At 37.7% G+C, this 72,089-nt stretch overlaps 1 long non-coding RNA gene across 1 annotated transcript; it reads left to right on the plus strand.

Moving 5' to 3' along the window:
- The first annotated feature begins 22,588 nt into the window (after positions 1 to 22,588).
- LOC129491783 (uncharacterized) lies at positions 22,589 to 45,433 on the plus strand. Its single transcript, XR_010114123.1, has 3 exons — positions 22,589 to 22,772; positions 25,347 to 25,565; positions 45,031 to 45,433. It is a non-coding gene; the product is annotated as an uncharacterized lncRNA (long non-coding RNA).
- The last annotated feature ends 26,656 nt before the right edge of the window (positions 45,434 to 72,089 follow it).

Genomic DNA, 72,089 nt, shown 5'->3' on the forward strand with positions numbered 1-72,089 from the left:
GCTTTCTTTTACCTTCGCCAACACCAAGACGTTTTAGAGCACTAAATTCAGGAGACTTGTTTTTCTTTCTTTTATTTATTTGTTTATTTTAAAAAACTTTTTATTTCCATAGGTTTTTGGGGAACAGGTGGCGTTTGGTTACATGAGTAAGTTCTTTAGTGGTGATTTGTGAGATTTTGGTGCACCCATCTCCTGAACAGTATACACTGAACCCGATTTATAGTCTTTTATCCCTCACCCCCTTCTTACCCTTTCCTCCTAAGTCCCCAAAGTCCATTGTGTCATTCTTATGCCTTTGCATCCTCATAGCTTAGCTCCCACTTATGAGTGAGAACACATGATATTTACTTTTCCATTTATACACAGGAGACTTCTTTTAAGGAACAAGAAGGTTAAGTTGTAACTACGTTTTCTAGACCCTATTGCTTGAGGAAATTTGTCCCAGGAAGATTCCTGTAGGGCAGTTTAGTTAGCCCTAAGGTAGAATAGTGGGAGAAAAATTGGAGCCAAACTGGTACTTTGCTCTATCTTAGGCCATCATGTTTATCTGACAAACTATAAACTCCATGAAAAAAATGGGGCTACCCAATGATAAAGTCATGTTTGTGTACATGTCAACTTCATTTACCTTCCACATAGGTGAGCAACGAGCAGTCTTTCTTTCTAAAATACTCGTCTGATTCTGCTACTCTCTTGCTTAAAACTCTCTAGTAAACCTGTGTTGCCTAGAAAAAGGCCCAGTCTTCTTAGAACAAAGTCCAAAGCTTTTCTCTTTCTTACTGTAATCTATTTTTCTAGCTACCTTTCACCCTCTGCAATACGTTTTCTCCAGCCATAACTGAACAATGTCTTTCTGACATTGCAACCTCTTTTCACACTTCATACTTGTTTCTTCAACTGGGATAGTTGATGATCTGTTGCAATCTCACAAGTGTCTCCTTTCTTTAGAAATTTGTCCTGGCCAGGCTTTCCCAAAGTTAGAATTATTTGCTCTCTTATTTGTGATTCTTCCAGCCCTTTATAAATGTCTTATTTTGAGTTTCTCTTACTACTAATGTTTGAGCTTTTCAGGAATCAAGATTAGCTGTGGCTGCATTCCCACAACTGGCACAGTGCCTAGGACAGAGTGAGTGATAAGTTGTGATGAGGAAGTACCTGGATGGCTATGGCCAGACCTTGGATAGCACTGCCAGTGAGGGTGTTCCACAGAACAACTTTGACTGAGTGGGAGAAATGCAGGTCAAATCTTTTTTTTTTTTAAATGTAGAAATACAGACAGAATCTCTTTTACTATAACAACTATAATTTCAGTGTTATTCTTATTCCATAGCATCAACTCCTTTACAGAAAAAAGACCGATGACACCCTTTGCCATTTAAAAATTCTCACCACATATTGAACAACCCCAAAAGAATACTCATTTGCGTTGACTCAGAGGGTGCCAAGGACTGATACCAAAGCTTTTTATGTTGAAAGGCAACAGAGAGTAGTGGCTGAGATCATGGATTGAGTTGAAATCTCAGTTTTGCCACCTACTAGTATGTGACCTAGGGGAAGTAGACTAATTTCTTTCTGTCCATAAGCCCTTTCTGCCCACATATTAAAAAACAAGGATTATAATTGTACTTACCTCATAGGCACCATGAGACAAGGAATAAATCTGTTAATATTAAAAGCTTAAAACAATATCTGGCACAACACCCTAAAAAGCAGTGTAAAGTACTTATCAAAACACTATTTTGTGGAAGATATATCTGACTCTGAGTTTTTATTTTTCCATTTACTAGCAGCATAATCCTAAATTTTAAATGTCCATTGTCCTTAAACCTTAGTTTTCCTTCTCTGTAAGTTGAAGCTAATAATTATGCCACTTTTAACCTTCATCCATTAAGTGTGATATGTCACTCAAAGCATTTAGCATAGTAAGTGTTCAACAAATTCTACCTACTGCCATTATTTCATGAGGTAGGCTGTCAACAAATATTTGGGGCTAAATCTTAGTTGATGAAATCTCAATTTCATCATCCTAATGATGAAACTTCTTTTGCCATTAACTTTTTAATAATGTTTTTAATAATAAGTAAGAAAAATTTCAGTTTCTATCTCCTTTTCCTTGTTGGCATGCATTAAGAGTTGAAAAAAAAAGAGGTCTCTTGTATCAACAAATTGCCTGTAAATCTAGAGTCACAGAATGTTATGTCTATGGAATTTTAGAACAGAAACTTTATCTGTCATAAATTCTATCATAAATTTTAACTGCTTTATTTTAAATCAGTGGTTCTCAATTGAGGGTGACTGTGGTAGGTGCTACTGGCTTCTAGTGAGTAGAGGCCAGGAATGCTACTAAATATTCTACAGACCACAGGATAGTCCCCTACAGCAAGAAATAATCCATCCTAGAAAGTCCATGGTGATGAGGTTTTAAAAAAACTCTATTTTGGACTTAAGGAAACTGAAGCTTAGAGAGGCTTAAATGACTTGTCTATGGTTGTAGGATTTGATAACATTATTTCTTGCTCCATTTGATCTATCATGACGTCCTAAACAATCCCAGCAGAGAGAAGACAGCCTAGTATTCAGACTCCTTTCTCAGCATTCCAAATCCCTCTACTCTGAGTGTATAGAATCTCTATTTTTTCCACAGATCAGCTTTCACCCCGTTGTCCCCAGCTCACCAAAACACACATATGTGCACACAATTCCATCATGGAAAAGTAATGCAGAGAGAGTTCACCAAAGAAGCAAAGGCAAATTATTTTTCCTGGGCATACCTGTTTCAAACCAACCAGTTCTATTACACAGTTAGTCCAAACAGAAGCCTGGGTGAAAAGGCAGACCAACGTACAGGTCTTTGTTGCTGTAGGACTAGAACCGGGCCAAGGTTCCCATGGGTAATAATCATGGCTTGGTGTTCAGTGAGGTCCACAGACAACTGCAGAAATACTGTGACTACAGAATAAAGAACAAGAATAGAAAAAGGGGCATGACTTGATGAGCAAGCCACACAGATTCACAGGAAATAGACTTCAGCAGTTCTAGTATCTGTGGTTTTCTTGAATTCTTTTCAGATCTTATTCTGGGAAAAGAAAGTTATCAGGTCAGTAGTGTTAATGTGCTTTGTTTTGTTTTGTTTTTGCTCTGTTCTACATGGGCAAAACACGAGGAGATAGACATTTTCATGGTAGACTGGGAATAAAGAAAAAAAGTGATCCTGAGAAGAAACCCTGATGCAGTTCAGGGAGGGGAATAGATATAGAATGAAGTGAAGAAGATGCATATAGTTTTTCAACACTAAAAAAATGACTGAAAATAGTTTGTTCTCTTCTAATATCATTAATGAAACCACATAGTGATGTCACTTCTGATCACGCTGAAATTTGAGTTGCTGATCTTGCGATAACAAGCTTCCTCTTTGCGCATTCACAGCGTGTCTACAGTGGAAAAGACCTTCAGGTTAAATGTGAGTGGGTGGAACTTGTCAAGAAAAATAAGTTCACCACCACAACAACATATGACGGGAGAGACAGAAACTTCTCTGGGAGAGCAGAAGGAAAAAAGCGAAGTCTAAGTATTATTAAACATGTGAAAGAAGAGTCATTTAATAGGAAGTAACTCATTCACACAAATATAACTTTGTGGTCCCTCAGAAGTACGTAAATACTACCAATCAGTCCACCACAGATTATCATCAAAATTTCTTGGGAAATGCCTCATTAAAGAGTCTTTATAGAATAATATGAGTGTGCATCAGTCAAATAATTTCAAAAAGACGTTAAACACTAGCTCTTAGAGATGTAAATTTCCTTTCCTCCCTTGGGTACTATATTTGCCATTGTGAGTTTTGAATTGAGGCTAAATGTGAACCCTTTGAACCACGCTCATCTTCATAGGAGAAAGCCGTTTCTTGTTTTTAAGAGGAAGGCCTTAAATGGACTGAAGAATAGTGGTTTTGGCATTAAATTGGTCTTCTCAGATGTATTTATTACATGATGAAATTACATGATGTATTATTACTTGCTGAAATAATTCCATTGCATAGGACTTGATGAATAATTGGTAAAAAAATCTTTCAGAATTCATAGTTCTCAGACTTTGAAAAATATTTTTTAAAAATTGATATCCCCAAGCCCACCCACCTCATTACACAATCATTTATATCACTTTTTATCCCTGGTGCTGTAACCCCTGTATCCCCTCCATTAAGAGAGTGTTGGTGTGCTTTGTTTTGTTTTGTTTTGTTATATAACAGTTTCAATGAAGCGTTTCATCAGGAAGATGCATATGTGACATATTTTGAGTTGCGAATTGGTTTATTCTCTACTCTTTACTGAAGTTTGTCTCCATTGACTGGTGGCCTGTTGAAGATCATAAATGTCTGTTTTGATTTTAGGGCACTGTGTTTCTTAAAGTTGGAGTTCCTGGACCACCTGCCTCATAGGTCTCCCGATGTGCTCATTAAGAAATGCATATTTCTGTGCCTAATCCCAAGCTTACTAAATCAGAAACTCTCGGCAAGTGGGAGCCTGAAATCTACATTTTCGCGTGTTTCTTGACTGACACTTGTCTGTGTGGGGTGGAATGTTAAAAATTTAAAGGAAAGAGAGACCTATATGGACATTACAAATAGAGATGGAGAGAAATGACGGTAAGGTAGCATAAGGAGACACTTTGGAAAATAGATTTTTTGAGGAGGAAAAAAATTATATTGCAAAATTATTGTTATGTACACAAGTTATTTCTATATTTTGTCCTTTATCCATGCTCTTTATTTAGCTAATATATCCCTCTTTTCTCTGATTTTATTTTTTTCATTTAGTCTGTTTTAACACCTCTGTTAAAAGAAAAGAAGGGAAACAAAGAGGGAAAATAGGTGAAACTAAGGAACGTAATATGCTCTTAAAAGCAATTTAACATTGTTTAAATGTATCTATCTTGATCTTTTCAATGCCATCTGACATTATTTAATTTGTTATTTGTATATTATCATATATTGGGAAGTGAAAAATAACTGGAACTATTTTTCAGACTTCAGTGTTATTTACTATATTAAATTTATTTATTTGTTATTTTTAAAGAAGACCACATAAAAGTATAGAACGCTTTTTAAATGCATGCAAAGAAACATCTATTGTTAAAGTGTACCTTATGCTTGACACTCTTCGATGATTTTAGTACACTTACTATTTTCCATGCCATAATAAGAAACTGTAGGACTTTTTGTAGCCTTTCAATGAATTGAATCCTCTGAAAATTGCTTCTAATAAAATAAAAAAAAAAACTTTCATATCACCAAATTCCAGTCACAATAGCAATATTGAATCTGTTTGCCACTTAATTTCCAGCATGAGAAAGAAACAATGTTTTGGGGACCATTATGTAGAATATGTCTCTGACTTCTGGGCCCACATTTAATTTCCAGCGTGTGAGGATTAAAACCTGAAATTATGTTGTTATTTTAGTTTAGAATTCTTTGTATTTTCATAATCATTATTAGCAAGATTCAGAGAGTTATTGTTATAATCAGCTGTAATGATAGCTATAATTATTAACAATGCAGGGCAGACAATAAGATTTGGACTGAATCTGAGGCTCAGTGTGTATATCACTGTGGTCATTGTGCCAAACTGCACCTGAAAATGGAATGGACAGCTGGTCTAGCATGGTTACACTTGCTCAACATCTTGGAAAGACATCAGTAGAGCAGACAGTTTTGGGCCTGGTCCTTCAGTGACTTTAGAAGAGAGACCTTCTTGACCATGAATGTGTTTTTTCACCAGAAGGTGAAAAATCAAGATAGATTCAGGACATTCCTTGAAATGTTGGTGATGAATAGGTAAAAACTTAGATAGGGATTAAACCAAATTATAAGGGGGAAAAACACAGTCTACAAAGAATGATGAAAATCTCTTATAGATTATTTTCAATGGAAGTTGTCTACTGTTATTCTAGTCCTCATTGGCCATCTTTGCAGATGCAAACTTTCCTCTACCCCTCTGCGTGCTGTCTCTTCCAGCCTGAGTCACAAAACTCATAAAGAGCTGTTTTACCATAATTTCCAAGTGACCTAAACATATATTAGTTCCCCAGAGGCATGGCACAGTGCTGGGAGGAGATGACAGGGGCAGGCTGCAGAGGACATTGTGAGAAGGGAAGCCCAAGCTGAGCTGCTTTTACTTTCACCAAGCTGCATTTTGGGACAGGTTTAGCCAGGGCAAGGCTAAAGCAAAACTAACCTCTAGTCTCTCATCTGGAGCCCTGCTAGCCTTTCTCTAAGCACAAAACTTCAACATTTGTTTGGGGTTTGTCATTTGCCTTTAATAAAACTTAGAACAGCATTTCTGTCTTCATAATGACATTTAGCCCAAATAACAATAATTCTGAAATTGGCCTTCTTACCTGAAAAATTTAGAAATGTCAACTATCCTTTTAGATATTGAATGAATACACACATACTCTCTTTCCCTCTCTCATAAACACACACACAGACACGCACTCACACTCACACAGCCATAATAATTATTTTACTTTCTCTCAAGTGAAACTACATTTATTCTACTCCATTTTGAGGGGAAGAGGCAGCAAGAGATTGGGGCTAAAGAGCCTGGTTAGCAGAAGACGATAGAGAGTTGGGGCTGTGGGAAGAGCAAGGAAAGAAACCACACCTTGCAACAAACACTCCATGCTGTATTGATGGACTAGAAGCCTTTTCTCCGCCTTTTAAAACAAAAGTAAGAGCCAAGTAACTAATGACAAGTGATATGAATTACCAGTATCAGGACACTAAGTTCTGGCCCCACTCCACTGTGACCTTTGTTATGGCTTTAGGCAGATCACTTTGCCAATCTGTGCTTGCAGTTTTCTCATCTGTGAAATGTGTTTAATCATATTGACTTGTTTCCCAGGGAAGTAATGTGATATATTAATATTTGTGGAGCACTTTGAGATCTGATGATAAAAGGTGCATTATACTAAGTAGTGTTTGCTTCTCTCCTCGTCCCCTTACCCCCAACAGATAATCTATACTCCTATCATATGCATGTTTTTGCAAAGTTCATGTAAATGACTCCAGGCTGTTTTATTTTTAAAAAATTAATGCTGTGATATTTCTCCAGAATCTGACAAAACCATAAAAAATAAAAAGAGTAGCAGTGGCATACTATGAAGGTTAAAGTCTTGTAAAAATCCATAAGAAAACAGATTTCTGTTCTAAGCTTGTATGGGGTTATTATAAGCAACAGTGAGTAATAATGACTACAAAAATGAGGAAAAATACATTGACAGTGTCATTTGAAAACAATTGTGTTAAGAGGCTTTTTACACTCATTTTACACAGTGTAGGTATCCAAAATGGGTTTTAGAGGATATTAAAAGGATTGTTTTTCAAGGTATTAAGGGTGCGAAGAACAAGAATGAAAAAGATAGAGAGTTGGCTGATGGAATTCAGCTCAGAGAAATGACCTAGCCACACAGCGTAGAGGGAAGGTGTAACAATTACTTCCTCTCTGGGTTTTTAGCAGTTCAAATATCTTTAAACAATAAGAAATTGCCTTTTACATACATTCAACCTAAAATATTTTCTTTGTTTTTCCCCTCTTGCAGTTTCTCTAGACATTCAGAAACTCTCGATATTGGAAGTGAACTACATTTCATTGTTATTGATTTGATTGGCAAAACGTGTGAGCAACATAGTTCCTCTTTTCCAATCCCTAATATCTTTCTGCTTCTCTCTCATCCCACTTCAAACAAGTTCCTCATCTTGCCTTCCGTATTTTAGTTAATGTAACTATCCTTCTTCCAGTCAGCCAGACTTGAAACCACAGCCTTCTCTGACCTCATCATGATGCTGTATGTCATACCTAATGTGCCAACAGTGTCCTTAAATGACCACTTCTCAGAATTTAATGCAGCACATCTGAATGACCTAAGGATCTTGTACAAATGGAGATTTTGATTCTGGAGGTCTTGGATGGGCCCGACAGTCTGCATTTCTAATAAGCTCCCAGGTTGTGCCCATGTTGCTGGTGCATGAAGCATAATATGACTGGCTAGGCATTAACCTTCATTTTGAGGCAAGACTTTGGCTGTCTACTGATATAATTCTCTCTTTTTTTTTAGGAAAATATCCAACCCAGGCAGGATAAAACTGATCATCCTGAGGATATTGCCCTTGGAGTTAATTTTTTGAGAGAAATAAAACAAGAAACATCATAAGACACAAACCGCAAACAACTGGTGAGCAAATGGAGCTTCTCTATCACTCATATTCTCTTCTCGGACAGCTGTTTGCATTCCACTCCCTTACACATTGTTGTATGTTCTGTTTTGTCATAATGTATTCCTTCAACCATTTTTTTGAGAGTACACTATGTGTGAAACACTAAACTACACTCAAAGTATAAAAAAAATGAAATGGTACGATGTCCCACCATCAACAGGCTTATAATCTTACAAAGAAAAGAGCCAAGTAAGCAAAGAAATACAGTGAAGTGTAATATTTCCCTATGCCTAGAATATTCTCACTGCTCTGAACTCCTTTCCCATCCTCAAATCCTTATTGCCACACACACACTTTGTACCGTAGCAACATTGAACTATGTTATGTAATACTCTAGTACAAGTCATAATTTTAATCCCGAGAAATGTTGCATTATCAACGATCCAATTTCTATGCATTATCGAAAATTGTGATATAATAATTGTTCTAATGAAAGGTATTATGGTTTTGAGGCTGGATTGTTTTCAGGTTTATAAGGACTGAGAATTCCAGCAACAAATATGACCCTAAATATATATTACAAAACTTAAAAATTGCTGAGAAAACGTTGTTAGTACAACACTATAGTAACAGCCCTGGTCATAAAGAAAATTCAAGTATAGCATCACTGGCGATTGGCTTCCATTCTCATTCCATTGCCTGTTCTCAAATGGAGAATAGTGGGGCATGGATGGAGGTGGAGGGTGATTCTTGGGTGGGAGGCAAACAGCAGCCAGGAAGATCCATCTTGGGAAGTACAGAGGCAGAATATAGGCTCCGGGGAGTTCTAATTCCTCTTAGCCCATTTTTTCCAGAGTGGGATGGTGAAATTGGCATTTGCTACTCAGAAGATTCCTGGAATCTGTTGCTCTTCCGAATGTTTCAGGTAACCCTGGGATATAAAAACATATCCAGATATTTAACCTACCACACATTGGCACTAAATGTAACAACAGTAAGACTAGGACAACTTGGGATCATGTTAACAGACCAGAAACTACAGACTGCAACAGAAATGTGCAGATTGCCCAGGTGGTTTCTACAATCTTGCAGCGATGAAACCCCATGTCTTATATACTTGGCGTTTCCTCTATTTGATTCTAATGAGCTTCTAACCTCTACTGATGGTGTTTCTCTTTCTACCTCATCAGCCCAGGGTAGAAAACCCAAGGCCACTCAAACATAAGTCGCTTGATCAATACTAATTCCTGATCAAGTCAACCCAATATCCAGCATCAATTAGATAATGTAAATTGTATTTCCTCACTAATTTATTATAAATTATAATAAAACGTAAAGCATAGTGTTTATAATATGCCAGACATTATCCTAGCTCTTTTGCATGAATTGACTTTTTTTGTCCTTGTAGCAGCCTCATGAGCTGTTTACTACTTTCATTTCCATATGACAAATGAGGAACTTGATGCACAGTGAGGTTAGGCAACTTGCCCAAGGTCACACAGTCGGTATGTGTTAAAGCTAGGATTCAAACCTAGACAGTTCAGAGTTCAAACTCTTTACTGCATCTGAGTCATGAAGACTCCCACAGGGAATAGAAGGTTATATTTGGATATTAGATATTTTATGGAGCTACTGAAGGCTTTTCAGAAAGGGATATGATCAGATCGAACATCTGAAAAAGATCATAATCGTGGCTGGGAATATTTCCAGATTTCCTATGCAATTATTTCTCCTTCAGCCTACCCTGATAACTCTTTGTGGTTAAAAGCTTGGGCCCTTGAGTCAGAAAAGTCTTGGAAAAAAATCCCTTTTAATTATAAAAACAAACACTTTGAGCATTACTGAGGCTCTGTGGTAACTTACATGGATCATGGTTTTGAACCTTCATAATAATCCCTGAGAGAGATATTATTACTCTCCGCTTTTCAGATGAAAAAACTGAGTTCTCAGATTGGTTGTAAAAATATGTCCAGGATTATATTACTAGGTATGGAGCAGAAGTTAAAAAACCATTTTGTCTAAATTGCAGAATATTAGTTACTGTTGTGTAACCTATTATAATAAAGATTGCTGGTTCTTACATTTGTTAGTGGTCAGATATTTGGTATTATATTATATTATATTATATTATATTATATTATTATATTATATTACATGTTTTGAGACAGGGTCTCACTCTGTCACCCAGGCTGGAGTGCAGCTTCATGGCAACTATGCCACACATTTAGAAAGTTAAAAAACACAACGAATAAAAAATATTCTTAATGTTTTATTTCCTCATTAAAAGAGTTTCCTTTTGTTCTTCTGAATGAAAACTGTGGCTTCCTTTTTTTCCTAAATGTATACTTGAATCTTTTGCGGATGTATATTTTGCCTTGTTTGTGGAGATGCTCCTTTATTCAAAATATATAAGAATTGCTTTTTAGATGTTTATCATTGACCTTTGATGTCAGTTTCCTAGTAAGTACAAAAACCTCCCTTTCCAGTGGCTCCCCAAATAAATTCTGGAAGAGCTATGTTTTAGAAATTTCGGGATTTACTCATATAAGGAAGGATCCCTAAAAGTTAATATATTAAGATATGAGAAGTGATGGCCTCTGCTTTTGGTTGGTGGGCAGTCTTCCTCATTTCTTCCTCAATTAGGAGTTCATGTAAACAAAAAAAAATCTATGTTTATGAGTTTGTGGTCTTATTTCTACAATTGTAAAGATAATTAAATATAATAATATCAGAAAACCATATCTACATGATAAGTTTTCATTATTAGTTTGCTAGTGTTAATATTAGAAATAGTAATAGTAGTAGTGTTTGTGCTACTGATATTAACCTTGTTATTAATCAGATTGTAGCATGAATGACCAAACTTTTTAAAAAGGGAAAGAACTGAGATTCCAAGGAGTTGAATGAGCTCCTCGTAATTATGAAAGAAGACACTGGCATAACTAGGTTAGAAATGGATGAACAGAAGCCTAACTCCTGCTTTCTATGTATTAAACAATGAATTCTAATAAAAGAACTCCTAATCATTGCCTGCATAATGACATATTCAACAATACCCTTAATTGCAAAACAACTTCCATGTTTTTGCACATAGCTGTTCATCCAAAGGGCAAGATGTACACCATTTCCTTTAGCTTTCAGTTCCCATCATTTATTACTTCATTCATTCATGGAGTAGCTGTTTCTGAAGTCTGTGTGCTGTTTTAGGTACTAAGCTAAGTACTGGAACAATAAATGAATAAGTCACTGTTCTCAACACAAGAAAGCAGAAACCTTCAATATTATTTCACAGGATGTTTCTCAGTTTCCATTTTGTCTTATCGCCATCTTTTTAAAAGTAGCTCCAAGTGCTTCTGGTCACTGACACTTCATTCATTTATTTATTCAGTCATTCGTTCAGTAAATATTTATGGACTCTTGTTATATGCTATGGGGATAAAGTGATGAATAAAAAAACACAGTCCTTCCCTTTCATGTACCTTAATTTTTTCTGGTAGAATAGACAGATTAAAAACAAAGAAACAAAACAATTACCAACTGTGACAAACACTATAAAAGAAACAAATATAGAGAGAATAACAAAGGGACCAACTTCAGAAGGGATGGATAGTAAAGACCTTTGGGGAGGTGACATTTATTCTGGAATCTGGAAGCTGAGAAGTAACTAGCCATGTGAAGAGTGTAAAATCATTTTAGTAAAATAGCAGAGCATAAAGATCTCGAGGCAGAAATGAACTAGGAGTTTTTCTACACAGAAAAGACATATGATCTAATTTTATTTTTAAGAATATAGTCTTGGCTGCTGCAATAGAATGGGCTGGAGCAGGGCAAGAAAAAAACCTGGAATACTATTGCATAATGGAGAGATAGTCCTGATAGCCCGGGTAAGACATGATGGTGGTTAGGTGGTGGCAATGGAAATGAAGAGGAAGTAGAAGATGAAAGATAAATTTTGGAGGTATAATCAGTAGGACTTGTTGATGGACAGAAAATGCCAGAAAGACAAAATTAGCAATCCAGATTAATTTCCGAATTTCTGGTGTAAGAAATTGGATAATCATTGTTGTCACTGACTGACATGGAAAATCCTGGATGTTGGGAGGCAGGTTAGGGAGGGAGGGACAACAAAGGAGTTGAATACAAAGAAAGAAAACATCTTAAAAGCATCCCTCATATTAATAATTGAGAAATTCAATCATAAATACACACACACACACACACACACACACCGGAACAGCAGGATCTCTGAAAAAATATTTTGATCTCATTCTACAAGTAAGATGCTTGTGCAAATCAGCAAAGATGTCACTGGTACTGTGTGACACCATCACCACAGAATATTTCTTCACTGGCATGGTATTGATTCCAATTACTCATTTGATGTATAAATCTCCCTGGCATATCCCTGTCAAGGGATCACACAGCCTGTGGTAAAATAGCAATGGTTACAATGGGTGGAAGGTAACAATAATATTTGATTCTTATATGTGTCAGGCACTCTTGGAAAGGCTTAATAAAATAAAAAGAATACTTATCAAACTTTTTTTTCTAATACACAGTAGCAATCTGTTTCCAAGTCTACCCATTCATTAATGTAATCTTTGGCACTGCCCTCTGACAGCGTGGTGCTAAAAGAGTATATTCACAGGTGCACCTGTGGGGTTAGGAAGGTTTCCTTGTTCTCATTCTGGCCCCCTCACACTCTTAGCGTTGCAGGTTTTTGTTTTTGTTTGTTTGTTATTTCTCATTGTCTCACTGGTCTGTGACAAGGCTGGATGAAAAGACCTTTGAATTCTTCTCTAGCTCTAAGCTTCCACAGTTCCAAAATTTGTTACCTTCACTTTTAAATAGACAAAGGATACATATAAGCTATGACAGAATGAAACTGGTAAAGAACTAAAATGATCCAGCTTTAATGTCCTATGTATGGAATTTTATATTGCAACTTGTAACGATGAATGAAATCCTTAGTCATTTTAAAGAACAGAAGTGCCATTTATTTTTGTACGATTTTTTAGGTTTTTTTTTTTTTTTGGTGGCCCAAATACAGGTTGAATATATTGCCTACTATTAAATAAAATACCTATTTTCAGGAATTCATGTGATAAATGCTTTCCTGAGTTCTAAGAAAAGTTTATCTCTGCCAGCAAAATACGTGTATTTTTCATGCTAACTACAAGTGCCATGCCCTAGTTGAGTGTTATCCTGGGAGAACTTCTGATGCAGAAAGGAGAGGATAGAAACAATGCCAGGACATCACAGAGTGGAGGTAAAAGAAACAAATCCTCTTCCACTTACCCACTCCCCAACCCCATCTCCTGCTTCAGCAAGAACAAAGGAGACGTATGATGAATGATACCCATAAAGATACCCTGGTATCTGGAGACCCAACATGGGAACCCCAGACTAATACCATGATTTATGCCACTAATGAGGAATCTGAAAGAGGACATAGTAACTCCACAAGGCCCTTTCTCCCGACATTTGCTGGTGGTGAAGACGTACATAATTTATCTTCAAACTCAGTTATCACTGGTCGAGAGCCAGGGTGAAACTGAACCTGCAGGTGACTCTTTTCATTATGGTCAATGAGGTGGAACTCTAGCAGTAATACAACATGTTTCCCTTTTCCACTTTACTGCTAGGGCACTCAAGGCCCTAATCCTGTAAGCAGGTCACCTTAGGTGCCCAGTAGTACTTATACCTTTAATCTGAATCATCCTATTTTATTTATGATCATTTTGTAATTGTTACTAATTACCTTTTAATGAGTCTGCTGCATTAATTGATGTTCTAAAAATATATAGAAAGGAATCAAAGTTAACACATATGTGCTTAATGAATCTAATATGATTATTTCAATTTGGCCAAATTATCTTGGCAATGAAGTGATGAGAAGGGTATATGAGAAACATATTCACTTACCCTGGGATTATCTTAGAGGAGAGCTATCTTCCTATAGTTAATACAAAGTCACACAGCATATGGAGGATCATGATACAGGCTCAGAGCTGTTATTACAAACATTTCCTGAGATTGTTTTCAGCAGCTTGCTGGAGTAATGAAAAGATCCTGGGCTTAGGAGTTGGTCTGACACAGGTTTCATGGCCTAACTTCACTATTGACCAGCATGTGATCTTGGTCAGGTCATTTAATTTTATTGAGCCTTGGTCTTCTCAGTGGTAAAAATGAGACTAATACTTCACTTCTCACAAACTCATGAAGAGAATTAAGCATAATAAATGTGTACAACTATGTAGCATGGTGGCAGTCTTCAAACACTCAGTAAGAGAGCCTACTTCCCTTACTTATTTTCTGCATCTTCCAAATGCAAAAATGAGCATTTGGGGTTATGGGATACATACTAAAACCTATAGGCTATCCCCCTGTTGCTCTCTCTGTTGTTTTAACAGCAGAGCTTGCATTTGTTTATTCTGCACATGTAAACATTACACTAAAGAAATTCATCAGCTACCAGCCCTTTTGTACCTCACAATATTTAAAATTCCTAACTCTTTGAAATGACATAAAGATATCTCTTGACAGCTGTTGCCTTTGACTCACTCACACAATGTTGCAGACTCTTACTTATCAATCAGTTTAGACGACAAATGGGAAAGGCCCTCTGTTCTTCTTCTCTAAGTCTACGTGGATAAATGTGGTAAACTAGCACAAATTTCTTTCAGGGCTTAGACTCAGCCTGAATATCTGTAATTACCAGGCAATATTTCAACATCTTGATATTGAAATTTATACAAATCCCACATGCACCCACCACCTTCTTTAAAATGAATTTGGAATTATTGTTTAAGTGTAGAAACAATGTTTTAAAAAGCCCATACACAGGACTTTATGGGGCACACTGTTCTTTGGGCTGCTGTGGTTAATCTAGGCCAGTATACTGCTCCAAGTAGTTGGCAAATTCCACTGTTGCTTCTTTTTTTTTTCCTTCCATGAAGTTTAAAATAAACAATTAACCTATTTCCAACACAGTGTTTGGTATTGATTTAATTTAGCATGTGTTATTCATCTGCATGCCTCACAACGGTTGCTTAATTGTCTAAATCTTCCCGTGTAGAGTGCTGCCTATGGAATCTCTTTCCACAGAACACTCTTAGCAGAGTGTGGCTTACTATTTCCATAACATCTGTCTTTTCTACTAAAGAGCAGATTAACAATTATGCTTCTTTTAAAGGTGTGTGTGTGTGTGTGTGTGTGTGTGTGTGTGTGTAGGGAGGGTTGGGCAAGATAATTTGCTTCTTGTATAATTTTCTTTCTGGCACAATAGTTTGCAGCCTTATCACCAGGTCAGGGATTTTGCCTATACCCACAATGCAGCTGGCAGGATTGCCCTTTTCTTTTGCCTTATTATGCCACAGAATGCCACATTATTTCCATTAAATATGATTGTCTTCAAATGAGACAACATATGCAACCCCTCCTCCTGCTCCCACTCCCCATGTCTCTCTGTCTCACACACACACACATACCCACATACACATACACACAAATGCATGCACACATGCACACAAAGCTCCTTTCAATTGTGTTAAGCAGTAAAGCAGAAGGATTTTTTAAATTAGTGTTTTGTTTTGGCAATGGTTGCTGATGTGTTCATGTAATACAGTTTTAATCAAATCCCCAAAGCTGAAGACCTTTCAGCATATCTTAGGCTGCACTGTGCAGGGCTTATTCCACTTGAAGTGGCCACCAGGGAGGTACAATTAGCTGTTCCCATGGAGAAGTTTGTTATAGTAATAAATAATAAGTAGCATAGGTAGCGATGGAATCAATTAAAGATATTTTTGACCATCTAATGGTTTATGGGAATGCTAAATAATTGACAACAAGTTTTTGACTGCTTTCTATCTGCATGTCTCCTTGTAACTAAACATTAACCATGCACATAGGACAGTGTCCGAGGTCACTACTTTTTCTTTTGTAAAGCCATATTTTCAAGGGTATTCTATGAAAAACAGTTACAGCCCTTACATAACCAAGCTGATTTTGAGAGGGTTAAAACTCTGCTGTAAATATTTGCTGCAGGCAGAAATCTAACATATGAAGCAGGAGAACAAATTGTGTTATCAGTTTCAAAAACAATCTGTTTCTCCATTCATTTACTTATTTTTTTTTAACCAGTGTAAAGCAGAACAATAGGAGTTGGGTAGCTAAGAGGGCTTTGTGTTTTGTCTCTGGGTTCCTACTGCTGTGAAGTTAAAATGGAAATTTGGCAACTGGGACATTAGTAAAGTGCTCTAAACGCTTTTGGCATCTTGACAGGCAAAAAAAAAAAATCAAAATGGTCAAGCTACCTTGGTTCAACATTAGTGAGTGTATGTTCATGAATTCCTTTATAAATAAAATCTCAGAAGAAAATAAAATGGATGGGTTTATTGTGTGTATTTGAGGATGAATTGATATGCCACACATCAACTAAAGCAGGTCAGTGATCCATGGGCTTTGCAAGATTTACATGAAAAGACACAATTGTTCCTTCAAAGTTATTGGATAAGTGACATATGGTCTCAATGCCAATGTGAGTATCAATGGGAATTAGTCCGACTAAAATTTGGGCTAAATAAAGCTTAAATCACAATTATCATCATTTGATTAGAAAAAGTAGTTCCAGTTGATTCTCTACTTTATAAATGTTTTTCTCTAATCATAAAAGCCCACTCTGTGGATTTATCTGCAGAATGACCCCACTCTATCCTTAGGGTTTCTATGAAGTCAATATGAGCAATGCAGTATACAAGAGCAACAGAAACTGCTTCTGTAGGCTGCTGGAATGTGAAATTTGTAAGTGCATGTTCATGATACCTCCGGTCAAATATATTTAATATAATAGTATCTTGTACTTTAGTAGGGGTTGGTAAACTACAGGACCACGGGCCAAATATGGCCTACTGCCTGTTTTTGTAAATAAAGTTTTATTGAAACACAATGATGTTCATTCATTTATGTATTGTCCATGAATGCTTTATGGGATGATGGCAGAGTTGAGTAGTTGCAACAGAGACTGTATGCATGACATATAAAGTTGAAAATACTATCTGGCCCCTTAAAGAACTAAGCTTGCCAATTCTAGACTTACAGAATTCCTTAATCTGATCATTTAAAATTTACTTGTTATCTTCATCACATTCCTCTGAGAGGAAGTTTTTCGTTTCATTCCTCCCAGCCCTGTTTTTCTGTACTGAAGACTGTAATGCAAGGAATTTGAGAATGATCAGAGGATCAAATTGAATACTAAAATGATTTATACTTCTTTCCTAACCACAGCCATTGACCAAGAGCGTCAGCAGTTATTGACAGAGTGACATGGCCAAAAGAGAGATACCTCCTTCTGGAAAGATTTTGGCCAATTGCCTCAAATCACTAGGGGTATCACAGGTGACAGTATCCATTGGAAATTTATCAAAATGGTAAGGAACTCCAAAGCACAAAGTGAAAATCAAACTAAGAGCAAAACTAAATAATAAAAAACAGGTTGGCTCTAGAATTCAGATCGAGTGAGAAAATGTGCAGGAACAAAGCAAAAGGCTCTGAAGGAATTGCTTGAATGTGAGGAGGTGGCTGGGGTTTCTTTTCATTGGATGATGTCTCCTTAATAATTATCCTGCAGAGGGTGGACAATTTCTTCATTTTCACGGTAGCTATCTTCTGTAGGAATATGTGGGCTAGTTTTTTTCTCCTCTGTCACATTCTGGATGAGCTGCAGAGAGCTAGTAAAAAGAGATGAGAGCATGAGGCATAGAAGGGTGATCTTCACTCAGAGCCAGGAAATCTCTCCACTTCCACTTACATGGTATGAACAAATGGAAACTACCCATATTTCCATCAAGTATCTGAGTCTAGCATCTAGAATAATATATGTTTTAGAATTGTCTCACTTGTCACTTTTACATCTTTTTTAACTAGGGAGAAATTAGTAAATGTGACCTGAGATTAGGATGTCTCCACTGAAAAACAAAAACAATTTTATTGGTACTGTTTTTATTGTTGAGTTACTTGGTAAATAGAGAAAGAAAGAATCAAATGAAAAGAACAGATTGAGTGGCTCAATTCTTACCTTCTTTAGGTGCAAAAAACTGAAGGTACCTGTTCACCATGCTCCAGCCACTCTGGACTTGTTTTAGTCCTTCAAGGTTACCCTGTCCTTTTTCTCCCTGCCCCAGGGTTCTCAACCCTTTTGGTCCAAATTACTTTACTTTTTCTTGTTATTTCTTAGCCTCAGTTTCCTCTATTCTTTCTCCTCTTTTCTTCATTCCCCTTATTTTTATTGTTTTGTCCCTTTTTCTACTAGCAAACCTGAGACCTATGCAGAGCATACATAAGCATTCTTTATCTTGACTATGACCTCAGAAGTCGCTGACCTCTGCTTTGTTTACTGGAAATAGTATGTCTACTTATTCTACTTCTTCCTAGTTAAGCCTATGCTTTTTCAACCACCTGAAATGCTTGCAAACTGGTAATTAGGTTTTGTGTAAACATTTAAGAGTTTTATTTTCTTTTTAGAAAGGGCTGTTAAGTACGATTTGGTTGGGGATTTTGGCACATCCAATCTTTATTTTTTCAAATGACTTATTAGAAAGCAACAACCCACATACGTTTTATGTAACACAAGTAAGAATTCAGCTATCCAAAGTCATCATCTCTACTCAATGTTCTATAAAATTAGTAGAAGATTAGATAAAATTATTAATCAAAGAAATCAAAATGAGAAAAGCAAAATAGGTGTTCGTTCACAGTTGTTTTGTCTTTGTTGTTATCTAAAGAACCCACAGATCTGCTTGTCAAGAAATTCTTTTGAGGCCTTTCTATGAACCAATTAATCTTTAAAACTAAAGCTTGAAGAAAGAAAAACTATTGTTGGGTGTCAAGATAAATTTGAAGTTGAAATGATCTTTGAATATGCCATTTAATATTTGAGAAATGTGCTACCTAGTAGTTCATATCTACAACTCTTCTGCTAATAGGCAAAGATGACCTTTCTGAAGGAATGGGATCATAGATTTTTTTATTTCACCTTTATTTCCATAGTCTCCTCTATGACACACTTGTCAGCAGGTGTGTCAAGTGTAGAGCCTGAATAAGCATCAAAGTTTGAACAAGCATTTGTACAAAGAGAGCCCTGTCCTCATGATTCACTCTGTTGTCTATCCCCACACGCTGGTCCATGATTCTCCACTACCCTTTTCCTATACCTGCCCCCTCAGTTTTATCTCATAAACCCCCCTTTCAGACTATCTTCCAACAACACAAAGGAGAATTACCCAAATCCATTATTTATCTTATGCCTTTTCACATCTCTTTCCGTTTTTACTGAAATCCTTCCTTTCTCTCTTATTTATTCTTTAAAGCCATGCTTAGGTATTAGCCTTTTTTATAAGCCTACCTCAATGCCCTACTTCAGGTGAAGTTAATTTCACCTTATCTAAGCTACTTGAACATTTCTTCCACATTTCTTGCGTTGCATGGGTCACACTGTTCAGCAACTGTGTGTTAAATGTTTGTCTATCCAAAGTTCAAGTGCTGGGACCTATCTTTATCCCTACTACCTAACTTTGGGGCTGGCATATAGAAGGGATCCCAGATATCTGTAGAACTGAACTGATGAAAAGATAAAAGCAAAATTCTATGATTCCTGGGAGATAAAACACAAAGCTTGGACCTTCTAACCAGTGTGAATTAACCTATCATAGACATTTTAAAATTTCAAAATAGTTTGCTGTTAGGTTTCTAAGAATTATTTTTGTTAACACCTATAAAGTTGACTGTTGGGCTAAGATTATTGGAGATAGTGATTAGGAGATAGGGTGAAGTTTAATTCTTTACATGATTGAACTTCAATCAGATTCACCAAGAAATTTTAGGCCACATTTATTTATTTCAAAAAAAAGATAAAATCTAGTATCTGCAAAACCACCAAATACGCACAAGTCTCTCCTTTTAATGAGTCACTTGAATGCAAAATCAACTGTAATTCAAGAAACCAAAAACAATGAAAGAAGTGAGCTTTGTCAGACTGGACCAACTTGTTCTACCTGTTACAGACAAAGAAAGGTCTGATGAGGTCCAGGAAACGGAATTAGTTAGAGCTTAGATTGCAAAGTAGTATTCTGTGTCTCCCCCTACTGGTTGGTGGAATAACTAAATGGAACAACCCCCCAGGAATCTGAGTGGCCATGATTTCCTGACAGCTTTGTACCATCTGATCACCTGCCTCTGTGAACTTTCAATAAGGAAGGTTAATCAGGAGTCCACTTCAGGATATTTTCTGTCATCCCCAGTTTTCTAACTCTGGTTAATTAGCATTCTGCACTTCTTAACAATTCTAACTTCACATCCCATTGAAATAAACCTAATAATAATTTGAAAAGCTTATTATTGTGCGTATTCATGAAAAGAGTTGAGACAAGCCAAGGACCCACAAAAGAAGATATTGTATGATAGATAATTTACAAATCAGAAAATGTCCTCATTCTGTGGTAACAGTTAAATCACCCCCAAGGTTTGTCATTATCAGCTACGAAGTATAGGCTATACAACAAATAATAAGAAAAAACGAGAAGAGCAAATTAAAAATGGGTAGAAGTGAAGATTCTCATATCTAAGATCAGATATGAGGACCAACAGTGAAGCACCAAAAAGTCAATGCAGTACTGAGCAAAGAAAAACAACACTAGAAAAGAGAAAAGAAAATAAACCACGATGAGGAGAGTGGTTTCTGAAAAGTACAAAGGGTACAAAGGAGCATACATTGCAAAAATCTTTGTAGGTCTGGCTACTTAGAAAGACATAAAAGCTAATGGTTAAAATGTATTCATTTTTTTTTTGTTTACTATGTTAGGGAACAATGTAATACCTTATACGGAGAGTTAGATTAGAAATAATATAGAATTCTAAATTTATTCATAAATATTTATTGAGTGCCATATTATTTTGTATATGTTAATTCATTAAACAATTCTAAAAATATCAGTAGCTTGAGGTGAGAATTTGTTTCTCACTGTGCCTCAGTTCACTGCCGATCATTCTGGGACCATGCTCCTTCTACCATAAGGTGCTACCATCTTTAACAAATGGCCTTCAAGTTTGCTGAGCAGAAAGAGAAAGAGCATCATTCACGAAAGGTTTTTATGCACCAAAGCTGGAGGTAGCTTATTTATGAATTTTTTACATACATTCCATTGACCAGAAATCAGACACGACTCCACTCTAAATGCCAGAGGGTTCTGGAAAATGTTGATTTCCTACTTGCTCAAGAAAAGGAACATGAATATTGATTAGCAAAAACATTTTCTGTGTGAGGGTCTGGAGATTCATCAGTGGTTGGCAGGTGGAGGGAACAGACAAAAAAAAAATTCCATCTTTAAGGTCAGAAGATAGACAGCAAATGAAATGGAGAAGTTAAATGCACAGTGTATTAAATGGCGATGTGTGAAAACTAAAGCACCCAGGTAAGGAAGATAGACAGCATGGCAGGAGTCAGTTCCTACTATGTTACTGCCTTGGGAAGGAGACAAGGGAGCTAGTCGATATGTAGGGGAAGGAAATTTCAAACAGATGATACTGTAAGTCCAAGATCCCTGACTCAGGGGGATGGCTGGCATATTAGAGAAACAGCAAAAAGCCCAATGTGTCTGGAGTGGGATGAGCTGCTGCTGCTGGGGGCATTAGTAGAAGATGAGAACAGTGAGATAATAGGGAAGGCAGATTTTATGCTGTTCGTAGACCATTGTGAGAACTTTCAGCTTTTTTTTAAAGTGAGGCTAGAAGCATTGGAGGGTTTTGAGAAGAGGACTGACATGCACAGATTTACTTTCTGTGGTATCACCCTGGTTTCTGAATTGAGAATAGAATGTAAGGGACAAGTGTGGACATAGGCAGACTAATTAGGAGACCATTACAATCATTACAGTGAAAGACAACTGAATCAGACTGGTAGCAGTAGAACTGATAAAAAGTGATTGGATTGTAGATATATTCTGAAAGTGGGGTCAACAAGATTTGTTGATTGAGTGTATGTATGGTGCAGAGAAGAAGAATCAAGTATAACTCTAAAACATTGTGCTTTAGCAAACAGATGCATAGCAGAGTGTGGGATGGGCAGATTTTTTAAGAGAAAATAATGATCTGACCAGGAAGTAAGTTTTTGACAAGTTAAAGTTGAAAAGGTTATTAGTTATTCCAGTAGAAATGCTGAGATGACCCTGAAAATAGTGTCTCTGGATTTCAGTGGAGAGGTCTGGCTGGAGAGAGAAATTTGTTAGTTATCAGATTCTAGTCAGATGAGATCATGAAGACAATGAGAGAAGAGCTCTGCAGAGCTGAACTTTGAGGCACTGAACATTCAAAGGTTGGGTACATCAGGAAGACCCACCAAAGGATAGGAAAACTTTGTGGCTAGTGAGGTAGAACGAAAATCAGTTGGAAGCTAAGGGAAGAAAATGCTTCAAGAAGAATAGAGAGATCAAATGTAACAAATGTTGCTGATAGATCAAGTGAGAGATAAGAAATGAGATGAGACCATTGGATTTAGAACATGGAGGTCATTTATATTCTTGACAAGAGCTTTGTTTCTATGAGGTGGTGAGAATGAACTTGGCTAGAGTGTGTTCCAAGAGAATGTGAGAAGATGAATTGGGGATTATGAGTGTAGATAATGTTTGTTTTGCTGTAAAAGGAAGGGGAGAAATGAGGTACTGGCTGGAGTAGAAAGTGGGTTTGAAGAAGGTTTGTATCTATCTATTTATCTAAAGATGGGGGACATAGGACACAGTAAAATTTAAACTTCAGATAAACATATATATAATATATATAATTATATATATATATATGATAGAATCTGTAGACAGGAGTTGTTATAGGAGAAAGATAATAAATTTCTAGAACAATTTTCTTGAGTCGACAAAGGCAAATGGGATTAAGTGCAGAAAGAAAGGGAGGCTTTTCCTGGCCAAGGGGACATCACATCAGTAACAGGGAAAAAGGCAGTGACTTGACCTAGATAGAGGTAGGTGGTGGGGGTGGGAGTGGGAGTGGAAACTTGTGGAACTTCTCATCTGATTGCCTCTGTTTTCTTGACAAAATGGAAGGGATAACAAAGGAGGAACTGTTAGATATTTGAAGAGAGCAAAGGTACAAAATGGTGACCTAGGAAAGCAGGAGGGTGACTGGGCTGGGGAAATGTAGTGTGATTGTCTGTCCACATGAAGGGCTCTCTTGTGGAGAGTGAACAGGAATTGAAAGTGAGGCGAGTCAGCAGTCTTGTGTTTATTTCCAGCTTCATTAGTTTCACAGGTGCAGGTGAGGAACAGAGGAGAGTTGGATTTGACTAGAGTTGCACTTTTCAAGTGAGTAGGCCAATGAGAGAACAGAGAAGATGAGAGCATTTGCAAAGAAATGATGCAAAAGATTGGCTTCAAAACTTCAGCAGGATAAATAGTGGAGTGAGGATGTAGTGTTAAGAGGCAGTTTCAAACATGGGGTCAATGCAGCATAGATGCCAATACTGAGTCGGGGTACTAGGGAGTATCAGCAGGGAAGATTGAAAGTAGTGAACAGAGAGAGGTGAATTTAGAAGATATTACAATTTTTGGTAACAACAAAGTCTAAGGCCTGACTACAAGAAGAGATGACTGAAATAGTGTGGGGAAGAGTTCAAGAAAGGTAGAAAGCAAGGACTTGAAATTATCATCTTCATGGACATTGAAATCACTAAGAATTATAATAGGGATCGTTTTGTGGAAAATGACACTGTGTCAGCAACTAAGATCTTCAAAGAACCAAGAAGGGATGGACCTGAGTCCATAGATGCATAGGGAAAGAAGAGATGATCAATAACATAATCTACTGACAGTGGATTCAGGGCTGGATAGCGTTGGGAAGTGAGAGGCAACAAGGATTAAAGAGGATGCCTGCTTCACAGCCAGCCTGGTGGTAATGCAGAGGGTGGGAAAGAAATGCGCTCAGGGGGAACCGTGTTCTTAGGAGACAGCCTGGTTTCAATTTGAAAAACAATTGAAGGTTTTTCAAAATAGGTGAGATAAGTGAGAAGAGGTTGAAGATGTTGGAGATTTTGATGATGTCCAACAGTGAGTTTCAAAGGGCCCTGTGAAAAGGATTCAGGTGATCAAGAGAAGTCGGAATTGCGTTCTCACAGAGTTGTATGCAGATTAGAGTAGGGGACATAGGACACAGTATGAAATTTAACCTTCAGATAAACAGTGAGTACTTCTTTGCATCTGCACCCAAGCCTGGGTCACCACCACCCCTCCCTCACCCCATCCCTTTATATCCACTTGTCTTTTCTTCATCTCTATAGTTTTGTCAATTTTGAGAATGTTATATGGATGGAATCATACAATATGTAACCATCTGTGATTAACATTCTTCACTAAACAGAATGTCTTGAAGTCCATCCCAGTTGTTGCATGGATTCATCATCCATTCCTTTTCATTGCTGAAGTATATTCCATTGTATAAAAAGCCAGAGTTTTCCCAACCATTTGCTCATCTAAGGACATATGTGTTGTTTTCAGTGTTTTGCTGTTACTAATAAAAGCAACCATAAACACTTCATGTACAGGATTGCTACTGTCTTTGTAGCAATATTTTTGTTTTAAGCTTCTTTGAAATCATAGGTTTTGTGTTTTTGTTGTGTTCTTTTGTCTAACTCAAAATAAATAAATCCTAATTGTAATTGTAAAACAAAAGTCCATCCATGGAAATAACATTGGGACATGGCCTGTAGAATGAAACGAACACAGAGAACGGTATGGATGACTCTTGCAAACAGTGCTGAGTGGTGGAAGCCAGTTACAAGCTTGATTCTATTTATATAAAACACATACAGCAAAATTAATTGATGCCATCGGAAATCTAGATACTGGTTATCCTTGAGAAGATGTCATGACTGGCTTCTCAGGTTCTGGTAATGTTCTATTACTTGATCTGGTTGACAGATTCACTGGTCTGTTAAGTTGGCGAAAATGCATAGAGCTGTGTATGTATGAGAGGTGCACTTTTCTGAATATATACATATACACATTTAAGGTTTAAAAAAATGAACTTTATCATATGTTTCGAGGGCTTCTCTAATGTGTTTTTTTTTTTTTTGTAGGCTGGGATTCACAGTTCCATTTAAATTTCAATCATCAATAACATTGTATTTTGTAATACTCTCAGAGAAAAGGGGAGACAAGTGTTTCAAGCTTGGTGGCTTGAACAAACTCTCACTAATTTACTTATAGTGGTAGCATTGATTTCATCTGTACTCCTTTTTTTTTTTTTCCTGTAATCGATCTCACTGTCAAAATCCAACCTGAGAACAATGGAATGGGTAAGTAGAATATTTGTTTATTAAAAAGGCAACATCTCAGAAATGAAATTACAATTTAGTTGGGATAAATTGTCTTATAACTTCATTTTTTTACATTAAAGCTATAATTGAGGGGTATTATATGCTGTTTATCACTGCAATGAAAATGTAGTCAGAATGAACTTCTCGAGGCTGTTAAACTGCCTCTTATTAGCATTGAAACTATACTCACAGCCCATTATCTTGGGCTATATTTTTTGGTATAAGGGAATTGCTATCAAAGTGTACTTAATCTGAAAGGAATTGGATTATAATTGGAGTCTTTGTGAAAGGGAAGTTAAAATTATTTGGTATTGTCTTAAGGTAACAATATACTGTTGGAATACTAAAACAGTATAGCAGTGGCACTGGAAAGGCACACTGATTATCATCATTTGATGTCAAATGATTCTCTGCATTTTTACTCCTAATCAATCTGGGTACCAAAGGATAGAAAATGTTTATAAATTCGTCTCAAAAAAAAAAGAAAATGTTTATAAATTCATTTGATAGTCCTGGTTTTTCAAAGAGGGTTGTCGAGTTTTTATCATGTTCTATTATCCATCCACAGTTATCACTTGGCATTTCTTCACAAGGAGTGTTAGAATCTAAGAGTAATAATTTCTGTATTTGAAACATAGTAGGTATTTCCTAAATGTCAATTAAATTAAATCACATTGCCAACAGGCCTGAGTAAAGGAGAACAGAATATTTCTTCCAGTGGATTATTTCAAAGGCAGCAAAATAACAAATGTGGGATGATTATTATAATTTTTATACTATGATATACCAGTCTAATTGCTGCCAGGCATGCTTGTCATAAAGAAAAATTTTAAAAATTAAACACCGTCATACAATCTAGGACAGAGGTTGGCAACTTTCTCTGTAAGAAGCCAAATAATAAATATTTTTATCTTTGCAGACCATACAGTCTTTGTCACAACTCTGCCATTGTAGCGTGAAAGCATCCATAGACGGTACACAAATGCATGGATGTAGTTGTACTCCAGTATAACTGCAGAAAGCAGACAGCTGGCTGGATTTAGCCTATGGGCCATAGTTTACACAACTCAATCCAGGTGATTGCCTGGTAACTCTGTGATTGTAAACAGGAAAGAAAACCCATGCCCTGAAATCTCATGGCTATATTTGGTTGTAAGTTCACCATCCGAAGTCAAAATATGACATTAATTGTTATAGTGACAATTATCAGACTATAGTATTAAAATACAAGGTAATTATAATATAATAATTTGATTATACAAATAACACTGTTGTCATCAAAAATAAATGGCGTTTTATTCTTTTATCTTTGGAGACATTGAAATACATCATCTCCTACTCCTAAGCAGAAACCTATAAAGCAAGTCAGTATAATTTCTAAACAAAGAAAGAATTCAAAAGTCCATTTTTTAACTTGTACCTTCTCCTTCCTTGATATAACATGCAACCCTTCTGTGTGTGTGCGAAGCACTGATTGAAATGTATGACTCCAACTGTGAGTGTTCCTCGACTCTCCATTGCTTTCCCAGCATCTTTAAATAAAACAGTCTGAGAGTGGGTTGGCCCCTCTCCTGATTTATGAGCAATTTGTTGCGTAACTGAAACAGCAGTCATGACAGAATCCTGCATATGCTTCAAAGCATCGAAAGATACAGAAATTACTAGGAAGGACTTCTTCCACCAGGAAGAGACACCTGTGGTCTCTTTGCTGACCCCTGGGCTAGAGTTTAAAATTTACTCAGAAATAAGCCATGAGGGGGTGGGCTCGGTGGCTCATTCCTGTAATCCCAGTGTTTTGGGAGACCAAGGCAGGAGGACTGCTTGAGGCCAGGAGTTTGAGATGATCCTGGACAACATAGTGATTTCCTGTCTCTACCAAAAAAAAAAAAAAAAAGTCCCAGAAATTTGCTTGTGTCACCAGTTTGAGAAGGGTGCAAGTCACCTTGTGGTCAATAACTTGACCTAAGTGCCAGTTTCCTCATTTGCAGAACTGAGATAATATCCACTGCCCTCCCACCACTACTTTTCAGGGCTGACATGAGCATTAAATGAGATGGAATACATAAAGGTGCTTGGTATACTCAACCAACAGCCATTTTACTACCCATGTGCTCTCTCAGTTGTTACTGATTCTTTTGTTTATGACTAGTACTGGGTGAATCGCAGGCACTGACAAACAATCACTGACTTATTTTCCTACCTCCCAATTTGTATTCCTGTTAGAAATCTGACAGACTGACACCAGAATGCCAAACCTGAACTGAAGTGCAGTGACATCTTCATATCCTTTAGCTGCACAAACAATCTAGGGCAGCAGTTGCAGTGCATTTCCCAATACTTATATTTCAAGTATTTTTTCTGACATTTAACACCATTAGAACATACAGCAGAATCCAAGGACAGTTTCTTTGAGGTAAAAATGTGAGCGTTTTTTCATATCTCACTGTGTTGAATAACCTTTAGATGCAAAGTTAGCACAGCAAACATTGACACGATGCAGGCAGCTCAGTGCAGAGTTCCTAAAAATAAATATAAGAAGTTCATATGCTACCAAAAAAAAGAGTTAAGAATTTAAATGGAAAAACAGCTTTGAGTCTTATGATTCACGAGATCTCACTATTGTCTTTGATTCCATAGATACAATTGATTGGAAGACACCAAATATAGTTTTACCTATTAAATATACATAGCTTAGATAAACCTATCATTTTACTTTTTGGTCTATTGTCTTAAAAGTTTTCCGGCAGTTGTGAAGTGTGATTATTTCAACTGCAGTCTCAATTTGTGTCATTCTGCAAGACCATGTGATTTTGGAGTCAGAAGTTCTAGATTTGAGTCCTAAATTTATCGTTTTAGGTCAACTTGGATGACTTTTCAGCTCCTTGGTTTTCTTCTTCATATGACCATTAGGAAATCCTTTAAGGATGTTTTAATTATACAATATTCCTGCAAGGTGACACTACTCTTCCTCTTCACCCTCACCTTCCAGTGGGAGTGGTTTTTGGATGAAGTACTAGAGACTGCATTCTCTCATCCTTGAAGATGAGGTATTTTCTCAGGATGCTTCCTGGTCCTTTAAGCACCATTGTTTTCTGGCAAACATCTATTCTCTTTCTTTAATGGCAATAACATTTCTAAGGTTTTTGGAAAACCTGCCTCTCTTCTTTTCAGCCCTGTAGTTTAGTGAGGTTGACCTTAAGTCTGGTTTAAATGGTAAATCCAGATTTGTTGAAGCAAATCAGTATATACTGTGTTCCTGATCACAGTGATTGATTAAAAGACACTAAAATGTCCCAGTATTAGCTCTCATTTGGAGAGTTTGAGTCATATGTCCTTTCTTTGAGCTATCAGAGTACATGTGAGAACTTTGGCTTGAATGCTCAGATAAAGACTTCCTCTTTCCTGCTGAATAGAAAGGCAGATACAAAAATCCTTGAGAGCTTCTGGAAGTCACTTTCAGAGTTACATCTAAATGTAACTGGGCTCTTTGTGGCATTTTAGAACCATAGGTTCAAGCTTTGCTTGAAGCCAATGTTACCTGACTAATGTAGTTATATGAGTCAATAAATCCATTTTAGTGCTTAAGTCCTGTGAGTTGTACTTTTGTCACTTGCCAAAAGGTCCAAACTGAAGTACATAGGCCCTCTAGATATACCTACACATGTCTGAATCTGAAGGTTAACATGAAATAAACTCAAATAAAACCCTAGTTGCTTGTGAAAGCTTAGAATAATGTTAGAAACTGTACTGATACCGTTACTCCTCTATCCTTCCCTTTCATCCAACTTTCTGGGTATTTTTCCTTCTTTCTTTTAAATTCTAATACTTTTGGTACCACCCATAAAGAGTGCTATTCAATCCCACTGGCTAACCAATTTTTGATAATAACAAGAATATTCCTTATATAGCACCTACTTTGCTGGATACTGTACTGATTGATTTATATCAATGCTTAATCTATAAGAAGTTTGTTAAGTAAGATTTATTATTCCCATTTTAAGATGAGAAACCTGATGCTTAGGAGGACTAAGTGACTTGCACAAGGTTACATACTAGTAGGTTGTGCAAATAGGATTCAAGTCCAGGCATCCTGACAGAGTTTGTGCTCTGTCACTATGTTGAGCTGACAATTAGTTTATGGGTGTGTTCTCAGGACATGAAGTAAGTTGACATGGTCCTCCACCCTTCCATGTTTATTCAATTCAACAAATATTTATTGAATGTTTAATAAGGGCCAAATACTTTGCTGGGTGATGAGTAGATAAACTGTAAACAAGCCAAGCACAGACTCTGCTCTCCTGGAGCTTACAGTCCAGTGGGGTTCGCATGCCAGATAGACTGTATGTGGTAAGAAACACCATAGGGGACACTGCTAAGCAAGCCCATGGCAGTGTCACCCAACCCATCTAATAGTATCAGGGGAAGCTTCCATGGCCATGTGCAGCCTGCTCCATGACTCAATAGGAATTGGCCAGGTGACAAGTGCTTAAGCAGGGAGAGTGAGAAGTACTTCCGGGAGAGAAAATAATGTGAATAAAAGTCTGAAAAGAGCATGGTGGGCTCAGAGAGCCAAAAGAGTTTTGAATCTTTTAACAGAAATTGGCCATAAAGAGAGGCTAGTAGGTAATCAGAAGCTAAACTATAGAATTCAATCTTCATCTTAAGAATGATAATGGGGCCGGGAGCAGTGGCTCACACCTGTGATCCCAACACTTTGGGAGGCCAAGGCAGATGGATCACCTGAGGTCAAGGGTTTGAGACCAGTCTGGCCCACATGACAAAACCCCGTCTCCACTAAAAATACAAAAATTAGGTGGGTATGGTGGCACACACCTATAGTTTCAGCTGCTCAGGAGGCTGAGGCAGGAGAATTGCCTGAATCCTGTAGGCAGAGGTTGCAGTGAGCTGGAATTGTACCACTGCCCTTCAGCCTGGGCGACCGAGGGAGTCTCTGTCTCAATTAAAAAAAAACAAAAGGAAAAAAAGAATGATAATGGGAATTATGCGTTCACGTCTTGATCAGAAATATTGTGTAGGAAAATCACTTTGGTCATTTGGGAAACAGATTAGAGAACATGGGGACTGGGAGACTATATGGGAGGCTATGCAATAACATGGATGAAAGGTGCAATGGTCTCAGCTGGGAGTGGGAATGTGGGAAGAAAGAGAGAGAGGGAGAGAGGTGAGGAGGATGAATATGAGACCACTGTAGAGAATACAATTTATCTGACTTGGTGATGTTTGAGGAAGAAGCAACATTAAGAATGATTCCGAGTTATATCTAGGATAACTGGGCAGTTAGTAACCAATTTCACTGAAGCGAGGAATTCAAGAGAAGCAGGGTTCAAAGTGAAGAGGAATTAAATCACCGCCCTTACCGTGTCAGTGGTTTCTGAACTTTTGTTTTAAGGAGACTTCCCAATTTAATTTTTGATTCTGCTCTCTTTCCCTATGCTGCACACAGTATTGCTACACTTGGTTAAAAATATTGTCTGACTTTCTCAGAAAACAAAAATTTGGAAAGCTGCTACATCCAACACATACGAAAGCCACTGCAGTGAGTACAGTATAGGTAGGTACTCTAGACCAGAAGCCCAACACCCCCAATTATATTATACAAATTTTCTATGGGACAGATTTAAAACAGCAACAGCAAAATGAACAACTTGTTGGTGCTTGAAGGTTTAAGTGAATATTGGAAGTAGACAATAGATTTCATAGAGGAGTTCCAGTAGTGATGTGATAGGAAAAAAAGGTGTAAGTCAACTGTCTCTATGCCCATCATTTTCTTGGACTTTAAAGCAAATTATCAACACACTTTAATAAGGGGCCTACATAGGAGAAATCCTTTGATGAACCCAAATAATGGGAGAAAAACATGGACTTTTCGAAATCAATTTCAGAGACAGCCTGCAAAATTAAGCTCCCCAAAGCACGATACACTCAATGCTCCCAACTCCACCACTGATTTGCCACCTTTGTATCCTCCTTGATAGTCTCAGTTCTTAGATTAGGAAAACATAAGCACCTGGTTATAGCAAATACAGCCAGTGGTCTCCAAAACACAGCCTTTGGAAAAACAAACAAACAAACAACAAATAAGAGGCATAGGGTACTAAATCTATGACAAAGTTACTAATCAGTGATGTTTCCTAAACTCTGGGATTGTTGACAAATATTTACTTTCTTGATTCCCCTGATCTGTTTTTAATTCTTTCTCTACAGCTTTCCCTACAGTTTTTCATTATCTATCAACAGACTATGACAGGAATGGGAAATTAGGGTGGCCCACTGTCTCAGTCAGTTCAGGCTGCTATAACAAAATACCTTACACTGGGTAGTTTATAAACTGCATAAATTTATTGCTCAAAGTTCTGAAGGCTAGGAATCCAAGAAATAGGCCTCAGCAAATTGTGTCTGGTGAGAATTTGCTGTCTGCTTCAGAGATGATGCCTTTAAGCTGTGTCCTCACATGGCTGAGGGTGGCGGGGCGGGGGGTGGAACTCTCTCTGGCCTTTTTTTTTTTATTATTTTTTTATTTTGTTATTTTTTTAAAGCCTTTTTTTTAAGGGCACTAGTCCTATTCACGAAAGTGGAGCCCCATAACCTAATCACCTCCTAAAGGCCCCTCCTCTTGACGCCATCACCTTGGTGGTTAGGTTTCAACATATAAATTTTGGAGGGATAAAAACATTCAGGGCGTAGCACCCAGTTTTCAATGAGCGCAGTCAAAACCCCAGAATCCTCAGAGCAATGTTCCTGGTGGGCACTGACAATTGGTAGAAATTGGCCAATGCAGTGTATTGAGTCATTAGTGCCAAGTGCTTCCATATATATATATATATACATATATCTTTTGTAAAGTAATTTTGCATTTCCTCCCACTTCCCCTTTTCTTGACTTTGGAATTGACCATGTAACTTTTTTGGCCAGTAAAACATTATTAACCCAATGTAAACAGAGGCCTGAAATGTACTTTTGTGATTATACTTCTGTCTCATTTTGTTGCCCAAAGCAAATCACAAAGGTCAAGTGAAAAAAGACTAGAAAATTACACAGAAAAGAACATAGATATTGGCAGAGGGTAAAGAATTGGGGTGAATAATCAAATCTGCTATTAACCTAATCCCTGCTTTGTTTTGCTGCTAAGAATTAAGTAGTGGACTGAGATATAGTATAATAGAAAGTGTGTGTCTTTGGGTTAGGAGCATGTTGCTTTCAATAAGATGGTCAAGGAGGGTTTCTCTGAGAGGTAAGATCTGAAAGTTGGAAAGAAATCACACTTGCTACAGGCTTGGAGGGGTGTTTCAGTCACAGAGGCCTCTGCCAGCCCACACAGAATCTCTGTATAAATTGCAAAAAGACTCCCTCTCCAAAGAGGTGAATTTCAGGAGAGCTACCTGGCTTGGCAAGCAAAGCTAGGGCTATATTTTCATCCCCTTTGGTTGAGCTGTCCTGGTTAAGGTCACAGATGGGAAGTCTCATGATTGTTGTGAGAACTATCAGAGGGCCATCATGGCTTGCAAGCATAATCACTAGGAGTGATTATTTAGATCACAGAATCATCCATTATATCATAAAGATTAATCCTAAGGGCACATAAAGATTAATCCTAAGGGCACTGTGAACATCTAAGTTTGTTAGACTAAGTATGTGTCACAGCCTGAGTAGGAGGCATTTACATTTAAAATGTTAAGAATCACTGCCCAGTAATCAATCAGCAGTAAAATCAAATAGTCTTTGACTTAAAATTGTACATTCATGAGAAAATACAGTTTTTAAAGGTTTACATTTGTTGCTTTAAAACTATCTATGAGGTAAGATGAATCACGACTCAAGTCAAGGCAAGACAGACAACTATTTTTGTGAATGAGGCACTCAAGAAAGCAAAATGAAATGGGAAGAAAATGAACTTCTTAACAGGGTTCGTAAGATGATGAGAGCCATCTCTGACTTCATCCTGCAGTTGGAAAATGGAATAGGGTAAGTTCATGAGGTTGGGTCACAGCTCATCCATTCTGTGAAATGTCCAGAATCATCATTGTCCCTAAGCACTAAGCAGAACCTGCTGGTTCTCCCTTGTATTTTAGAAATGTTTGTCATTGCATCATACTAGAAGCTTAAGAGAAGGATTAAAGGGAAGGCTAAAATTTTATGATCTTTGTGGAAGAGCCCCAAATCTTGATTCATGAGTTCGTGGGGGATTCTGAGATTGTGTTAATGGCTCCTGTTTCATGAAAGAAACAGAGAGGAGGGAAACCAAGAGAACAAACATTAAGAGAGATGAGGGAGTTGAAGTTGAGCATTCTGCAGTGACTAAGCAAGCAGCTGGTGTGTGGCTGGACAGCTTGAATTCTCTACGGGTAGATTGGATATTTGGATGGAAGGGCATGAGTTGCTTGGCTTGGGCTTTCATTGTGAGCAGCAGGTGTTATAATGGGCAGCCTGGATACTTTTTTTTGAGAGGCTGGAGAGGGAACCAGACTTTTGCCATTGCTACTTTTGTAGCAAAACATTTTTTGCTATTGTTTCTAGTACATCCATTCTGAATTTCATCTGATGGGGTTGGACAGAATTAAACCATTTAACAAAATTGGGCAGAATTGGGTATTTTAGGAGGGTCACGTTTGCATATTTGAACACTTGGACTCCATTTCATCTTATAGCCAGAGGCTTTAAAAAGAGCAGCATTCTTTTCAAATTACTAACATATAAAAATGTCTTCATGGTTTTTGCTTTAAGAGAGGGAGAACCTATGCTTACCTGTATTGTTATCACTACTATGGCAGATTTTGCAGTAGAATCTATTGCTATTGTGGGAAGTGTTTTTGCTACTGAAGGTAGCTATTACTTTATTATATTTACCTGTTTTCTTGCAATCCACACACACTAACACTAGCTACAAATTGTATAAAACAAAAAATCCAATAGTTTCAAAGTGAAATTCAAAAAAGGAAAGATGGAAGTCTCTCCCACCACTCCTCTTTCCCCCCAGGAGGCTAGTTGTCCACATGGTGACCTCTGCTGAGAAACACATAAGTACTTCAAAGTCCAGCTGGCTTTCTGTGGGATGCACAAGAAGGTTCTTGCACATCTCACTCTTGTTGTCTGTAAATGACTGTTTTACTGCACTGACATTTCCTCCCAGAATCAGGTGGAGGGGGTTTTCCTATTCTGCCTGCACCCTTTTGAAAAGAATCCCTTTGCAATTATTTGTGCAGTTGCCCATCTACAGTGTGAGCCAGGCAAACCAGCAGAGCATTGCTTGAGCACGAGGACGGAATGTCTCACTGGTTGGGTAATGGTGACAATCTGGGAACAGGCAGTGACTTATGTTGATCAGGATCTCTCCTGCCCAAACTGAGGGCTGGGAAGCAGGCCCCTTGGCCCACAGAGAGGACAGCATGTTCTCCTCTGGCTGGCTGCGGGGTGGGAAGCATTGCTAATCTGAGCAATGTGAGCTCGTTAATCTTGGAATTATCTAAGAAAAGGCAATTGCCTGGCACTTCCTCAGCACACAAAGCAGGAGCTGCTATCACTACTGCCATCAACAAGGTCTATCGGACAGAGGCTTCAGAACAGCTGAATAATGTACACACAGATATCTGCTGGTCCCAGAGATGCCCACTTTCTGAGTTCCAGATGCAAGTGGAAATGCACAGAAACGCATGAAGGCTTCTGGGCTGATTAAAAACTCAACACAATTTGTTCTCACACTTTTTGGAGAGATTGTTAAAAACACATATTCCCAGGTGCTTCTCTATGGATTTTGAATTCGTAGGGTCTGGATCAGGGTCTGAGCCTTTGCTTTTCCAACAGACTCCCGGGGGTTGCTGATGCTGCATGTCCAGGGACCACATGTTGAGTTGTACTGCTCTATACTCTTAGAGGCTGAAGGCTTGGTTTTCTGGGAAATTTTTGCTCTGCATCTAATGGTTTGGAACCTCTGAAATTTATGACTACTGGTCTTTGAGTTCTGATTGACCTACAGCTTCACAAATGGCCCGAATATTATTAGATTCAAAGCCAAATGAATTTGATGAAAACACGTCAATTAGGCACCTCTATTGTTCTTTCATGACAAGACTTGTTCAGCCTAGCAAGAGGGAACCATTATTAGGGGTAGAAAAAGGAAAAGAGAGAGAGAAAAGGGTAAAAGTGTGTAGCTATATATGTATTTTGTTGTTGTTTTATACAAACAAAGTGGAGTTTTAAAAAGCTCTCTCTCAGCTTCTTGGAGAAGGATGCTGGTTTAAACAAAAGTAATGAGAGAACCTTATCCAGACCCCTGAGGTGCTAAAGAGAACCCACTTTGCTACACACTCTATGAATGTTGGTGATTTTGAGATGATCCCTTGATATGAAAACAGAGGTGTGCATTGATTCCTGCTGTGACCAGGCTGCTGAAACATTTGACTGACTCAATAATAATTATCCCTGTAGTGTTCTCAGGTAACTATTGTGGAACTGCTGGCTCCACACTCAGTTCCCCCTCTCCCAATTAGCTTTACTCTCAACACTATTTAACTGATTTTTAAAGAAATACATTTGTAACCAAAATAAAATATTAGTGACCAATGTTATATATGTAACTACTGTACAATCCATACAAATAATTATCTCTAGTCAAGCAGGGTTTCCAAAGGTATGTAATAAGATTGTTAGATGAGTAAATAAGTTTGATTGTGCTTTTAAGCTATGCGAGCAGAGAAAAATATGTAACAGACTCTTATCTTGTCTGAATATGCATCACTTCACACATTTGTCTACCTAAATTGTATGTGTGTGTTTTCAAATCTCACAACAAATCAAGAGAAGTTTGATTTGATCAAATATTATTGTATTAGTCAGAATAGTTTCAGTAATTTTGCAGCAACAAATGGCCATCAAATCTCTGTGACTCACACTATATGCCCAACATCAGTCAGCTCTGCTTGTTATAGTTATGCAGGGACCATGTTAATGGACAGTCCATTTTGATGCATGCTGTTTGTCCTGATTGGAAAGGTAGAGAAAGGGCAAGGTGCACACTAGCAATTAAATGATTGAGCCCAAATGTGATACATGTCACTTCTGACCACAGTCAACAAGCCCCCTGACTGTCGAGGAAGTAGTCATAACCTTGTCTGTCTTCAAAGAGACAGTGAAGCGTAGCCTCTCATGAGGAAAACTGGATACTGGTGAACAGTGAGAGGGTCTGCCTTAGGTAGAGTCTGCACAACAGTTTGAATATGAAAGGAAAGAACTTGGGAATTTTTATTTGCCTGCAAACTACAAATGCATATCAGTTTGTGGCATGAATCCAGGCTTGACTAGAGCCTTCTTAGAGAAGGTCAGATCTCCTTTTGAAAAATGGTGTAATTAACATTTATATCAATCACTTTAAGATAAAAGATTTAGACCACCAGGTTAAACTTCCTGTGCTATTAGTCTGTAAGATGTAGTGAAAAGTGCATGGCCTGGGAATGAGACCAGGATTCTAGCCTTGGATCCACTGCTCTTTAGACAAATTGCCTTACCATCTCTGTAGATGAAGTGGTCAGACAGAATGATCTGTTAGCTTCCTTTCAGCTCCAAGATTCTGCGATTCTATGAATTATAATCTTCACTTAGATTTATATAATATTGACCAGAATGTGGTGTGGTGGAAAAAAAGATACTAGAAAGTATTAATAATAGTGCTGGCCTTATAATGGAGCATACATAAGTCATGTAATGAGTTCCCTTTAATATCATACATATATCCCTCTGGTGCCAGAGTTGAGTTATCATTCTCAAACCATCTAAAATGCCAAGATTACAGTCTGGTTGGAAGTCTCTTCTGCCTGCTGGGAGGGAGCAGAGCAGTAATGATTAATTGTAAAGGACATGGACTCTGGCTTTTCACCTGCCTGGTCTCTGTAGCTTTCAGGGTCCTGTCTATTTGGATCGATGGTTTGCTAATTACAAACTGTCTTTGGAAGGCTCCACCATACTCTCTGGTGATTCATGGTTTTGCATTGATTTTCACATAAGCTAAGATGCAGTTGCACCATTTAAGCACTTGAAAATTGGTCATCAATGAACTATTTTGGACTTAATAGATTTGATAACACTCAAAGACTCTTTATGTTTTGATTTTTGGATTATACTACCTAATATATGTCCTATTTATCTGCTTTTTAGAAGGACTCTAGTAAGGATAGGCTCTGATTTATGGATCGGCCTCTATAGGCAGCCTGAAATGGAATAAAGTCTAAAACTTACTTCAGTATTCCCCAGGCTACTTACTCAGTGAATGTGTATCTCATTTACACCTGAAATTTTTCCTGCTAGTGAGGTGATCTTCATTTTAAATGAGGAGTTATTTTCTTCTGCACCATGATTGGACTCAATTACCAAATTCTAGGTTTAGAGCCACATCCAGTCCTTTGGATCATAAGTACTAATTCAAGAAAAATTATACTTATGAGATTGTCTAGCAGATACCTGGAATGAGTTAGCTAAACAGTGGTTTTATAATTTTTGAAATACTAGAAAACAATATGTACATGATTAAAGTGGTCTGCGATTTAGCCGATGTGAGTTTCCTGTCTTAGCACTTCAAGCTTTACAGCCTGCTTCTGATCTTCCCAGCCTGTCCCTAAGGCAACTCAGTGGCATGCTAAGGCACGAAAGTGCACATTTAGGGATATCTCCAGAAACAATGGGCTTGCAGCTTTGGAACCAAACTTTAGCATATTCGTCAAAAGCATGGACTTTGGAGGCCCTATCTTGAGACCTAGATCCACTTTGAAGCCTTCCATTTTTTATTTGTGTTGTGCCTACCCTCTTTAATCCTGCTTCCTTATATGCAAAATCAAGATAATTATACCTAACTTAAAGAGCCCTCCTGAGGAGAAAATGAGAGTAAGGAAATTAGTAAGATGCTTTGGCATGTAGTAAGCACACAGTAAATGTTAGCTTTTCCTCCTCCTCTTAATAAGTTACATGCCTTACTTAGGAGTGTAAATTATGATAAATTAATAGAAAAATTGATTCTGCCTTTGATCAGTCATTGATGTGATGATATCTGGTTTTATATCCTAATTTTTAAAAATAATTCATATGCAAAAGAAAAGAATCAGAACAAAAACAAAACAGATATAACAGATGGAAGAACATTATTTCATTCCTTCTGAATGTAACTTAAATGTCACTTACCTGGGAATTTCCAAATCTTCCAGTGTTGTTAGGTCACTCTTTCTTGGATGTTTAAGTAAAAATAAAAATGGTTTGAACTCATCCCATGAATACTCAAGCCCCCATAGGGATTCTCAGGCTCTGATCATGTTTCCTAAATCATTCCTATTTTCTGTTTCTACTGAATCTTTCAAAAACGTCCTGTCTCTCTTCCTGTGGTTGTTTCTTCTCTCTATTTAGAATTAACCCAAACTTCTTATCCTGGCTATCTCTAAGGCATTACTGTGAAAAGTGGATGTGTGAAGGGATGAAGATAGTGCAATATAGCAATCAACCTAAAACTATGTTCAACTCATCCTTATTCTTACATGTCATTACTTAGCCCCTATACTGGTTAGTTTAACACGTCAATTTGACTAGGCTACAGTACCCAGGTATGCAGTCAAATACTAGATATTGCTGTTCAGATATTTTGTAGATGTGGTTGACTTCCACAATAATTGACTTTAAATAAAGGAGATTTTCCTCCATTACACAGATGGGCCTCAACCACTCAGTAGAAAGGTGTTAATAGCAGAACTGAGGTTCCCTGAGGAAGAAGAGATTCTGCCTCAAGACTGCAACATCAGCTCTTGCCTGAGAGTATAAATTTGCCCACCTGAGCCCTATCACGTAATTATATAAGCCAGTTCCTTGAAATAAATCTGTCCATCATCTATCTATTTATTCTACTAGTTTTGTTTCTCAAAGAACCCTAACTCCTGATACAGACCTTTTCCACACTTGGAATTTCTCACCCATCTTATTTTCTCTAATAAAGTAGATTTAAAGGGTGAAAAACTGATAGTAATAATTCATTACACTTATTATTATAAACAATACTGGCTGATATTTAATCAGCACTAGTATGCATCAGGCAGCCATTCCTATACTCTATTCAACCACCTCTCTCTAGGCTCCTAATACATCGAGCCCAGGTGGATTTTAACCATATCATATAATTTTGAAGGGACCTTCATCAGGATCCTCTACTCCTGACAAAAAAATCCCTAAGTGGACTGCGCTAGCACCAGAAACTCTACACATTCCTTTGGGCTAAAGATTTTGTTATAGAGAATTCTTTCCTTGAAAGAAATGTCTTAGGAGAAAAAGGTGATAATAATTTAGCTGCTAGGAGACCCAATAAAATATCAGCATTTTCCTGACAGATAAGCAAAAAACAACAATGGCCTAAATTTTTAATAAGTACAGTCTTGAGAATTATCCCCAGGGAGCAGACCTGGATGTAGTTCCTCAGTGGGGGGCCACTGGCACCTGCAGGATGTAGTAGAAAGAAGAGGGAGAAGAAAGGTGGGAGACTGCCAAAGGAAGTGTCTACTCCTTTACACTTGAATTGGTTCCAATCACACCTGCTCCCTTTAGGGGAAGACTTTCCACTAAATAATGATTGTGATGACTTGGCAGGCAGACTGAATTTGGATGTAGGTAGATTATCAAAAAGATATTTTTTGCCTAATAACGATACCCTTTTCTGAACTGCAAAATATGTTCTCTGCTCCTCCTTTTTTTCCAGGGTCTCATAGGAAGGAAAGGGTGGTTATCTTGCAGTTTACTCTTGGTTTCTCCAATTGTTCCTTTAACTTCATCATGTTGTCTTGCTTTCTCAAGAACTTTGTTCCATCTGTATTTATTCTCTCTGTCTTTGTCCCAATCTTGAATCTTTCTGCTCTAGTGTACCCAAGTCTCCTCCAACTTGAAAAAAAGACTTTCCCACATCCTGTTACCTCTTCTCTTAGCTCACTATAAAGTGTCTATATTTCTGTCTTGATTTCTTCACTGTTCTTAACTCAAAGCAATGTGATTTCCATACAACCCATTGTATTAGTACTCTACAACAATTTCAATCAGTTGTGAAAAGCAAGCCTTTTTTTTTTAGTTCTTGTCTTCCTGGACCTCTTTTTGGTACTCAGTACTACTGGCCAGAATACATGGCACCATTTCTCGTTTTGACTTTAACACTTGCTGATTCTTAAAAATGTCCCCTTTACTGGTAACATTTTCTCTTCCAATCCCCTAAATATGGATTTACTCAAAAGTTTAGCTCTTACTTTTCTGCAATAGTATTTAGTCAAGATTTTTACCCTCCCACAAGATATTTTTTTGTTCCTTCTATATACATAAGACTCTTACTATTGATCCAAACCATTCTCCTTAATCCATTTCTACAAAAATCTCTGGCTACCTGCTAGTCATTTCCATCTGGAAGCTTTTATATCCTCTCATTTTTAGAATATTTGCAAACAAAGGGCTTATCCACATTCACAAACTAGTGCTTCTCTCTCAAATATCCTCGTTTTTTTTCCCATAGTCACTGGGGTTACGCACTTTGGAGTCCCTTTATCTTTACTCACAAAATCTTATTGCACCTCCGTGAAGATGTTTGCAGTAGATTCTTTTAATTCACTTCACTATTACCATCCTATCTCCAGGTTTCAGCATTCAGATCTGGATTATAGTCCTCCCCGCATCCTTCACCTCCACATTGCAATGACCTGTAATCTGGAATGTGACATTTTTTAGCTCCTTTGAAATGCTTTCCTCCTGTTCTCTTCTCCTACTCTTCCTTTGGCACCCACCTCAAATTTTAACACCTATTTGTTTGTTTCAGTTGCCAGTAAATCCCATCTTTTCTGAATTTCTGAAACATTTTAAATCACAAATATATCTTTATTTAAATATATTTATGTCAATGTCCTCCTGTCTTGCTGAACAGACCTTAAACTATTTGGAAGTCAGGGACTAGTCATTCTAATTCTTATATCTCCAATATTTAAATGAAAGTTTGTTGTTGTTAATGCTAAGAGTCTTCAATAGTTTTATTTCTACCACAAAAATGAAGCAGTATTCCGTAGTATTAATAGTTAATAGCAGAAGCGTCAGCCTTGGTTTGCACTTCAACTCTGCCAAGTACTAGCTGTGTGACCTTGGCCACATTGTTTCAACTTGCTAAGCTGTACCTGCAAAAATGTGGATAATAATAGTATCTGCTTCAAATGTTTATAAGAATAAAAAAGATTATATATATATGTAATATATATACATAAAGTATATATATATGTTTGGCATACTTCCTGACACATAGTAAGGAGACAGGAAATGTCAGATATTACATAGTGGGTACTCAATACATATCTGATGAAGGATTGAGTTAATACCACACTGCTGAATTAGAAAATTTTATACTTTTATAATTTTAACATATTTTTCAAGTCCTATTTCTGTATTTGTTTATCAAAACCTGAAAGACTCAAATGAATTAAATGTGTATTACTGAATTGTTTTTTACCAGGCTTGGGCTGGGAAAAGTTAGTAATATTTATTAAGTGACTGTTGAGTTTACAGAGCTGTAGAAAGCTGATAGTGCCTTTAGGTTTAGATTAGACTGACTTCATATTTCAGTAGAAAAGGCTGATAGAAAAATTTCATTCTTGACTCTATTAATAATTAGCTATCTGATTTAAAATATGTTGGTTTACCTCAGCAATTTTTTTAGCCTTTCTAAAATGTAGTAAGAATTAAGTAAAAAATTAATATATTTAAGTATTATATTCTGTAAACACAAATGCTATATAATAAATACCCTTACTTGAGTATTTTAAATGATTTCTGTATAATTTTTAATTAGTCTTAATTATTTTTACTAATTTCATTATTTGGAAAATATTTTTTCTTCTGTTTCCTAAAAATGCTGGGCTTTCATTTACTTGGAGCCTTTTTTTCTGGATAGTGAAATATGAATGTATTAATTACTATGTGTCAGCAACTGTGCAAGGCATACACAAATACATACGCACATAGGCAATGTAATAGTGTTTAATAAAGTATTACTAAAGTGCTAAGTGAACACAGAAAAAAGGAGTAATTAATTCTTCCCTTTGAGGGTGACGGCAAAACTATGAATGAAGATCGGGCTTTTTTTTTTTCCTGAGCCTTGGAGGTAAAGTAGAAGTTTGCCAGTACACATGTAGGTGGGTATTCTTGGCAGTAGTAACAACACAAGCAAAAGCAGACCGGCTTGAGAGTGCTATTCTATTTATAAAATCATGGATACCCTGTTATGGTTATAATACTGATGTGCGTATGTGTGTCAGAGGCAGTGGTTTGCTAGTGTCAGTTCACTCGTGAGAACCAACTGTGCGTATCTCTTCCTGTCTGCATTCACTGGTATCTTATAGATAGCTTGAAATTGGCCATTGTGGATTTGTACCCCCACAATTGGCAAACACAACAAATCTGGGTTTTGATGGTGGTGGTGATGGTAGTTGGTTTCTTCCCCCTCTTCAGAAAGCTGATTGCTAAAGATGCATGAGCACACCTCTTGTAAGAAGTAGCAGTTTGACAAGGTTAGTCTGAAAGGATAAATAACGTGAGATTGTGAATGGCTTGGTAAGATAAGCTAAGGAGTTTGAATGTTAAATAAGTTCCATTTATGACTTATACTGATATGTGACATTTTGTGGGCAAAATCTCCAAAGAAAAATGAAATTTTGCAAAGTGGTAACACAAATATATCTAAACAGAAACTTGATTTTGAGGACAAATAATTATAAACTGTGTGAGTAGATTAGCATTGGCAATGCTTAAAGTAAGGAGTAGAAACATTTGGAAAATACTTGGTGGTCCTGTCAGCCAAAATAAAATGTTCTCTTCAGTTGTAAGAATTTTAAGAGTCGTTTCTACTATGTACACGTTCTTTGGGAATGCTAACATTTCCCCTTGACTTCATCTTTCAGGAAATATAAAAAGTAAATACTAAACCTATACAATTATTTATTGAATACCCTTTCTCTTTGTGTTTCTTTTAAAGAAAAAGATGATCAGTGAATACTTTAATGTGTAATAAGGAAGTAGACTAAAGGGTATAAGTGGCAAATTAGGTAACTTCCTTTATATAGACGATCAATCACAATTATGTGGGGCTTTGCTGTTTTTGAAATGAAATAGTCAATGAGAGCAAGCTAATTACTCAACTAATCTTAACTCTGTTTCAACTATATGACACAACCTGAAAGAAATCAAACAAGTAAGCAGAAGAATCCTAAAATTCCTGTGAAGGAAAGATTCAAGCCTATACATGTTTATATTGATTTTTGTTAATAGATAATATCTTCCAAAGCCTAGGTTACAGTAAGCAGTTTGTCAATAAGGACACCTGCACTAATTGAGTGCTTATTATATACCAGAACTGTTCTACAAGCTTTACATGGGTTCTCTTGTTTGATATTCTCAACAACTCTCTACTGTAGGTTATTTGTATTATCTCTACTTTACCAAGGAAGTAGAAGCATAATTTCAAAAAAAGTAGTATGTGACAGAGCTAAGATTCACATCCAGGTGGTCTGTGGTCGCAGCAGCTGCCGTCCTAACTACCACCGTATAATGCAGTGGTTTTTAAAATGTGGACCTGGGAGCAGCAGCAGCAGCACTGCCTGGGAACTTGTTAGAAAAGCAGGTTTCAAGGCCCCTCTTCGGGACTGCTGAATCAGATAATATGGGATAGGGCCCACAGTCTGGGTTTGAATAAGCCTGCCAGGTGATTCTGATACATGCTAAAGTTTGAGAACTGCTAACCTGTGCTACACGACCTTTACAGTCAGGTCTAAGAATATCCAATATCCTAATGAAAATGATCTTATAACATTGAACAACACGTGGATGCATGTTACAACAAGTCGAGTGAGCAGGAAAGCCTTCATGTATGTTGGAAAAGGAAGAACTGTCAATTTATTCTGTTTCCAGTACGACTATGCACATTACCTTGCACAGTCAGAAAAAATAAATTGTATTCTGAGGCAAACTAAAACAGGGTCACACCGATGAGTAAAATCCCCAACATAATAAAACCTTTACATAAGCCTGGGATCCCTAAATAAATCATTTGATACCTTACCTGCTTTTAGCTATGTCGATGTCTGAAGATACGTTATAACCTTCCTAAGTATGATAATCATCTGAGAAAGTTGCTGTCTTTTCCACTGTGATTAGAATGAAATAAATTTGTTTGCATTGGTAATTTTGTCCGTATGTGTGCTTTTAAAAATAGTTTTTGTGTATTTTATTTGATGACCCAGGCCTTCTGAAATCTGATTCTGCTCCATTTATCTACTGCTTTATAATAAACACCCCAAAACTTAGCAGTTTAAACAATGTATTATTATCTTTTATCTTACCACTGGTGGACCAGGATTAACTCGGAGACTCTCCCTTGTGGTCTCTCATACAGTTGTATTCAGGTGATGGCTGAAAGGAAGTCACTGGAAGGTGTGACAGGGCTGGAGGACCACAATGGCTCAATTACATGGACGATATTTGATCATGGATGTAAGCTGAGAGCTCGTTGGCAGCTGTTGACCAGAGCTCCTATACATGGTCTCTCTTTGTGGCTTAGATTTCTCCCATTATGGTATATGGCTGACAAGAGGGACGTGTCAAAGGCAAGTTTTTAAGGCACCTCCATGGAAGCTGAAAGCCTTCTAATAATCTACTTTCAGAAGCCCTAGAACACAATTTTTGCTACACTAAGGCCAGCTCAGACTCAAGGGGAGAAGAACTAAACTCAATCTCTTGATGTGAGGAACAGCATTCATGTAAAGTAAAGAAAGGAATAAACGAGGCCTTCTTTGGAGACTACCATACACTCTCTTGAACTCTTTAAAGTAAGCATTTTCTTATGCATCTTTTTCTCAGTTTTCTTTTGACAGTATAATAATTTAGTTAAGTCTTAAAGTTAAGGAAGGGTTTGTCTTTATCACAAACTATGTAGAATCTAAGATTTTACCCTTTTGGCAAGCTAACAAGTTATTCTGCCACAGTCACATGGATGATGGTAGAAAATACAAGATTCCTGGATCAGAGACAAATTACACCTTATTACTCACAGTGATAGAAGTAACCAGCATATAAGCATATTTTTTGCCAAGGTTCCCTGAGCCTCAGTTCCCACAGGAAGACAAGAAGACGGTGAGATGGATCTTGAACACACAGTAGGTTGTGTCACAGGAGAGAGATCCTGAGCTTAGGAAACTCAAGTCTATTTTATAATGAGCAGTAAGAAAACCTCTTCTTTGCTCCAAAGGGAGATGCTGTCTCTATCTTCCAAGGCTATTCTCTATATAAGTACCCTGAAGGGATAGCCCAGAACAAAGGCAGACAGTATCTCACTTTTAAGACATGCAGAAATGAAAGAGACCCATAGACAATTGTCCCCAAACAACCATGTGATGGTGGTCATGACAGGTGTGGAGATGCGGGGAAAAAGATGGATCACCTAGATAGGAAACAGAAGCAAGAGAAGTTTTATATTTTGAGAATTGTGAGGAGTTGCACTTAAAAAGGAGTAGAGAAGTAAATGAGGATAAAAGAACCTCAAAGAACTGTCCATAGCATGTTTAAGATTTTGAATTTCTTATGTAAGCAATACCAAACTGCTGAAAGGCTTTTATGAGGGAAAAGACATGATCACAGCTGGGGTATTGTAAGCTTACTCTAATAGGATCTGCAGAGTATTTAAATTCCTGGAGGAAGAGAACTTATTTAGAAGGAAAGTAGATGAAGAGAGCCTGAGCTGAGAGTGTGGCATTCGGAGTGGAGAATCAGTAGTACCTACATATGACAGACGTTAAAGAGATAGACTCCATAGACATAGACTGGGCCACTGCTCTCACCTCTTAACACAGTGCATTGTCATTATTTGATTATTTGTTTCTCCCATTAGACTCTTACCTTTTTCAGGGGAAGAACTACATTATATTTTTCTTTATACCCTCTATGTCTGGCTCAATTTTGGTTTGGTAGATTGGTTGATGTAGGATAGGGTTTAAAGTGTATCAAAAAATGTACAAATTAGAGGCAAATAAATGAAGTTCCTAATCCTTATGGAACTTACATCCTAGTGGAAGAGATAAATAATAAATGAATGAACAAGTAAGCACCTATTCTTATGCCAGGAGATGATGAATGCTACGAAGAAAAATAAAGCAGGACAGGGGATGGTGGGGGCGGGGGCACTATTTGAGATAGGGTGATCAGGAAAAGCCTCTTGGAGAGAATACTCTCAGAACTTTAGTCACCTCTTTGCTAAAACTGTTCAGCAGGGGCACGTGGGTATTTTGGATATGCAGAGTTAGTCCTGAGTCCAGGTGGAAGTGTTTACTGAGAGTTGATGAAGCTGCATAAAAATGTCTAGCAGTGTTTTCCTGCGGATTCACCCAGAAGCTGACTCTGAGACAAATTTAACAAATAAATAACAGTATAAATACACATGTAATGAATTAACAAATTTATTCTTGAGGTGGTCTTAAGAAACACCGGTTAGCAAAGTGAGGAAATGAGACCAGGATATGAAGGTAACCATGAGTGTGGGTAACGAGCTGAATTGTACTAGGGTATTCTGGGAACCAGTATAGAACATGCACCTCAGCAGTATCCGAGGGTGAACTGGTCAACATTTTACACTCTGGGGATAAAAAGAGTTCTGATTTTTAGTGTTTCATGATTCCTTTGGTGTAAATACTCCCACCCTGGCCTATTTTAAACTGTCTATGTGATACAACTAAACATGGAGTTTGAAAGGATGCACAGTAGCAAACCATTAGTTACATTGTATTTCCAAATAAATGTAGTAAAATCATTAGAAGATGATGCATTTGAGTATTTAGCACGCTTATTTTTCATATTGTTTACTTAACTGAAATGTATACAATTAATTTTTAATTTTTAAATTTGAAATGATGACTTACCAAATTCCTAAGTATTTATTATCAGCCCTTGGGAGCTGGTGTGTAATGGCTGTTATCACATCACTGGAATATTTCACCTGAGAAGTGAGGAGCCTGGGGTATTTCTCTGTAATGGATAATGGCTTTTCCTAGAAGATGGGGAAGGGGAAAATCTTGATTCTCCCACTCTTCAGGATTGTGCCTGGTGAGAGCAGAGCACTGACACCCAGAGAAAACTCTCTGAAGGAGACATTGGTAAGACCTGAGGACTGAGTGAAGGACTGACAAGGTGATATAGTTTGGTTATTTCTCCCCACCTAAATCTCATGTTGAAATGTAATCCCCAGTTTTGGAGGTGGGGCCTGGTGGGAGGTATTTAGATCATGGGAGTGGATCCCGCATGAATGGCTTGGGCCATCCTGTCAGTGGTAAGTGATTTGTCACTCGTTGTTTAAAAGTGTGTGCCCTCCACTCCCTGTACTGCCTCGCTTGCTCCTGCTTTTGCCATGGGATGTGCCTGCTCCCCCTTCACCTTCTGCCATGATTGAAAACTCCTGGAGGCTTCACCAGGAGCTGAGCAGATGCCAGCACCATGCTTCCTGTAAAACTTGCCCAACCATGAGCCAATTAAACCTCTTTTCTTTATGAATTATACAGTCTTGGGTATTTCTTTATAGCAATGCAAGAACAGCCTAATACACAACATCTTCTGCAAGTAGGTAGAAATGATCCTGGATCCTGATAAGATGAAAGCAAGTGAGCTTAAGAAATGACACCTTCTCTGTTTGGGCTGGTAGTTTTGAAGTTTGGCGTTTACCTTTATATTGGACCTGGTTTGGTGCCACCATGTCTTATCTTTGTAGTAAAAGCCTAATATATACAACAGCCTTGGTGTGTTTGAGGAAACAAAAGAGATAGTAGGCATTTGTTGGCAGACACCAAGACACGGAAAGAATAGTAGCTATAGGAATAAAGATTGAGATGTTAGTACCTAAAAGTGAGGAGTAGCAAAAAAACATGCAAGAGAATGTGACTCAGAAGCAGCCATACCCAAATACCCCTTTACCCCAAAGACTCCAGAAAAGGGAAATGCTTGTAAAGCATTTTGGTGAAATCTTGCTGTTCTGTAGATGTAACTAAAATGGCAACATCCTGTATAATCTATGCATTTTTAAAAGATGTAGAATTGGTAACCTTAGGCATATTTAAAAACTCCTTTGAGTTTAAGACTAGACTGGGCAACATAGGGAGACCCTGTCTCTCATAACATAACCAAAAAAAAAAAAAAAAAAAAAAAAAACAATTAACCAGGCGTAGTGTTACACACCTGTAGTTCCTGCTACTGAGGTGGGAGGACCTCTCGAGCCCAGGAGGTTGAAGCTGCAGCAAGCTGTGATCGTGTTACTGTACTCCAGCCTGGGTGACAGAGTGAGATCTTGTCTCTTAAAAGACAAAAAGAAAGAAAACAAAAGAAAGACAAGAAATGAAACTCCCTTGGTCAGCTTTTTTTTCGTTTTTACATACTTACACATTCTAATTATTACTGATATCTTAAATATATTTATTAAACAGATATTTATTGAATCTTTCAATATACCACACAGTAACCTGGAATTGTTGCTACATCAAGAAAGTCAGTCCAATCGCTGTGCTGATTCAAAGTATTGCACCTTAGTCAAACTTGAATAACAGCAAGACCTTCATTGTCTCAAAGTCTGTTTCTGTCCTGTTTCCTTGTCATCTCCAGGAGATGCAGTAAACCCCTACAGAACTGATTGCTTGCCTAAAGATATCAGGATCTGCACTAAGGCCAATTTCAGATTTGAAATGTGTCCCAACCCTAAGTCAAACCAAAGAATATAAATCATTGTTCTATTTAATGCAAGGCTCATCTCAGGATCTCATCTCAGGAGCAAGTTTCCTTCTCCTCCTTACATTATAAAATGAATCAGGAGCGCACAGAATTTCAGAGCTGGGTAAATGAAATTTCAAAAACCACTAATTCTAAGCCTTATCTTCAGTTCTACACAAGACAACCACGCCTTTGATTTCTCTTTACGGGAAAGCTGAGAAACCACCATGGTGGAAAAAGTGTGGGATTTGCATATGGAAACCAAAGTTAATTACAGCAACACTTTTGTTAAATATATATATATAAATAAATATATATATTTATATATTTAACAACACTTTTGTTAAATATATAAATATATAATATATATTTATGTATTAATATATAATACATATTATAGATAAATATATATAATATATAATACTATAATTATTATATTATTTATAATATAATATGTTATATTATAATATATCATATATATTACATTATATCACAGCTTTTTCAAGGCTACAGATGAGAGATGAAGCCCTGACTTAGAAGCTGAAATGGGATAAGATCAGGGATAAATGGAGATTCATGAAAATGTTCTCATATGATGAGGCACCTCCTTGCTGGTTGTTGACGTAAGTACATGCTGGCTTCCTTCAAGGTATAGAGTCAGGCTCATCACTGCCTCAAAGAGAGGACAGCTCTTCGTAAATTAGAAAGCATTATATTAACATTAAATAATGTTTTTAAAATATACAAACGTATTATTATTATTATTATTATTTTTTATTATTTTTACAGGCACTTCTGATTGACTCATTTTTCTGTCCAACAGAGAAAAACAGCTTGCGAATTTTCTTAAACATGCAAACGTTCTAGTCTGGAAAATGTTTGGTAATAAAGGTCACTGTGAACTTCTCAAGGAGCTCAGTGGGACAGAAGCAGCCTTTATTTATGTGTATTTATGTGTTATTCACTGATGGCTTTGCTGAGGAAAGCTATATTGTCAAGTGCCCTAATTAAGAAATAATAATGTAATTGATTTTTTATGGATTATCTTCAATTGAGTCCCTTTACAACAGCAAACTCTCATTGACTACTCGGGATAATTGATGGCTTCTCAGCACAATGCCCTTGGCTGATTGCAGAGCCATTGATGCAGTGTCTGACAATGATCACAAGCCAGCTCAGTTCTCAAAATGGAGACCCTTAGAAAAGCAGCAAGCTGAAGTGCAAAGGGTGTTAATTCACTGAGGGACACCGGTCAAGTCACTTTCATTTTTGCAAAATGAGGGGGTTGAACTAAATCAACAGCTTGAAAACCAAACATAAAAATTCAGCAGAACCCCTTTATCGCACACATTTTCTGTAGGAGCCACGTCTGTAAAACAGGTCCAAGTGGTGTTAACTTCGGTTGAAGTGAGGTTGGGAATGCAGAGCTGGATCTAGCTCCTCACTTCCTCCCACCAGAGCAGAAGCTAAAGGATTCCAATATGCACAGTTTGAAAACTCCTGGACTAGATGATCTGTAAGCGTGACTCCAGTTCTAAAATTCTAGGATTCTGTGATATGACTTCAAGGACTCCAGGATAAACCAAAATAGCCATTAGTCTCAGCTTTGGAGTAGATGCATCACGAAGCCTGTGCATCACAGTCAAGTCAGAACATCAAACTTGGCTCAGAACACCCAGGCTGTGCCACAAGCAGAGTGGAGCAGTTTGTGCCTCTGATTTTAGTGATTTCATGCTGTTGTGCATGTATATGCCTGTGTGCGCACGCACACACACACACACACACGTACACGTTGAGTTAGTCCACAATGTTATAGGAGCTCTGAGTTTTCTTATTTTAGCAGATTTTTGTGGGGTTGTGAGGGGGCTATAGTTGTTGAGAAGAGGGAAGCAACAGCTGTCGGGGACCAGTGGGTATTGTGCTAGACATTTTATAAAAGGAGATGTATTACTCACATTCATTCATGAGAAAATTAAAGTTCTGAAATGTCAACCAAGGCTGCAGTAAGTCTCTATGACTCCAAAGCTCATAATTTTTACTACATGTGATTTCTTCTTATACAGAGAGATCCAGTTAGATTGTTGTGGAAGGAGAGGGGTTAATATACACAATCATTCTGAAAAACTCCTGTCAAACGTAAATAAAATGTTACACTTTTTATTCTTTGAGGGCTTTAAGGAATGGGATACCTGAATCAGTGCCATTTCAACTAGAGTGTCCTAATATATGTGGAATAGTGTTTCTGGACAGAGGATGATTTTATCCCCTTTCCCAAATGTACATTTGGAAATGTGTGGAGACATCTCTGATTGTCACAATTCTGGGGTGGGAGGTGTCTATCACTGGCATCTACTGGGTAGAGGCCAAGAATGGTGTTAAACATCCCAAATCTAGCCCCACAACAAAGAAGTATATGGCCCAAAATGTTAATAGTACCAACATTAAGAAACCCTGATCTAGAGGTACTGACAGCATTAAAGGAGGTGTTACCAAATAAGATGATGAATGGCAAGTATGGGAATCCAGATATAATTTCTAACTTATTTGATTCATTTAGAATTTTCTTGAAAGTCCGCTGTAAAGATCCTTAGCGAGACAATGATACCTTGATTAATAAGTCTTCTGGGAATGAAGATTAAGCCCTGTGTAAAACACTTACACATACAAGACACATTTTCATAAATCATCTGGAGCAGAAGTTACTATTATTAGGGCTCCAGAAACACTGACATCCAAACTTATATTTTATCTGTACCGTTCATAAGGTCCTCCTCACCTCATATGCTGAGGTGACACTTTTTGGTCATCAGATGCCAAGGTTCTTCTATTCCCTTGAAGATAATCTTCTTTAAATTTTCAAAAACACATGCATTTATTTTAGGTTGATTAAATGAAGCTTTGTATATATGGTAGGCAGAATAATGTCCTTTCTGTCCCCCAAAGACGTCTACATTCTGATCCTGAAAACCTGTAGTAAAAAGGACTTTGTAACTGTGATTTAAGTTAAAGATTTTGAGAAGGGGAGATTATCCTGAATTAAACATGTGGGTCCAACGTAATCACAAGGGCCCTTAAAAGATGAAGAGGTGAGGCAGCAGCAGCAGTTAGAGTGATATAATGTGAGAACTCAATGTCTTTTTGCTGGCTTTGAAGATGGAGGAAGGGACTGTAAGCCAAGGAATTCAGGTTGCCTTTCGAAGTTGAAAGAGACAGGGAAATGAATCTCACCCAGAGTCTACAGAAAGAAACACAGCTTTGATTTTAGTCTACTGAGACCTGTGTCAGCCTTCTGACCTCAGAACTGTAACATAATAAACTATTTTTGTTCAAGCCACTAAGTTAGTGGTCATTTATTAGAGCAGCTACAGAAAACTAATATAGTATGTTACTCCCACCAGGTCCGACAGGATGCTCTACTTAAGTGTTAATGAGCTCTGAAGGTATTAAGAGGTTGGTAAGGGGCCCACTCCCAGACATGTTTTAATTCCTTGATAAACATGGAGAAATTCGATTCCTGCATGAAGTTGGAGGAGGAGGATGCTAGAACACCAGTGTTTGGGATAGAGACAAAAGGAAGAGAAAAAATTGAAAACGTATGTATTCAATCAGCCACTCCTAGGGTCTAGATCTGATATTCTAAAGTAAGAATGTCCAACAGAGTGTTAATGCAAGGCACACGTGTAACTTAAAAGTGTTTAGTAGCCAATAAGAAACAAGAGAAATTAATTTTAATAATTTGTTTACCCTATGTATCTAACATTATCATTTCAATAGGTAATATAAAAATCATGGATGGAATATTTTACATAATTTTTCATGCTAAGCCTTTGAAATCTGGTATTTTACACTTACAGTACATCTCAATTTGGACTAGCCACATTTCAAGTGCTCAGTTGCCACATGTGGCAGCTACCATATTTGGCAGTGTGTCTCTACAGAGATAAGAGATGCAGGCTACACTTGAAAAGAGTATATTGATGAAAAAACTTGGGAAATTCAAGGCATTTGAAATCCTACCTTAGCAGCCAGGTGACAAAGGTGCTTTAAGTAGGATAAAGAGTACCTGTCCCCATTTTTGTATAACTCATAGCAACAGAATCTGGAAGGAATTGTGAAGAGAATGATCTTGAGAAGATCACTGCAGCAGCCACATGATCCAAACCCCCCCCACCCCAACATGAACAAAAGACAGTCTATTTCACTGGGCCTTCAGAGTGGAATAACCATTCCGGAGCTTTGTTTGGATGCGTGCATTTCTTGTCTGTCATTTTAGCTCATAGGTTTTAACTGGAGAAGATTCCTGAATGAGCTTCTAAAACATTCTTCTCATGGTAGGTGGTCTACAAGTGTTTCTTCAATGAACGAATCATTAAACAAATGATTTATTTAAGCCGACTAGGAGGATTTAATCATTTTCTTGGCATAAAAACTAACAAACAGCCAGTCAAAGGAATGCTTTTGGAATTTTGTATTATATAACCTTGTATCACCAATGCCTGGCACGTAGTAGGTGATATTTGTTTTTAGAATGAAATACTTGGCTTCTATTTAGAGATCATCCTAGCGCTAAAACTAGCTAAGCAACTTATTCCATGTTTGGCTAATAGGATATCAGCACAGCATATTTTTTTGTTGTTAATAAGAAAGGCAGCGGTTCTGTTACGCCCATGGAAAAACACACCAAAACAAAAATATCTAATACAACATAACTTTTTAGATTTTTTCTATTATTAGCCCCAGTGAGTGCCGACAAATGCTTGTAGTTTACCACAATGCCCAAATCAAAATCCTCAAATGGTATGACCACAAAGGCTGTGAACTCTCAAGCCAGTAAGCTAATGGACAAGATGCTAAATATCAACTGAGGATCAAGATATATTTTTAATTACAGTTGGCATTTTGCTTCTGTGTAATCCATTACATAGGAGCCAACACCATGGCTTTTCTTCCAATTTCTGATTTCATCCATTGCTGGGGCTCAGCTTTGGTCAGTAACTTTAGGTAGGAGGCCAACCACTAAGGAGGGGTGAGTGATTGACCTGGATGACACATCTGTACCACAGAAAAAACCAAATGAACCCAAAGAAGCATACAGACAATGTCCTTAGATAATCACTGCTAATGTTTTGCAGCATTTTATGGTTCTTAGGCAAGATACTGTATTGAATTCCAGGTTAGCATAAGGCCTTTATTGTTGCTTTATTTTTTCATGATAAAGTGAGATAAAAAGCATTGTTATGGCAAGGTCCAGGCCTAGAAGACAAAAAACTTAGAGTCAAACCTTTGCATTAGATGATAATGGATGAGGCATTTCACATTTCTTAGCTTTAGTTCACTGATTTATAACATGAAGATAAAAAAGATCCTTTCAGTTTTCTTAAATTGTATTTTGTGAGAGTCAAATGAAAAAAATTATTATATTTGAAAAGTATTATTTTTAGTAAAAGGAATATGATCAATATCATTATCAGTTGATAACATCAGTTATCATGAGTTAGAATGGGACTTTGTTTATTTGGTGATTTTCCTTTGGTTTGTTTTTCTGAACCCTCTTGTCCATCTCCCAACACTGGTACCAGTCAGATTTGTTTTTCTGTCAGATGTTTAGATTAATTCCTCCTGGCATTTTCTTTCTGTTTAGTGTTTGCATAAATAAAACCAGAAACCAAAAGTGTAAATACAAAGTATTCAACTTATGCTCTTGAAAAATCCACTTGTCCCTTTTTTCTAACATCTTCCAAGAAGTAGTATCAGTTAGACCTTGCTATGTAACAGAAGTTCACATAATCACAGCAGCATACACCAGAAGTGCACATTTCTCGCATGTTTGTGGGTCAGCTGGGATTGATACATCCAGGCTGGGCTCTGGTAGGTGGTCCTGCAATAGTTCTCGCTATTTTGGTGCTTTGCTATGAGCTAGTGTTGGATCTTCTCTACACTGTATTTAGTCTACAGCTGGGGCTAAAGGGGCGGCACCTTGGTGAATTTCTTTCATGAATATGAAAGAGGCATAAGATGGCAAGCACAATCAAACAAGGCACCATGGTAGATTTGGCCTCAAAGGATGTTTGGCAAAATACTCTGAAACTAAATCTAACCTAATAATTCTTTCCCCAGGTAAAATGTTTATATCATCAAAGTTTAATCTTGTGTTGCCAGATGAAAGTTATGTTTGCTTTCAAGAGTCAATGCTTGTAGTGACAACAATAGCAACTTTTTACATGGTTGAAGACATCATGCTATTAAAACTTTGGTGTTTGTGCACATGTGAGCATTAATTCTTTTGATTACTTCTTGTATCAGGTACATTTTCATCAAATGTTTTATTCTTAATTTTCAAAACTTTGAAAAGTTAGAACATAAAAATAATGTTCTAAAACACTAAGACGAAATAGTGATGCGGTAGTATCTGTTTATAGGAATAGTTTTTCTCTGTAAGTGAGTCAATGAGAATGAAAGTTTTGTGAAGGGAGGATTGTACCTTCTTCAGTCATATTCAGATCCAAGTTTGCAGTGCAGTACTAATGGAATACTATCATCAGTTTGTTTTGATGATTAGCATTGTAATGAAATTAGTTTATTCTACTGAGAAGCTGTTTTAGCCATTTCATTTTAAAATACTCATTAGTTGAATTGTATGTTTTACTATTGCGGTACTATGTTTTGTACATGGGCATAACAAAGATCCTAGGATAAAATCATGTTCGATTTTCATGACAGAGGAGTTCAAAATGATTTCTGATAAGATCCACTTAAAAGCTATCTTTTCTTCTTTGATGAAATGTTCAGTTAGCATTACAAAACTTACTAAAAAAAATCAGACTCAGTGAAGATAACTGTAATCATCACACACACATGCATGCATGCCCCTTATAAATGCCTACTTTGTAAATGAGGCCTTTTGTTTCAACTATCTCCACATTAAATAAATAGCTGTGAACAGTTGATAAGTTCTAAGTGATTTATGTGGCTCTTTATTAAAAATTAAAACATTGCTTACAAAATAAAACTAAGATTTTTTGAGCATAGGTGTTCAGTTTAAACATTGTATCTAAGTGAATAGGGTTACTGTTCTTGGCTCTAGGGGGCTTCTTATGTCTCAAGAGTCAAGGGGTCCATCAGCGGGCCATATTTGAGATTGAATGCTTTCTCATGATCACATTTCCATTGGTGAGTCTATCTGAAGTCTACCTTAGAGCTGGCATCCAGGCTGCTCAAAATACAATCCCTGGAAGCATTTCCAAAACCAAACATTCTCACACTCTCCCTCCCTTTCTCTTCTTTTCTCCCTCTCTCTCCTTGAGTAAGTATGATCACATGGTATAAAATCTTTAAAGAGATAGACAGTAACAAGTATCTCTCTCATTTGAGTTTCCTATCCACCTTGTGCCATCTCCCAATATACCTGTGTTTACTGGTTTGTAAAATAAAAACGCAGTGCAATGTTTCATTAAATTTTTATTTTGCATCACTTCTCTTAAAATTACAAATATACGTGTGTATTACATATACATATGCATATACATCCGGATAATCTGTGTAGATTATTTGTTGAACAGTACAAACCACCTAAAGACACAGTAGCTTAAGCAAAAACAATATATTATTTTAACTATCTGGTAGGTTAGAAATTTGGCAGGATTCTTCTGGGCAGTGCTTCTGCTACATGGTGTAGCAAGGGCCATTCATTTAGCTGCATTCAGCTATTGACAAGTCTGAGCCAAAGTTTCTTAGGTCTCATCTTTAGGCCTTAGGCTGAGACCTAAGAAACTTTCACTTATATATTGGGCACCACAGCAGTTTCCCAGGTAGCTTCTCTCTTCCTAAGTGACTTGGGCTTCCTTGCAACATGGTGGATGGTCTAAGGGCAGCTGGACTTCATATGTGGTGGCTGGCTTCCAAGGGGGAGTGTTCCAAGAGGTAAAGGTGAAAGCCTTAGGGTTCTAAATTCTTTTTTTTTTTTTTTTTTTTTGAGATGGAGTTTCACTCTTGTTGCCCAGGCTGGAGTGCAATGGCACGATCTCGGCTCACTGCAACCTCCACCTCCCGGGTTCAAGTGGAAGGTGGAGCTACTGCTGCCTCAGCCCCCTGAGTAGTTGGGATTACAGGCATGTGCCATGATGCCCGAATAATTTTGTGTTTTTTTAGTAGAGACAGAGTTTCTGCATGTTGGTCAGGCTGGTCTTGAACTCCAGACCTCAGGTAATCCGCCCGCCTCGGCCTTCCAAAGTTATGGGATTACAGGCATGAGCCACCGCGCCTGGCCTCTAAATTCTTATGTGATAGTAATCAAATGACCCAGCAAATATCAATAGGCCATATTTGAGATTTAATAATTTCTCATGATTTTCTTTTAATTGATGAGTCTATTTTAAGACTCTTAGGACTAACATCTTAAGGCTCAACCAGGAAAATTAATCAGAATCACTCCTAGTACATTCCCTTGGACAGAACAAGTCACAAAGTCACCCAAAAGTCAGAGAGAAGGAAGAAATTCTGCCTCTCAATGGAATGAGTGGCAAATAATTTTCAGCCATATTTAATTCATGACAATATCTGTTTCATTTTATATGTTTAAAAGCCCAGAGACACCAGCCAATCAGTGACTGAAAGATGTTTGCCAATATGCTATGGAAAATTTGATTCTGGTTCTGAAAAAATAATCAAGTTACTGGAGAAATATTGAAGTAAGAAGTGGTGCTTTTAGAAATAAAAGTAATTTTTTTTTTTTTTTTTTTTTGAGACGGAGTCTCACTCTGTCGCCCAGGCTGGAGTGCAGTGGCGCGATCTCGGCTCACTGCAAGCTCCGCCTCCCAGGTTCACGCCATTCTCCTGCCTCAGCCTCCCGAGTAGCTGGGACTACAGGCGCCCGCCACCACGCCCGGCTAATTTTTTGTGTTTTTAGTAGAGACGGGGTTTCACCGTAGTCTTGATCTCCTGACCTCGTGATCCGCCCGCCTCGGCCTCCCAAAGTGCTGGGATTACAAGCCTGAGCCACCGCACCCAGCCAATTTTCTTTTTTTAAAAAAAAATAAACTCTTTTTCAGGAGCTCATAGGTTTGTTTTAAAAGCCCACATTGTTGTAACACAATGTGTGTTAATAAAAAAAATACAAAAAAACTCCCCAAAGTATTTTTGATCACTTGGACACATCTAGACTGCCAATTTGTGGACAGGCTAGTTCTTGATGCATGCTTTGACATATACATTAAACCTTCTCATACTATTCCCTTGATGAATCTAATTCCCATCAAACCTGTGACATAACCTATAACTATCACCAGCTTCTTTGTGGGAGTTTACGATCTTCATGATATATGCCTTCTGAAATATATGTCTGTAGGCTTATGGTAAAATTAATAAAACCGAAATTAAAACTGACAGCTCTGATATGATATGCTACCCTTAGCATATGGAATAACTACCGTGAACACTTATGGGGTTTGTTGCAAGAGTATAGACAGTTACCCAATGGGGGATAACTTCTGAACTGTGTTGCTAAATCTCATTTGACAGGTTTTGGATTTGGTATAATTTTTCTATAGCATTTTCGTGTTGGGTGAGCAATATGTTAGCTATGATTCAGATGACATTTTATTTCTAAGCCCTTTAGTCTTTCCCCTCCAAGTTCTCTTTCACTTCCCTGTCACACCCTCCTTTTTCTCTCCTTTCCTTCCCTCTATATATACTCTATCTTATCTAAATATTTTAGCAGCTAGTTCATGGCTAGAAGATTCTTTATGAAATACAATAATAAAAAATTCTTTTATCTGGCTGCAAATCTGAATGTGCACATCTGCAAATCTGAGACTACATGTCAGAGTTTTACTTGTCTATCTATGGATTTATTATGTTTTTATTTCTTATATCCTAACATTTATACTGTTATTTTGTCTGATGGTAAAAATGTAAATTGCAAGGATTTAGTCCTGTACATTGTGTTGCATGATCCAGGCTTTTATAAAATCTGTCTTGGCCCCACTTCATGCATGCACATGTGTGCGTGCATACACATTTCTTTTTTTTTAATCTTTTTTATCTGATGAGTGAAGCGCTGCTAGCCAGAAGTTGACTTTGTGAAGAACAGCAGTATCGCTATAAAAGAAAGCCTTTTGCAGTTTGGAGGGAAAATAGGTAAGAATAGGTTGTTATAATAACAAAGCAATATTCATATATTGTAATTATGCTGAAACTTCAGGATTCCATATGCTGGCAACTATGTAGGATTATTCAAAAGATGAAAATAGTCAGAAAATAGGGCCAGAAGGAATTTGAGGTGCTATTAGGTATATTCTTTTTCCTTCCCTTACCCTAGTTTTACCTTGAAAGCATAGAAATTCTACAAACATGCTCCAAACATGATACGCAAAAATAAACATATATTAACAAGTGTGTAGTGCTTTTGCGTAGGAATATGACTCCCCAAATCATGGATGTGGACCTTTCCAAAATTTGTTCAAAATAAAATAGGCTTTGTTTCTGAGACAGGTTCGTTTGTGGCTGCCTTTAACAACTTTTTAATAATTGCCCCTGAATGATTTTTATCCCTGCAGTCAGGATCATACTTTGCTATGAAACTATTTTATAAATAAGAAGATGCTATACCAGTGCTACAGACAGTCTTGGTTATCTACTCAAAATTCAATCCACTGTTCTTTCTTGGTAACAAGGATGCAATGAGCCCTATTAAATGTTCGTGTTCTAAGCCTTTCTTTTAGCTAAGAGTGAACTTGGTTTTAAGCAATGGGTTTTGTGAGCAGAAATCCACAGGTAGTTTCTTGGGAAGAATGTTCTTCTTTACAAAGGGGATGATATAACTCTTCTACCAGCTTTCCCTTCTTCTTTCTTTCTTGAATAAAGATGTAATGGCCAGATTTGTAGCAGTCATATTGTGACCACATGGAGAAAGTTAACATATTTCAGAGTTCTTGACCCTGACAACGTATAGCTGCTGAATGCTAGCAACTGCAACTGTCTTCCTCCATGACTTCTTGTAAACTAAAAAAAAATTTTTTTCCCTGTGTCAACCATCATGTCAAGTATTTTGTTACCATTAGCTGATTCTAACTACCTTAAATTGTAAATAGATGTAAAAGGCTCATTTGTTTACATTAAATTTATAATTTTGGTGTTTTCTGTTGCTGTTTTTGTTGTTGCTGTTATTTGGCCTGTATCTTCTTTCTATTTTTTTTTTTTTTTTTTTTTTGAGACAGAGTGTCGCTCTGTCACCAGGCTGGAGTGCTGTGGCACAACCTTGGCTCACTGCAAACTCCACCTCCTGGGTTCAAGCGATTCTCCTGCCTCAGCCTCCTGAGTAGCTGGGACTACAGGCACGCACCACCATGCCCAGCTAAATTTTGTGTTTTTAGTAGAGATGAGGTTTCATCATGTTGACCAGGATGGTCTCAATCTCTTGACCTTGTGATCTGCCTGCCTGGACCTCCCAAAGTGCTGGGATTACAGGTGTGAGCCACCGCGCCTGACCTTTTTTTCTATTCTTAAAACAGGTCCTGTGCTCTTTGCTTTGATGCCTGTTTGCAATATACTTCTTGGGTTTTTCATCAAAAGCTTATATTAATTGAGGAGTCTGGAGTTGAAGGAGGTAGTCTCCCTCAGTTAAAAATACATTCTCTGGATTGAGGGAGTCAAGAGAGCTCTGTGGGTCTAATGAACACTGAGGATTAATTGCTGTGAGGATGTGGCTTTGTAGAGTATCAGGAGGCTACATCTGGCCCAGGAACTCTGAATTTCACTAAGGCTTTCTGTCTCTGAAGTATAGTGCAGCAGCAGCAGAGACAGGGCCTGTGCTAAATTGAATCCCTCTAAATCAAGGTTTCATTCATCCTCCTTCTACTGAGCTAAAGTCCCCCATCTGACCTTACCCTGAAGCTTTTCCCCATATCCTTACCACGTGTTTTCTTGGTGTCCACTGTCTCTTGGAATGACATCCTACCCCCATCTGGCTGCTTCCCCATGACCAGAGGTGTCACAAAAGGCCTCTTCAAAGGGCTGCTCAGGCCTCTCCACCTAGGTAAATGATGCAAATGCCCTTCTTTATGCTTCTGATCTATGAAAGGAAGAAGGCATTCTGATGAGACTTGATTTCACTTGGACGATTAAATCAGAAGTAGGACCCAAGGTCCCTCTACTCTCAGATCTACAAAATTGTGATTCTATTGTCCCTCCTCTTTGGAGATAACTCTGCAATGGAGGAAGGGTTCGTAAGTTAAGAGCATTTGTTAGAAATATTGACTCATGTTATATTATAAAGCATAATCTTCATCAGTAACATATGGGAATTTGGACAATAAGATCTGCAATATTCACCTCATATCAAATGCAGAATTCTTCTATCAAAAGTTTCTTACAACTTATAATGTATACTTGGCTTTTCAGAGGATGCAGTGGGGATTCTGGTGCAAATTTATTCTAAAAACATTGTAAAACCAAAATATTTCAGAACTCCTCTACTTTTTAGCAAATGGTGCATTCTCCATTAGAATATTTGTTGGAGCATAGCAGGCAGTCAATAAATATTTACCAAATGAAAGAATGAATGAATGACGATCAACTTGGGATGTTTTACACCCCAAGATCTAAAACATTAAGCACATGCTTTAATGATAGCAGTTCTCATTTGACCCTTACCATAAATCCCTGGTCTTTACAAAAGCCAAATGCAATCTTTCAAACATGTGAGCTTCTGCATCTGCGTGATTCAGAACAGAAGGGGTTAATAAAGAATTGGATGCATCCATAGGATTTCTGTGAAGCACAAAAAGTACAGTGCCAACAAAATCCCCTGAAGAGTAAACAAAACTTGGAACTGCTGCAAACAATAAATTGTCAATACCTTATAGAAGAAATGGATAATGAAAACTTATCATGCCTATAGTTAGTATCCTCTTTAAAAGAATTTACAGAGCCTATGAAATTAAATTCTGTGCACAGTTCTCTTAATTTGTCCTTAATTAAACAATACTCCATAAATGGTGCATTCAGTGACCAAATGTTCAGAGACAGCAAAATGGTGGGTCCCAAGCCATTAGGAATGAAATAAAGGCAGTCCCTGGAGAGTCTGCAAGAATCTGGTCTCTCTAAGTGACAACTGATGGTTTAGGAAAGATAATTAACTTTGCAATTACAAACTGCAGCTTTCACGAGTGCTGTTTTTCCCCCAGCATAATCTTTTAAACGTTGGATTATTTCCTATAATATGAAATAGTTTGCTTAGAAAGGGGTAACGCAAACAAATGCCCCACCTTGGGCTGTTGAGTTCATCAGGAATTAAGTCCTTATTGATTAATTTAATGGGTATTGTTTTTTATTTCTAATGTTAGATCAATATCCATTTAATGTGTGATGGCTATGCTGATTTTCAACACACTAATTTCATCAGAAAATTTATACAAATATCAAAACAATGTATTGATTCTATACAAAACCAGAAAAATAGAACTTTTATTTTTTATCAGAAAATAAAATTTCTGTTCAGTAAGTTATGAGATAAAACTTTTAAAGAATCCTTATACTGCTATAGATTTAGTAACTGTATGCCATTTTATCCTGCTTAAGTGATTCTCTGAAAATCTCATTACTTTATTTATTATGGATTTTTAAATTACCTTAGTACCGGAATAATCCAGTTTTCTTTCTCCTCCCTCAAAGAATTCAGTCTACCCTAACTCTACCTGAACACCTTTCCTTAATGTCAACTGACACTATGCATTAGGCAAATGTTAATGACAAATAAGAATTGCTTTTTTTTTTCTTTGAAAATCTGATCGCAGGAAGGCCACTTCATGGTGTCTATGCAGACAGAAATTGTGAACTGTATAAATATCCTGAACTAATTTCAGACCCAAAATACCCATCTTCTCCTCGGTATTATCCAGTTCATCCAATGGCCATGTCTTTCTCTTCTTTGTCTGATTTTCTGATTATTTCTGTTTCTACATAGATGTGCCTGTCTGTATGTTTTCACAGTGGTCCTATCACTCACAGCAAACACACCAGCAAATAGACTTTGAAAGTTGACTCTGCTGTGGAAATGCACAAATTGCCTTTTGTTTACTGTATGTAATAAAGATGAAGAATTAAGAAGCATCTGAAAGATAAACTGGTTTTTATTTGGTGCCTCAAAAACTCAGAGGAAATTTGCAAGACCCTCCCTTTTTCATTAGGCTTTTGCATAATGTACTTAGGTTTTATTAGAAACCCTCATGTTGTTAAGTAATCTTTATATGTTCTCTGAACTTGGGCAGGGTCACCCTTTCTCTCTCTCTTCCTTCTTTTCTTTCTTCCTTCTTTTATTTGAGCATCAAATATTGATTGAACTCTTACTACATACTAGTACTAAACCCGAATCTATGACTACAGAGATCTACACAAGGAAGTGGCCATTAACTGAAAGTTGAAGTTCTTTTGCTGGCAGATCTCATACAGATACAGCCACTGGGGACTTAGATAAATATAGAGAAGTGGGCTGTTTCTCTTCCGGGAGGCTAGCTTCTACACTGGGACAGAAAACCCAGGCAACTTTCCATGTCTAAGTCCATTTCCAGGTCTGCTCAGCAAAATTCCCATCTCCTTCTAAGGAAAAGAGTAATGAATACAAATTATCCACCAGGCTTCTTGACAAAAGCCCATTTTCCTGCAAGACTGTGCTTGTTTCCACCTTAGCCTCCAGATTATAAAGATGCTCCTCCTTAATGCCTTTAACCTCTGACTCCTGCATTTGTCCCTGTAAATTAACCTGGCTTTAGTCACTACGTTAAGTTGTATCCTAATAGCATCTGTGTATCTCCTGGGCTCCCCAAGACTATCTCCCACTTGTCTAATCTGTGACTTCTCATTTCTCTTCTCCCTATTTCCTTCACCACTTTTTTGTTTTGCATCACACCTCATCCTCCACTTGAGTCTTCTCTTTTAGCCCTCTTATGTTATCACCTGGTTTAAATTCACTCTCCCAGCTCTGACCTTCTAACACATGCCCTCATGTCTCAAGAACTGTTTAGCACTACTCAGAAGGCTGAGGTGGGATGGTGGCTTCAGCTGGGAAGTCAAGGCCGCAGTGAGATGAAATCACACCACTATAATCCAGCCTGGGTGAAAGAGCAAGACTCTGTCTCAAAAAAAAAGAAAAAAGTGTTCAGAAAGTATAGCATCACCCTGCCTTCAGGTTTCATGCAGTTTCTCAGCTGGCCTGGGCCAGAACATGAGTGGGGAAAGGGGATGAAGGAATGCATTATGCATTCAACTGTTAACCCATAATCCAAAGCTTCGTTGTCTTCTTTTCAGACAAATATAGGAATTCCAACACTCATATTTATTATCTGCCATTTCAAGATGAATATGTCTATGGACTTAGTTTGGAACACATTGTTTTCCAACTCTAAATCATGCTATAAACCTTGTGCTTTATTCACTACATAAAGTAAGAGGGCTACATCCCAGATGATCAGGAATGTATCATATTTGTTGTTGTATTTCCTTCACAACTACTGTAGGATGTTGGTGGAGTGTTCTCAAACTTTATCCAACAGATGCTAATTCTGCTTGATATCACTGTGCATTTTGCATGGAAAACTTTCCATCAGCAAATATGGGAATCATGGGCTAAACAAAACTAAATAGGTTCCTTTACTTCAGGACTCCCTGAGTCTTAAATATGGTAATGGACTTACAGTATTCCAAGAGGAAGATAAAGGATATGGTACTTGACCATGAATGCTTTTTTTTTTTCTAAAGTGTCTTGAATAGCTAGTGTTAGTGCTCTGTGGAGCACACATTTAGTGAAATACTGTTCCACAAAATGAAATTTTAAGTATTTAGAGAGTAATTAAAAGGCTTTCGTGATTTGGTCCTCATTTTCCTTTCTGTCTTATTTAACTTCCATAAATTTCTTGTTAAGAACTTTATATTCCAGGCAAAAAAAAAAAGGCCATTTATTATTTCAACACAACCTATGCTTTGCTAAACACCTGCTCTGCTCCCCTTTTTTTCCACTCTTCCATCTAGCTTTCTCCAGTTAAAATTATTGCCCCTACAAAACGTCTTCTTATCCACAAAGCCTTGGTTTATTACTTAACTACATGTGACTTTCCTGTATTCTCAAATTCTACAGTACCATTTTTTATGGCATATATCACAATCTGTCGGATATTGTTGCTAATGGTGACCTCATTTCCACTATCAGTTTCCAATTTTTTTAAAAAAGAATACTATTGTATGTTGAGTTATCTCCATGAACTAGCCATTCTTTGAGGAATTTTATTCATTTATTAATTTAGTCATTAATTCATGTTAGGATGGGTTTAATCAGCCAAGCTAGATGGCTTCGATTTCAGCCAACCGTCACATTTGATGAGTACCAAGGCATGTTCTAGAGGTAAGAACATGTGTTTTCTGATATTGCTGTAAACAAGGTAGACAAAACACTTTCCCTCATGAATTTTACATTCTAGTGGATGCAGATTATAAACATGTAAACAAAGGAATAAGTAAATGATTTGGAGAGTGGTGATATGTAGAAAACAAAATAGAATAAGAGTATAAAGAACAACAACAGAGATGGGATGATTACATTAAGTTAGAGTGGTCAGGGCATTTTATCTATGTTAGCAAATTGAAGTTCCATATGAGGCAAAGTTCTATAGATTGACCAAGATCATTTAGATCTTAAGTATTAGAGGAGGGCTAACATATATGATTGCATAGGTCATGCATTGCAAAACTCTAAAGAACAGCATTCTTATCATTGTCCATGTGAGTAATGCCTCTGTCAGTCTTTTTTTTTTTTTTTTTTAAGTTGGAGGCTCGTTCTGTCACCAAGGCTGGAGTACAGTGATAAGATCTTGGCTCACTGCAACCTCCGCCTCCTGGGTTCAAGCAATTCTCCTACCTCAGCCTCCCCAGTAGCTGGGATTACAGGAGCACACCAGCACACACAGCTAATTGCTAATTTTTGTATTTTTAGTAGAGATGGGGTTTTGCCATGTTGGCCAGGCTGGTCTCGAATTCCTGACCTCAAGTGACCCGCCCGCCTCAGCCTCCCAAAATGCTGGGATTACAGGAGTGAGCCAACATGCCAGGCCTCAGTCATGTTTTTATGGAGAAACAGAACCACTAAGAGTGATGTGAAATAAGGAATTTATGATAGAGATTATGCCTTAAGTACAGAGGAGAGCTTATAAAGAGTTCTATGGAAAGTCATTGCTTCTTTGGGTATGGGATGGAAATCACTGTAGGTAATAAGGGACAATGGTGCCTAAAAAGATTACATAAAGTGGGAGGAAATTAGGACAGATAGGAAGCCACGAACAAAATGGATCCCATAAAGACAAATTAGAATTCATGTCTGTGTCTCACTGCCTCCAACCTGAATGAAGTAAGTAGCTTGCTGACCGAAAGACCTGGAGCTTTTCACCGTGTGCCTGTACAAGCACCTGGGCCAGGTCTTGGAGAAGCTGAAGGAAGAGATTCCATGGGAATTGGAAGAGCTGCAAACTGGCTGCTGCGTATTCCTATGAAGTGGGCCACAAGATGAGTGACACATGAACAAGCTGCAACAGTTGCCCTACAGCAAAATTTGAGTGTAATGGCTGCTGCTTCCGTATCTTGCATGAATTTCTTTTGTGACTAACTCCAACCAGAATCAATGTCTTAGAGCAGAGGTGGGCTTTCACTTCGACTTTGGGACTTCCAGAGTTACATACTTTTGACAACACAGTATTGCCTCTTTCATGGAGGATGTGCCTCATATAAATACATCTCATAATACCTACTGCAGAAAGTAAATGCTTACTAAATATTTATTGAGTAAATAATTCCCTGACCTGAAAGTGACTCTAGAGAATAAAATTCTTAAATTTTCAGAGTGACTAGACTGTATCAAAGCGCACAGGCTGGAAAAAATAGTCACTTACCAGAGAAAAATAGAGTGATCTCTTTGTCACTGAAATACTTTGCTTTTAGGAGAGCAGGACTAAAGACTCATTTCCAAACTTAAGCATTTGTGTGGCGGCATTACTAGACCAGCATTACCTGGGGAAAGAAACTTCTGGGAATTTGTTAGAAATGAAAATTTTCCAGGTCTACTAAATCAGAAATTCTGGGGATAGGACCCAGCAGTCTGCATTTGAATAACCGTTCAGGTAATTCTGAGATATGCTCAAATTTGAGAATCACTAATCTAGAGATGCTAAATTCCTGGGCATATGAATAAAAGGAGAAGTTGAAGTAGGCCCTATTTGGTGAATCTGCAAGTTTGGTGGGTAAGAGGAATGATAAGAGGAACCACCAAGTTGCAACTTTAGACAATTCAGAAGTCAGGCAGTAGTGGAAATGGTAGCAAGCAGCCTTTTGGAGCAAGTGCATCATGAAGTTTCAAATAAGTAACAGAGTCACTCATTGGCAATGCTGGGGATTTCTCCAGTCATATATGGCAGCACCTTTTCCACTCATGCTCATGGCAGGTGGGTTGCTGATTGCTTATTACTTGGGCAATTTCTGGGTAAATTAATGAATCACATCATGGATTCCTACCCTTTTAATCATGCAATTTGATATAAATGGTGACACAACCACACTGCCCTCTGCAGCTATGTGTGTTCGTGTCTCTCCTTAAGAACTTCTCCCCAGATCAATGTATGATGGTAGGATAATATTTTGAAATGCTAATCACCATAAGGGTTGTTTTTTACCCTTTATTTTCTACTCGCTTCTGTGTCACTATGCTCAAAGTTGAAGCCCTAATTCTCTGTGGCTTTTCTGTTCCATTATCCTAAGACTTTAGGGTACCTTAGCAGATATGTTAAACAGCTGATAAAGATGACTGAGACATAGACAAGGTATCTTAGTAAAAAAACACAAAAAGGAAAGAGATGTTCTTTTGACCAAAGGTTGGAGATTTAAAAGGGAAGAAAGAGGAAAGACTGGGATAGAACTTTCATGTAGCTTTGATGGTGAAGAAGAATCTCAGAAAGAAAATCGTTTGTGGCTATGGTTAGGTCTATAAGTGCAGGGGAAGCCTTGTAGAAGCATTCCAGGCCCTAAACCTGAAATAAAAAGAGCAGAGAGGTCAGGCCAGGTAGCTCATGTCTGTAATCCCAGTACTTTGGGAGGCTGAAGTGGGGAATTGCTTCAGCTCAGGAGTTCAAGACCAGCCTGGGTAACATAGTGAGACCCTGTCTCTAGAAAAAATTTAAAAATTAGCTGAGTGTACTGGTGCGTGCTTATAGTTCCAGCTACTTGGAAGGCTGAGGTGAGAGGATCACTTGAGCCTAGGAATGCGAGGCAATAGAGAATTATGATCATGCCACTGCACTCTGGCCGGGATGACAGAGCTAGACTATGTCTCAAAACAGAGAGAGAGAGAAAAGAAAGAATAGAGAACTTCTAGGACAACAGAATTGTGAGCAGTAACTCTCTAGACAAGTGACCCATAACTAGTTTCATAACACCCCCTCCAAATACCTTGCCACTGTGCAAAACTCTACAAGTAGAACTCAGAAAATGGCTAAGTTTAATTTTTCCTCTAAGCCTAGGAAATGAGTTGATTTATGGCAAAGGCAGTACAATTTCTTTCAGATATAAGTATGTGAACTGAAGCTAATACTTCCTAAGACTGTGACTCTTTTGTCACTAAGATTATGTCTTCTCCATTACTTTATTTTGATAAACAACGTGCTGTGTAGGGAAGACCCATTATCCCGAAATGAACTTAAAAATTGCTAGATCAGCTGCTTTTAGAGGTGAATTGCCAGAAACAGGGGAAAGAAGAAAGAGGAGAGACAAATGTAATCAGATTTCAGACTTAGTGATGATAACTGGTATATATATTCTTATTTGGAAGGGCTGGATATCACTGTTACTCGGTGGTGCTCCTGCAGTGGTTTCACTTGATATTTGTCTCCTCTTAACCTAGTAGGAGAGTCAGGCTGTGAATACTGTTACGTGTATATAGTGCAATAAATTATGTTTGTTTAGATATTAAATTTTATCCACTGGTAGGATAGAGAAGAAAGTGATTAAATTTGGGAACTGGAGGATGTATGAGTCAGGGTCGCAGTACAAAACAGATGAGTCATTTAAAAGAGTAGCTCTGAAACAAACAAAAGGATGGTTGTAAAGAAACACAGGGCAAAGAACCCACATCCATGGCTCAGTAGAACCTGAGCTATTACACCCAAGATCCAAACAGGAAAGAAAGGGACCAGAGAAAGGAAAGGGTCCAGATCCTGAAGGGAAAGAGATGCAGAATCAGAGAACTCTAGAGGAACAGTATGTTTCATTTGAGAGACATAGCCAGAGATGAGTTCACAGGAAGGGTGCTGGGTGTACATCCTTAGGCCTTACCCACCTACCTATTTCAGTCTTCTCTTAGGGGTCCCCACGTGCTGAACCCAGCCTGAAGCTAAAGGACTTAGGAGCCCAGGTGATGTAGCCCATGAAGTCAGCCTTTTCAGGCTGAGGCCAGGCAGGGTTGAAAAAGATGGATCTGGAGGAACAAACAGAGGTTACACGAGTGAGAAATGGTGTCTCAGAGAATGTGATGGCTGAGCCATAGGAGTCTGCCAGATATATAGAATGGAAGGAATTACTTAGGTTTGCTTCCCAAGTTGGTTTTACATTGCTACAATTCTGACATTTTCTAAAGACGTTTTCACTTATTAGAATAGGATGGAATAGGATGTAAGCAGTATGGTGGGTTTTACCCAGCAACATGTAATTTCTTAAGTTAGTTCATATATCAATATCTTGGCACCTGTTGTTATGGGTTGAATTGTGTCCTCCAAAATGATAGTGAAGTTCTAACCCCTAGTACCTGTGAATTTGACTTTACTTAGAAATAGGATCTCTGTAGATGATCAAGTTAAGATGAGGTCAGTAGGGTGGATCCTAATCCAGTGTGAACGGTATCCTTACAAAAAGGAGAAATTTAGGCATAGAGACAGAAATGCACACAGGGAACACTAGATGAAGCTGAAGGCCGAGATTGGGGTGATATGTCTACAAGCAAAGCCAGAGATTGCCAGTAAACTACCAGAAGCTAAAGCAGGAGGCATGGAACAGATTCTCCCTCACAGTCCCTCATGGCCTCAGAAGGAACCATCCCTGCTGACCCCTTGATCTTGCCTCCAGGCCTCCAGAACTATGAGACAGTACATTTCTTTTGTTTAAACCACTTAGTTTGTGGTAATTTTTTATAACAGCACTAAGAAATTAATGCACCTGTCAGTAACATATCCTCTTATCCTCTATAATTCTTCTTCCCTGCTACAAAACACATATGTCAATGATGGAAAAACTGCTCATCTTTACACAAAACAATATAAAGTATCAGAAGAGATATTATATTTAACAAGGTTATATTTCCAACAGAGGTCAATTTATTATGAAACCAATAAAACTTAAGCCTTGAGACCCTCAATTATCTCAACCCCTTCTAAGGCCCAGTATCTAATTTTTATATTCTTTATTTAAACTCTTTTTCTAAAAGAGGGTACCCTGGTTATTTGGACTCCACAGAACCTGTGTCTGCCCTTTATCTTAACCTCTGTTGTTGTAACCCCCAATTCCAGCTAGTAATGCAACACAGTTGTGTATGTGTTTGTATCTTAATTCAGTTCTGATATGCTTTCAAATTCATTGTTCTTATAATCAACGACCATTAAAAATAAACTCAAAGGAAGGAATAACAAACAAAAAGAACAAACAACTTTGAGAGTCCTTGAACACAGAGTGTTCTAGGCCCAGTGGGATTCCAAAATGAGGACAAGAATCCTTCTCGAGTCTGCACCAAATGGTGGTTTATAGTTTTAATTTTTTAATTTTTTTTTTTTTTTTACCTGAGGGTTCTTGTTTCAGGTGAATTACCTCAGGGAGAAAGCCCATTTTTGATACTCCTAATCTCCCACTATTTTTTCTAGGTTGTGAAACCTCAATTGCTTTGGAGAGAAGATGGATTAAAATTACAATTACATTCATTAGCATATCTAAATGGAAGCATCCTGCCTTACTGTACGTACTCATTAAGAGTGAGCATCAATAGCATTTCAGAATTTGCTGCATTAATTAGATGATGGAATCGTGCACATCCTTAGAACTTCTGCACAGGATGGAAGGAGCCTGAGGTTTATGACCTGACTTGGCCACTGCTCTGGGGGGTTTTCTGTCTCTGTAATTTATATACCCCTCCACAATATAAGCTCTACTCTCATCTGTCATTAAAATAACTATCTTCAGATTTCATAAGTATGTACTCAAACTTAAATCCTATTTTAGAAGAAGAAGAACAGATATCTCTCAAGTAACTCCACATGGAGTTGAGCACATTGGCTGAGGTACTGGTGAAATCATCACAGAAAAAGAAACCCCATTTATTTTTTTTCCTTTTGCTCTGGACAGCAACATCCTGGCACTTTTCCAAGCCATGCTGACTAATGGGAAGTTGTAGAGTTCATGTACACCTTCTAATATTTGGCTTTGCAAATGTTCTGTGTGACTTCTGCTCAGCATCATGGTGGACCACTTATTCCTCAGTCCTCATGCTTCCATATGAACAGCACACTGCTTGAGAAACACTCTAGTCCCCTTCCCACTCCCTTACTCCTTCCTGCTACGGGGAGGATAACTCATTTGATTGGTGAAGTTGGGATAAGGAACGGAGAAGTCTTGGAGCAGTGCCTTCCTTCCTCTCTGGAATCCACT

Source organism: Symphalangus syndactylus, chromosome 10 (genome assembly GCF_028878055.3).
Source record: "Symphalangus syndactylus isolate Jambi chromosome 10, NHGRI_mSymSyn1-v2.1_pri, whole genome shotgun sequence".
NCBI classification, from domain to species: Eukaryota; Metazoa; Chordata; class Mammalia; order Primates; family Hylobatidae; genus Symphalangus; species Symphalangus syndactylus.